The sequence below is a fragment of the Cydia amplana genome, chromosome 13 (genome assembly GCF_948474715.1).
Source record: "Cydia amplana chromosome 13, ilCydAmpl1.1, whole genome shotgun sequence".
Lineage (NCBI taxonomy): Eukaryota > Metazoa > Arthropoda > Insecta > Lepidoptera > Tortricidae > Cydia > Cydia amplana.
Window position 1 is genome coordinate 1,675,002 of NC_086081.1, and position 69,273 is coordinate 1,744,274.

At 36.9% G+C, this 69,273-nt stretch overlaps 1 protein-coding gene across 1 annotated transcript; it reads right to left on the reverse strand.

Moving 5' to 3' along the window:
- Nucleotides 1–496: 496 nt before the first annotated feature.
- LOC134653336 (UDP-glucosyltransferase 2) lies at nt 497–53,261 on the reverse strand. Its single transcript, XM_063508670.1, has 6 exons — nt 53,123–53,261; nt 17,565–17,704; nt 15,269–15,452; nt 12,777–13,274; nt 11,562–11,790; nt 497–1,136 (listed from the first exon to the last, which is right to left on the reverse strand). The coding sequence occupies exons 1-6, from the start codon at nt 53,123–53,125 to the stop codon at nt 556–558; spliced, it is 1,635 nt and encodes a 544-aa protein (XP_063364740.1). The 5' UTR covers nt 53,126–53,261; the 3' UTR covers nt 497–555.
- Nucleotides 53,262–69,273: the final 16,012 nt, after the last annotated feature.

Below are 69,273 nucleotides of genomic sequence, written 5' to 3' on the forward strand. Positions count from 1 at the left end.
ACTTTTCCTATCTCAATGAACTGTTGGCTTCAGTTAAGAACAGACAGTGTTTATTGTGTAGTTTTGTATAAAGTAAATCAATGAATAATATAAATTTCCTGCTGTTTTAAACAACTGTATCTATTGACTTTTTAAGATAAACACGAACCAAGCCAATTAATGGAGATTTTATACGTAACTTTTGCCCGAAACTATTCTGCATTTCCGCATAACAAGTTCGGTTTCGACAAAAATAGAGACAGACACATAGGATAAGAAATAAGAAAACGGAGCATATTTCTCCTAGTGGTCAACAGATGGCGCTCTCAATGGTGATAAAATTAGTTAATCGCGCCATCAATATTTCTAAGTAAGATATATACAAATTACATTAAAAAAACAATGTAAGTATTTTACTTTCCAGCCTAATGACATGATGTGTATCTGAAAAACATTTTATTGTTTTTTCTTACAAAACAATTCCAAGCACTGGATTTTAAATTTTAATATGTACAAAATAAACCTCCAAGCATGATTATGCCTTAAAATCATTGTACCTTTTACCTAATTTTGGTATTACAAATGTTTCTTCGACATCGCCGTGTGGTCTATAAGTTTCTTCGATCGCTTCAACAAATCGTTGGACTTATCCAGCAACTGGTTCATTTGTCTATTCTGCACATATTTGACTAACCGTTTGAATCCAACCCTTAAGACATAGGTAATAAGTGATACTGTTATGAAAACTACAAGTATAGCCAAAGCGGCGACATCTAGTAAGTAATATTGGATGAAATTTAAGTCTTTGGCTGGCGATTGGAGGTGGTACGCTCCTTTATGTCTGATGACGTACTCGGTCCAGTACACAGCGCGTTCTAACGGCGTTTCTTTCTGATCTCTTAACAGCGTTTGTCGGTATTTCACTTCTGTCTTGTACTTTGGCACGTTTATGACTTCTTTGATGCCTTCATAAAGTTTTTCCGATGTTAAGTACTGGAGTTCCAGCTTTTTCGCGTAGCCGTCGATTTCAGCTTTGGCGGCGTTGGCGTCGTGATCACAGAATACTGGGATTGTGACTATGGGTACCCCGTGGTAGACAGTTTCGAACATGCTAAGTAGCCCTCCGTGGGTGACGAACGCCTTAATCTTTGGGTGACCTGAAAAAAAAATTAGAACATCAGTCTGTATTTTCTTCACGAATGTATGTAGTTTTCGTCACGATGTTTTCCTTCACCGAAAAGCTAATGGTAAATCTCCAGTGAACGCCGTGAATATTATCAGGACGTGACAATAGCGCGACACGCATGCGACAAGAGTTAGCGCACGTGCTGATCTTGTTAAAATAATTTTCTGTTGAACGGCACAGTACTTAAATAATCTAATTATAAATAATAATTAATTCGTAAATAATGTTTGCCTGACGTTCCAATTCTTAATTATTGGACAATCTAATAATAACGTTTCAAAGTGTTTCTATATAATTAAACACTTTGATGACAGACAGTTATTAACATTAAAATTTAATTATAACTTGACATGGCCGGTAAATCGTATTTAGTTTACAATCTAGCTGAATTGATGGAAACAATAATTGAATGTTCCCATTACAAAAGCGAGTTAATGATAATAAGTATTTTAACCTTACATTTTAATTGTTTTTAAGAACAAATAATTAACTTAAAAATAAGAAACTTAATTTATTAATATTGTCATTGCATAAAAGATAACTAATAGGTACGTATAAAAAATGTAGAAAACAGATAATACCTACTTTGAATTATTTAAATCAACTCACCAACTATCTCATAATTAATTACATGATTAACTGATAATTAATATAAGTAAATTAAGCTACGAGCGTACCTACCCCTTTTTGGGTTAAAAGGAAAAAAGCGACCAAGTGCGAGTATGACTCGCCCATGAAGGGTTCCGTATTTAGGGTATTTATGACGTATTAAAAAAAAACTACTTACTAGATCTCGTTTAAACCAATTTTCGGTGAAAGTTTGCATGGTAATGTAGATCATATATTTTTTTTAGTTTTATCATTCTCTTATTGGGTCGTTCTCTCATTTCGTGCAAATCGGTGAGATTCTCTCGATTTGTAATTTTTCTTTTAAATGGTAAACTTTTGGGTTTCGTCAATTTGTGGATTCATTTATTAACATTTTTCTGCTAAAGGCACCTTTGTAACCTTATTACTTTTCATTTAATAAGGCTACTGGTAATGAACTACGCGCTGGTAATGAAATCGGCCGAGATGGTAATTTTATCTGTGGACGGTAATGAAACAAACTTATGAAATCGAACATAAAAAAACTGTATTTCAAGAAAATTAACACCAATTAAAATCGACAATATTAAAAACATGTGTCTTAAGCACTGTGGAGATGATCAAACCGACTTAACATACACTTGGGGTTGACAATCTCAATTTATAATGTTCAAGCTAGATGGTACATTTACCATTTACTTATCATCATTATAAGTCGAGATTGTCAACCCCAAGTGTTTGTTAAGTCGGTTTGAACATCTGCGCACCATATCACATAAAACGTAGTTTTCAAATTTTCAAAAATTAGCATAGACAAAATATATTTAAATCATTCGCGTTTTGTACCTATGTAATTTATTTTTATCGTTTTAACCCTATAGTGTGGGGTGTCGTTGGATAGGTCTTTAAAAATAAATAGGAGTTTGCAAACAACATTTTTTGATAATATGAATCATTTCGGAAATAATAATTTAGAAAGAACAAAAAACGGTTATTCCTTCTAACTTTTGAAAAATCGATCCAAAAATATGAAAAAAAAAATCATAAAAATAGTGCTTAATAAACTCATTCAAACAAAATTAAAGCAAACTTGATAAGTTAAGCCGTTTATGAGTTATCGCTAAAAGTCTTCCCTTCTTATTTTATTTAAAAGCCTGGCAACCCTTATTTGTGATCGGATTTTCGCAAGCAACCCTATAACCACATAATAGTGACCGGGAAAAGATAGGCAACCTAGTTGATTTATATTGTACAAGTTGTATACTTTCCATTGGAACTTATTTTGTTTGTCAGACAGATCGGTGAAATTTGAAAAAAAAAATTTTTTTTCAAAAAATAATTAAAAATAGTCTTGACCATATTTCTTTAAGCAACCCTATTTATTTATGTTCAGGAACATATTTTCTTTCATAATATGTAAGTTTCATCCGTCAGACATATCGGTGAAGGTCGACCATCTTAGACTACAAAGGCTCCCCTATTATCATATACAGTTTTAAATGTTTATAACAGCGTAGTATTTATAATTACTAAGCCTCTTTTCATTAAATGCACTGCCTCGAATATATTATCATTACCTTCTTAAGTCATTCATTACCTTCCCCAGTAAAATTGGAAGGAAAAGAAGTGAATGAAACCGATATGAATGAAGTTTTGGAAGTTTTTGTCGCCTACATCAGTTGGCATCAGACCTTAATTTTGCAGAATAAACCATCTGAAAGGCGACACTAAAACACTTCATTACGTATAATTATAATAATGTACACTTGCTACTTACTGTATAAATCACGCGATGGCGATGAAGACTATCGAGAACCACACTCCTTCCCGACCCGAGAGATCGTATATATTTTCGCTAACAGTGGCACACGGGCATCCGCTACGAGATCATGCGGCCAACTGACTGACGAACAATGTGTGGCATCGGCGGTAGGCGCTATATACCCTCGCTATGTAGCAAAATATAGCTAATCTATTTCTCGCGTCGGTAATGAAGAAATTACTTGAACCATACACTGCTGTATAGTTTTTATTATTTATTTCTAGCTTCTAATATTATACGATTTAAAACATAACTAAATAAGTCATTTATTGCACAAACAACGAATTTTCTATTTGTAGTATCTTAAGGTTAAAATGTAGGTCAAAGTTATATCTTCACGCGTTACATATAGAGATGAATGAAAAAATTGGGTGTTAATTGTACATATAAAGAAAATACTAACTTTTTTAGAATTGTTCATTGGAGATACATATACTTTAGGCCCTATGTTACAACCTTGCATTAACAGATATTCGAAAACGCCACCACATTTTTGGTAAATTTCCGAAAACACCGATTTGCACGAAATGCGAGAACGACCCTATTTTAGAAGTTACAGGGGGGGGGACATTTTACCACTTTGGAAGTGTCTCTCGCGCAAACTATTCAGTTTAGAAAAAAAATGATATTAGAAACCTTAATATCATTTTAGAAGATCTATCCATAGATATCCCACACGTATGGGTTTGATGAAAAAAAATTTTTTGATTTTCAGTTCTAAGTATGGGGAACCCCCAAAATGTATTGGTTTTTTTTCTATTTTTGTGTGAAAATCTTAATGCGGTTCACAGAATACATCTGCATACTTACCAAGTTTCAACAGTATAGTTCTTATAGTTTCGGAAAAAAGTGCCTGTGAAATACGGACGGACAGACGGACAGACAGACAGACATGACGAATCCATAAGGGTTCCGTTTTTTGCCATTTGGCTACGGAACCCTAAAAACGGAACCCTTATAGGATCACTTTGGTGTCCGTCCGTCCGACTGTCTGTCAAGACCCTTTATCTCGGAAACGCGTGGAGGTATCGAGTTGAACTAAAAACCATAATTATACACAGGTCTGTCAGGTGTTGAAGCTGTGAAAAAATCAAACTTCTAAGTTAATGAAAATTGAAAAAAAGATACAGCCGTTTATGCCGCAAAAAACGTCTATTTAGACACTCAAATTTTGTAGCATTAGCATAGCTATTGCTTGGCCTCATGAAATCATTATTTAAGAATAAGAACTAGAATAAGATGATCGCGTTGTACCACTTATACCTATGTAAAATTGTAAATTGCATGGAGAAAAAGCTGCGTAGGTAAGTAGTATGGATACAGTAGTAGGAAAATAGGCACGAAAAGGTTTGTGTAAATATACAAATGTAACCCACATTTGTATATTTACACAAACTGTGTGTCCACAAAGGTACTTTAGGATATTAAATAACATTTCTTATCACAACATAGTATAAAATAAAACAAAGTCGCTTCCCGCTGTCTGTCTGTCCCTATGTATGCTTAGATATATAAAACTACGCAACGGATTTAGATGCGGTTTTTTTTTAATTAGATAGAGTGATTCAAGAGGAAGGTTTATGTATAATTTGTTAACCCGTGCGAAGCCGGGGCGGGTCGCTAGTCTAGTAAATAGCACCAAAACAAAATAGCGCCTGGAATTGTATCCTAGCAATAAATCTCTAACTGCGCAATTGCGAGAATGAAACACGAGTAGCATGATAATATAATAACGACAATACTGAGATTACTGTGACATATTGCTTCGCGAGTTATGTCCTTATTTATTTACTTATTTTGTTGCCGGTCCCATATTGGGATACCCTCCTCCAATTGGGGGGGATTTAAATCTTCTCGAGGCAGAGGTGTAGGGTTGGAGCCGGTGTAGCTTTATTTGACGTTCATAAGCTCATTGTAATATGCCTACTTGAATAAACTATCAAATTTATCTTTATCTTATCTTTACTTTGGCTGGACATTTGGCTAGATACAAAGACAAAAGGTGGACTATTCAAACAACCAAATGGAAAGGCCCACTGGGCAAACGAAACTCAGGAAAACAAAGAAAACGATGGGTTGACGACATCATAGCAATTGCAGGAAAGACTTGGGAGAATAATGCTACCGACAAAGAGAAATGGAAAAAGATGGAGGAGGCTTTTACCCTTAAGGGATCACACATCGTGAAAACATAACAAAAGAACAGTCAATTTTTAAAACAGATGTGCGAGAAATTATTATTATTCACTTTATTTATTTCTGATCTTAGGTTAGGTTATTTTATAATATGGATATAAAAATAAAATACAAAAACACTTACAAAAACAATACAAAATACATATAAACACATTATAAAAAACCTAACCTAGGGTGCCGCCAGCAGCGGGGCAAGGCCCAAGCTACCGGTGGTCAGGGCTGCAGAGACAGGAACCGGCGGACTATCCGCGCCGTGTCCAAGATCACCGCCTTCTGCATCTGGCCCTTGATCCAACCACCTAGCGAGAGTCTCTCAAGATGTTGGTCGAGACTCTTCGCTATTAGACCGTTCGCTGAAACAACTATCGGAACAATGATCGTCGAATCAACATCCCACATGGCGGTTATCTCGTGAGCCAAGTCTAGGTACTTACTGGACTTGTCCTTCTCGGCTTTCACGAGATTCTCATCATGGGGGATGGTGATGTCAACGAGCACGGCCCGGCGTTGCGCTCGATCTATTATCACAATGTCAGGCTTATTGGCTACAATAGTCCTGTCAGTGATGATAGATCGATCCCAATAGAGCGTGGCACGACCATTCTCGAGAACTGGCGCAGGTGAATACTTGTAGTACGGTACTTCGCGGTCCACAAGGCCGTATAGGAGAGCAAGCTGCTGGTGAATAATCCTGGCTACGAGATTATGTCTGTGCAAGTACTCGCCGTTAGCAAGATGAGAACAACCGGAAATGATATGCCTGAGTGACTCTCCGGGACGGCGGCATGCCCGACAAATGTCGACCGTACCGTCCTTCAGGATATATTTCCGATAGTTGTTCGTCATCATTACTTCGTCCGCAATTGCACAGGCAAAACCCTCGGTTTCTCCGAAGAGGTCCCCGAATCGTAACCAGTTCACCGACGCGAGCAGGTCCACTATTATTATTATTACTTATTACAATATATTTACACAGCATTACAGTTCGCACCAAAGCGCTGGCAAATTTATAAATAATATAAATTAAAAATATGTCAAGTTATTTAAAATATACAACTAGGTAATATACATTTTCGTGTCAATCAATAAAATTAAACAAAATAAATGAAATTAAATCAAAAAGTTTCATTCATCCATCCTCTCACAGTATTTCAGACATTCACGACACACATTCACCCATCTGCTGGCAAACACATCGCAATCAGGAGCTGATGACAAGAACGCGTTAATCGTCCTGAGTGCTCGGAGAATCGGAGAGTTTCTGCAGGAAACTGTACGCGCAAGAGGAACAGCTAAAAGGCTAGGGCACCGCGGCCTGAGCAGGTTCTTGGGCACGAACGGTACCGAAAGTCTTACAAGTCTTGACACCAAGTCGGGACAGTCGCTGTTTCCCCTCAATATGCCACACATGTATGTCAAAAATTTGTAATTACGCCTTACCTCCAGCGAGTTGAAGCCAAGTAATCCCAGCAAAAACTTAGTAGGGTATAGATAGGGATAGTACCCATGCATTTTTTTATACAGAAACCTTAAAGTGCTTTTTGTACTCTCTCCAGAGGCAGTGCGTAAGTACTCTCATGAGGGTTCCAAACGACTGCCGCAGACTCAAGTTTGCTACGAACCAGCGATGTGTACAGGAGCCTGATTACGTTTGGATTTCGGAAGTCGCGTGCACTCCTGATAACAAATCCAAGCCTTTTAAAACATTCAGCAGCTAACTTCTTAATATGGTCATGAAAAGTCAAGTGATCATCAAAGATAACGCCTAAGTCCTTGACTGTTACGACTCGAGACATACTCTCAGACCCAAGTTTGTAGTCAGCATGTATAGGATTTTTTGCTCGACTAAACGTCATGACAGAACACTTGGGTACATTGAAGTGCAGCTCATTAGTTGTACTCCACTGAAAAATAGAGTCGATGTCATCCTGTAACTTTTTGCAGTCACTCATATTTTTTATTCCAAGTATTAGTTTCAGGTCGTCCGCGTAGAGTAGACATTTGGCATGTTCAACGGTTTCCTCAAGATCGTTGATCATAATGCCAAACAGCAGTGGACCTAAGATCGACCCTTGGCTAACACCCGAACGCGTTGAATATTCCTTAGACACTATTCCTTAGAAATGAAGCTATATAATAAAATAAAAAATCTTCACTTTGAATGAAATAATAATAATAATTGCACAACTTCTGGCTAAAATGGTTCCGATGCTCGCACTCCTGCTTAGCAGCACAATTTCAACAAGCCCTCGAGCTTGGTTCTCTCCCACCTTCCTTAACAACTGGTGTCACCTTCCTGCTCTTCAAGTCCGGTAGTACCACGGAAGCAAAAAACTACAGACCCATCACATGCTTGCCTACACTCTACAAGCTCCTTACATCCATTTTGAGAGCAAAAATCAACGCGCACATTGTCGCAAATAATATTTTGGCTTCCGCTCAAAATGGATGTAGGGTTGGGTCCCGTGGTACTAAAGAGCTCCTCCTCATAGACATGACCATATGCCAACAAATCCGGCGGAACAAGGGGGCTCTCTCAGCCGCTTGGATTGACTACAAGAAGGCCTATGATTCGGTGCCTCATTCATGGCTGGGGAGGGTCTTAGAGCTGTATAAAGTTGATGCAACTTTGAGAGCCTTCCTAAGCGCGTGTATGGGGCGGTGGACCACCGTCCTTCGTCAACCAGGAGGCGGGAATGACCGCTCTGGTCCGCAGGATTTTATAAGGATTGAGCGAGGAATCTTTCAGGGTGACAGTCTGAGTCCCCTGTGGTTCTGCCTAGCTCTGAATCCCCTCAGCACCCTGCTGAAAGATTTGGGACTAGGTTGCCGGCTTCGGAGAGAGGGTGAAGTCATTTCTCACCTTCTGTACATGGATGACCTCAAATTATTTGCACCAAATAACCAAGACTTGTTGGACCTACTGAAAACTACCGAAGTCTTCAGTAGTGCCATCAACATGGAGTTTGGTGTCGATAAATGTGCGGTTATACATGTAGAGCGGGGGAGGGTTGTAAATTCAACAAATTTACAACTCTCTGAGACAATGGCTTTCAGATCTATCTCTGAATCAGAAACCTATAAATACCTTGGTATGTCACAGTCGTTGGGTATTGAGGACGAAGGTATTAGACGGTCGGTGAAGGAGCGCTTTTTCAGTCGGCTCACAAAAGTCCTTAACAGTCTTTTGTCAGGAGGCAACAAAGTGCGCGCCTTCAACGCCTGGGTAATGCCCCTACTCACATACTCCTTTGGCATACTAAGGTGGACTCAGACCGAGCTGGACGCCCTGGATCGGAGGGTCCGATCACTGCTTACCGCACATCGCATGCTACACCCACGCTCGTCAGTTATGAGATTGTACATCCCACGGAAATGTGGAGGCCGAGGCTTCCTAAACGCCAAGGATCTCCACAACCGCGAGGTGTACAATCTCAGGAATTATTTCCTTAACAACGAGTGTGGGATGCATCGTGATGTGGTGGCAGTAGACAGGAACCTCACGCCGCTCTCCTTGGCAAACGAGAACTGGCGCAAACCTGTGGTACTAAGTACTGCGGATCGCAAGGCGGCATGGGAGAGTAAGGTGCTACACGGGCGGTTCTACAAGGCCCTCACGGGACCCGATGTGGACCTGCTCGCGTCGGTGAACTGGCTACGATTCGGGGACCTCTTCGGAGAAACCGAGGGTTTTGCCTGTGCAATTGCGGACGAAGTAATGATGACGAACAACTATCGGAAATATATCCTGAAGGACGGTACGGTCGACAATTGTGGGGCATGCCGCCGTCCCGGAGAGTCACTCAGGCATATCATTTCCGGTTGTTCTCATCTTGCTAACGGCGAGTACTTGCACAGACATAATCTCGTAGCCAGGATTATTCACCAACAGCTTGCTCTTCTATACGGTCTTGTGGACCGCGAAGTACCGTACTACAAGTATTCACCTGTGCCAGTTCTTGAGAATGGTCGTGCCACGCTCTATTGGGATCGATCTATTATCACTGACAGGACTATTGTAGCCAATAAGCCTGATATTGTGATAATAGATCGAGCGCAACGCCGGGCCGTGCTCGTTGACATCACCATCCCCCATGATGAGAATCTCGTGAAAGCCGAGAAGGACAAGTCCAGTAAGTACCTAGACTTGGCTCACGAGATAACCGCCATGTGGGATGTTGATTCGACGATCATTGTCCCGATAGTTGTTTCAGCGAACGGTCTAATAGCGAAGAGTCTCGACCAACATCTTGAGAGACTCTCGCTAGGTGGTTGGATCAAGGGCCAGATGCAGAAGGCGGTGATCTTGGACACGGCGCGGATAGTCCGCCGGTTCCTCTCTCTGCGGCCCTGACCACCGGTAGCTTGGGCCCTGCCCCGCTGCCGGCGGCATTCTAGGTTAGGTTTTTTATAATGTGTTTATATGTATTTTTTATTGTTTTGTAAGTGTTTTTATATTTTACTTTTATATTCATATTATAAATAACCTAACGTAAGAGGAAAGATAAATAAATGAATAATAATAATAATTCAGCCTTTATACGTCCCACTGCTGGGCACAGGCCTCCTCTCATGCGCGAGAGGGCTTGGGCTATAGTCCCCACGCTAGCCCAATGCGGATTGGGGACTTCACATACACCTTTGAATTTCTTCGCAGATGTATGCAGGTTTCCTCACGATGTTTTCCTTCACCGAAAAGCTAGTGGTAAATATCAAATGATATTTCGTACATAAGTTTCGAAAAACTCATTGGTACGAGCCAGGATTTGAACCCGCGACCTCCGGATTGAAAGTCGGGCGTCATATCCACTCGGCCACCACCGCAATGAAGCTGAAGATTTTTATGCATATCTAAATAACTACTTTCAAAAGGCTGCTTTAAACGCATATCATTAAGTTGCCGTCAAAAATTATTTTTAAGTATGAAATACCTTGAACAACGTTCGCTACTTAATACAGAAAAGTCTCATAACATTAGGTATATAACCCTTGTATTTTCAGAACTAACATTTATATTGAAACAGTAAGGAGCGGAATTAAAGTCAAATAATGTGCATGCAATTTAATTTAAGAACCGTTTTGCTTTAGCGTGACGCTTCAGGCGATTCAGAAATGGGTTACAGAAATATACGTTACGTACACCCGTTTCGTAGCCGGTACGTTAGGTTAGTAATAGAAATTCTAGGAAAACAGACTTACTTCGTAGAGGTAATAGCCCATGAGATATACAGAATACAGGAGGCCCAGAGTCTGTGACTGACATGTTGCTGTTATATTTACCTATTTCGATTTATGTTACATATATTTGTATGTATGTTTATACATATCTATTAGTATGTTTATTGTGTAATTGTGTGAATGAAAGTGGACTTCGTAACGTGTTTTGCAACACCTACTATTTTGATTAAATTATCTATCTCCGTTACCAAATACTTTGAACTTTACCCAAAGGTTGTCAGGAAATGATTATGTCGAAATTTCAAAGATATACTTCAACCAAGCAGTCTTGTCTGGTATTTTCTTGACTGATGCTTACCCAACAAGTCCTGCTGCGGCAGCCACTTATACAGCCTGACATTAGCCGGGATATCCGTCATGTTCTGCTCCCCATCCTGCTTCCACAGCACCCTCTGAGGAAGCCTGCCGAGCGCGTTGATGATGAGCCGGTGGACTGAGAGCGGCATCTTGGATGTGCGGACGGACAAGCCCATGAAGATGTAGAAGTGTTACTAGACTATAATTAGGTGGTTTTACAGTACTTCAACCCAGTACTTTTCAACCGATGCTTACCTAACAAGTCTTGCTGCGGCAGCCACTTATACAGTCTGACATTAGCCGGGATATCCGTCATGTTCTGCTCCCCATCCTGCTTCCACAGCACCCTCTGAGGAAGCCTGCCGAGCGCGTTGATGATGAGCCGGTGGACTGAGAGCGGCATCTTGGACGTGCGGACGGAGGAGCCCATGGATATGTAGATGAAACCGGCGTCGCCGGCGCCCGAGATCCAGTCTTCAATGTCCTGGAGGGAACAATGAAATGAAATTTACTATTCATAACATACAGTTATAGGTCAATGTCATAGTAGTGCTTAGTTGTACACAAACTAACATTTGCCAAACGTTTTGAGGATGACACACACTAGAACGGTCCGGGTCCGGGCCGAGGCGTCCGACACTTCAGTTTTATATAGACAGCATCACGTGATCACCGAGGAAAGCCTCAGCCCGGACCCGGACCGTTCTAAAGTGAATCATCCTTTCTGTCAACCGGCTGAGGCATACTTGGTCATAACATAATGTTATGTTGCCGTGATACAGGCATGCCTAGTGCGGTTACCAATGTTTATCAACTTGTAATGCAATAACTTTTTGCTTAATTAATGTTTTTTCATTTTAATTAAATAGGTGGTCCGTCTTAGCCGACTGCACCAATTTTGCAGTGACAAAGACTCGATTTACCGCCAAATTCTGTGCAGAGTTGGATTTGTCCAACTCTATTTTCATCGGAGTTTAATGCTTATATGTATAGTCATAGAGTCTGTGCGAAAAGAGAAGAGTCGTAGAATGTATTGGGTCCCATACATTTCACGACTCTTCTCTTTCCGCACAGACTCTAGTATAGTGGTTCAAAACTCTCTGGCTTGCTAAGTTGGTGCAGTATTATGCTTGTACCTACCTAATATATGCTGAAATGAAAAGAACTTGCAAGCACTGATGACCCTCCCGAAAGTTTTTCAAATTGCAAAACTTTCTAAGGAAAGAGTTCAGAAATTTCTATAAAAATCTTATTGTGGACTTGTGTAAATGTTTTTGTTAAATTGCTGTTTTACACTAGCGCCTGACAACTTTGATTAGTTTTTGGAAATTTACAGCTATGTGCAAATACATAGTGGCTGATTGAACGTCATTATCACGGCGGTAATGTAGCGGCGAAAGTCACTCATTTTGTCAAATAAATTGACAGCTACAGCGGCGCAACAATAAAGCAGCTTTTAGATTAACTTACCGGATTCAACCTCTTCGCCTCCTTGCAATGTATACACGCGACCTCCGCAACATTAGGCAAGTACGGTCTCGGGTACGACACAGAATAATGGGCATTCTGGAGAATAAAGCTCACATTCTTCGCCATATCATACACATGAGGCATCTCTGGCCCAAAGTGTCTCCTTAGCACTCCTTGAAGAAAAACAGCCATGACGCTATGCATGGTATAAGCCCCGATATACCAAGCCGCGTTCATAGCTCTGTCCAAAACGCCCATGTTGTCCGTATAAGCTTTGCCAAAGAACGGGGTGACCGAGAATGGAGTAGGGCTTCCGGAGTTGCTTAAAGGCATGGCGTAGAAGCCGACTGTGTTGATGTACATAAACGGGACTTTGAGTTTGTAGACGATGCCGAAGGCGCACTCGGGGTAGGTGCCGTCGAGGATGATCAGATCGAAGTTCCGCCCCGAACGGAGGAGAGCGCGTGTTTCAATGTCGCTCAGGAAGGCATCGCAGGCCTGTGGATATGAAGAGATAGAATTTTGAAATTGGAATTCGTCCATTACTCGTACCTAACCTTCAAGGATCACCTTACAGACTATTTGACTGGCGATTATTCAGCGCAATTGTTTTGCTGCTCGGATTATAAATATTTGCGGCAATAATGCCGTTGGCAGTAATGTCGCGCTGCAATACTGCAGCAGTAATGCTGGAGCAGTCTGAATGCAAACGTCACATTTAGAAAGAAATAGGTTTAAAAGCGTGACTAGTTATCTTAGATCAGCTGGATTCTACAGGTAATTACAGCAAAATTTCTGCGCACGAATATAAGATGACTCACGTCAGACCGGGCCGTGTCCGGGCCGGAGCTTCCGGCGCTTCGATTTCTATGGAAAGCATCACGTGATCACATGTCATAGAAAAGTAAGCGCCGGAAGCTCCGGCCCGGACACGGCCCGGTCGGCCCGGTTTAATGTGAGTCATCCTTATCCTACGTATGTTATATTTGGAAACTAGGAATTTATACCGTTTTTTGCATAATGAGGTACACATTGCAACGTGTTTCCAAATTAAGCAAAAATCTGTTATGCGTGGACAGGCCTTAAATATTTACCATTCATTAAATACTCGATTTTCTTTGTTTTTCCTGAAATGTTTGATCGGAATACAATAATGCAAATATCGTCGAAACAATCCTAATTAGGTAGCTATACCTACTTAAAGCGATCGTAAATAATTTAATGATAGCTAAACAGAGTAGGTAGTATCGTCTTTTCGAAGTTAACAATGCTATTAATTTCCATTCGTTGGATGTTGATTGAAATATTCCTAAACACTGTACAAGATGCTTAACATTTAATTAAGATGGAATAGGTAATGGATCATTTATTTAGTGAAAGCGCTAATATTTTGAGGGAGAAATAGAAGAATTATAAAGGCAAGTACCGTTTCATTCATCTATATCAGTTTGGTGAAGTTTTATTTGTCTCAAACTTGCAATGAAATGTTGACATAGACCCCGGATTCTTGTCGCGATCACGTGACAAAAGGGTGATTTGGGGAGTAAATGGAACAGTACCTATTAATTAATACGGATTTATTAAGATAAGATAATACAAAAAAAAAAAGATTAAAATGTCGACGTCGCTCTATTGTTAACGGACTCTCCGTAACAGATCAACAGTTGTTCTAAATGACTTGCGGTTAGGCTACGTCTTCTAGCAGAATATATCCACTTCAAAAAAGAAAAGCTTCTTTCCACTGGGACAGATGTTAACGGAGCATATTTGAAACGTTTATTAGTTATCTTATAATTTAAGTATTATCTTGTTCTACCATTCCATTTACTCCCCAAATCACCCTTTTGTCACGTGATCGCGACAAGAATCCGGGGTCTCCGCCATGAATTACTTCAAATAAATTAGGTCCGGAAATACTACGTATCCGGTGCCGTCTAATATATTTACTTTGCCTGCAACTCTTCGTTTCCGGCCTCTATGAGTATAGTAATGTACTTACTATTGCTTATTTTTTGCTTTCATTTCAATTCAATTCTTTATTCGTTCATGACAGGTACATAAATAGATGATAACTTAATATTCTAAGGAACAGCCATGATGTGCCTTTTGGCGTACGAAATAATTTCTTATTATCTAACTATATACATTTTTTTTTACATAACTAAACGGCAATTGGTGGCCATATTTTTCGGCGATAAAGTCAAAAGTAAGTAGGTAATATAAAACTATGTGACAAAGAGCAAATGCTGGCTGATTTATAAAAAAGTTAATTGGTTTATTAGAAAACACACTTTAAGGATGACTCACGTTAGACCAGGCCGTGTCCGGGCCGGAGCTTCCGGTGCTTCGTTTTCTATGGAAAGCATCACGAGATCACCTGTCATCTGTCGTAGAAAAGTAAGCGCCGGAAGCTCCGGCCCGGACACGGCCCGGTCTAACGTGAGTTATCATTTATTGGACTTAACTACTTCCATTTAGTCATTACCATTTACCTCATATCCGTATCTGAAGATATCCTTTACTGGCAACGGTTCTTCCCCCCTCATCCTGGCCCCCACCAGATCGTACGTCATGTAGTTCCTCACGTAGGACGCCAGGCCTTCGGGGGCTATCTCTTCCAGACCGGGGATGTGGAAGTCGGGGGGGAAGGCGCTCATGAATGTCACATTGTGGCCTCTGGAATATAGAATTATTTTTACCGTAGGTACGGTGCTGCTTTCCCGAACTATACTTCGTTTTTTTTAGGATTAGAAATTTGGTAAACAATCTTGATGTGTCTTTTAATTGAAAAACACATTTTAAAAATAAGTTACGGTAAATATGTAATAATTATGAATCTAATACGATCTTTTATAGTCTTCTGCTTTCATAAGTAATAGTTATTGATTTTTAAAAAGTGTTTTTCAATTAAAAGACACATCAAGATTGTTTACCAAATTTCTAATCCTAAAAAAAACGAAGTATAGTGCGGGAAATAGCACTTTCCGTGCGTATGTCGAGAGTTCAAAGTGCCATATGTACTCTAAAACCTTGTACGATACACGTGCGAATAGGTAATTCAAAATTCGTGTCGATTTTACTCTTTTCCGCACTTGTATCGTAAATAACTTGTAATATTGGGTAGTGTGCCAAATCACTACATAGTATAAAAACAAAGTCGCTTTCCGCTGTCTGTCCCTATGTATGCTTAGATCTCCTTTTAACCGCCATAGAATAAATACGTCATCGAGCGTGCTCGTGTCGCCGGGGGGTACGAAGTTTTGTCTCATTTATCAGACAGCGGCGAAATGAGCCCTATTTTGTACGTCTTATATATCAGTCTTCGGCGGTTAAAAGGTTTAAACTACGCAACGGATTTTGATGCTGTTTTTTAATAGATAGAGTGATTCAAGAGGAAGGTTTATGTATAATTTGTTAACCCGTGCAAAGTCGGGGCGGGTCGCTAGTTATGTAATATAGTAATCTGTAGGTTTTATTTGTACTTAATCAGTGAGTTTTATTATGTTTGTTTATTTCTTTGTTTTTAAAACTACATACTGGGAGTAAAATAGGACATTTAGGTCAAAAACTTGCAAATAAAGTTTAATTGTTTGTTTGCTTGTTATTTGTTTTATTTTCTTGCTGAACCCAGTTATTTGTGTAGGTAACCCCAAAGTAGGTAAAACCCTAGTAATTTGCTTTAGACATTTTGTTTTTCGTGTTCTAAGGAGAACACAAACCGCGCGTACTTTTAAACTTTGTATCCTCTCTTATTTTAAAACTAAAGATAAAATAAGATAAGATAAAAGATAGTTTATTCAAGTAGGCATATTACAATGCGCTTATGAACGTCAAATAAAGCTACCTACACCGGCTCCAACCCTACACCTCTGCCTCGAGAAGATTTAAATTATAAATCCCCCCCTCAATTGGAGGAGGGTATCCCAATATGGGACCGGAAGCAAACTCAAACTCAAATAAATTAAACTTACAAATATTTTTTAACCAGTTTTAAAAGGCAATAACATTTCTCGTCTCCGTTTTAATAAATACCATACGTCCAACGTAATTATTTGATTATACACTTACTCGCACGTACAGAATAGTAATTATAGCGGTGAGTTACACAAGGTTCAAAGTAATATTTATTATCACACCGTAGGCAACGTAGTAAATAACTAGCGTAGTTTATCACACACCTATGTGAATGTTAATATGCAGTACATAATGAGTAACATTGTTTAGTAGACTAAGTTTACTAGTAAGACCTTACTTTTTGACAAGTGACGAGACCTCTGGCAAAATCCCATGTCATGAACATGTTACTTTATTGGGGACTTAAGGTAAGGTTCAAACACTGGCTCAGTACTAATCAGTTTCTAGGAACATGACGCATTATTTACAAATTGATTTCCTGGGGACCTAGCCGAGACGAGGATCATTTGTGCTAATACGCATATAAGTGCGAAAGAGAGACACATGGCGTTTCTTTGTCGTAGCGCAAACGATCTTTATCTTGACTATGTAGGAGAAAGTAAGTCCTAATCGCAATTATTCAATAAGGCCTATTATTTCTTCTTGAGTGGAAGGTCAGACCGTAATCACTTTCGTATAAATCAGTTCCTGCTCCAATTTTTGGGATGGTGGCAAAAGTCCTTTAAAATGTAACCAGGAAAGCACTAAGACGAGAAGTCTAGACATTCTAGTAAAACCTCTCGATTTTAGAGTAAGACAAAGAAAGTATTAAAAGTAAGTGCAGGTGAGAAAGTATAGTTAAAAAATCGAGGCGAAGAGATATTTCATACATACCTCCTGATAAGACCTCTGGAGAGTTCCCAAAAGGGCATTTTATGTGACTTGGTGCCGCCCATGGTGACCATGAGGATGTCGCTCCCGCAGACCGAGGCCAGCAGGATCGGCAGGCACAGGACAGGCCACCGGGAGCCTAGCTGGAAAGGAAATAAAGACCATTATTGCGTGATCTTAAGACATCTTAGCCAGAGTAGGGTTTAGGCGGAGTATGTCACGTTCTTAGGTCTCTTTCGAGTTAGGTCACGTTCTGAGGACGTCACATTCCGAGTGTGTTACATTCTGACTACCTACGTCACGTTCTGAGGACGGCACATTCTGAGGACGTCACTTTCTGAGTTCGTCACTTTCTGAGTATGTCATTTTGTCATACATAAAAGCGGTCGAATGCAGTACAGTTAAAATGATTGCTGGTATCCATTATTAGTGCATACGCTTAGGTAAATCTTACTATGCTTAAAAAAGTGACGTCTCAGAAAGTGTCGTAGGTAATCAGAATGTGATGAACTTAGAAAGTGACAAACTCAGAATGTGACGTAGGTACTCAGAAAGTGACTGCCCCTGAACGTGACCTAACTCGAAAGTGACCTCCTAAGAATGGCACATACTCCGCCTAAGCCCGGCGGCAAACATCACTTTCTTTTGTACGATTACACCCGGTTCTTCCCGAAAACCATTCTTACAGCTCACAGATTGTAGTTAAGTTTTTCTTGTAAACATAAGAGACGTCATTATAATATTGAATGGACTTGAGATTCGGGTCTATGCCGTGGGACCCCGTGCTATTGTGCAACAGAACATATTAAAGAGGTTAGAATGGCTATCGCGCGCAGTTAGTATCGGAACCGGTGTCGCCGCTCGTTCCTCTCCACATTTACTAACACTCGCGCAACGGTAGTAAAAACTTGTGTGCGTGGTGAATGGATAAGTCTCCTTTAGACAGATTTGATGTCTGGCTTCTTAATCTGAAGGTTATTGTGGCGCAAAAGGCTTGTTTAACTTCGTTTTTCGGTCAGCGCGGGCAGAGCATGCGAGCGTTTGCTCAAAGCCGGCAGCGACACGCACCCTGCTCGCATCGCCATTCTAACTTGTTCTGTGGCTGTGTCAGCTGTGTTCGGTATGGGTACGGCGACTATTTTAACTATTATACCAGCATATGTATAGCACTGAGATAGGCAATAATAATAATAGAAATAGTTTCCACTGTCAGGAACCCTAAAAAAGTAGGTATGTATCTGGTTTACATTACTTGGGTTTGGAATATCAAATGAAAAGTTTTCAAAACTATTTGTACGAAAGTTGAACAGAAGTCGATGAAAAAAAAATATTTTCCATCCAATACTTCCATTGAATCCAAAAATAGTCTCGGCCTATTGTTGAAATTGTCAATAAACAAATAGCCTTCGTGCAATAATTGGTAATTATTCAATAATGTGAGAATTTTACTATTCCTAAGAGTGATGACTGTGATGAGAGTATTTTTTGTTAACGCCGTAATTACGAGTATATTATTACTTTAATTTTTAGAATGATTAATATTATAGCACGGGACATAGGTATTTAGCGTTATTTTTCATTTAAACCTAATGATTATAATGATAAATATAAACTTTTACTTAGACAATGTGACGTGAATGTGAAGTTAGACTTAACTCATGTTTACTTTAAAAATCGATTGATTCACGTAAATTTAGAATGTGAACAAGAAATGAAAGAAATTTCGAAACAACCTAGCGTTTTCCCGGCCTAGCGCCAGGGCCCGCTTTCCTGCTCAGTCTTCTCCCTTTTGCCCGGTCTTCGGCATCCTCAGGTGTGAGATTGTTCTCTTCCATTTTTTAAAGAAAATGTTTAGTAATAGGATACAATTGAAATAAATTAAAAGTGGAAAAATTCACTGTCTTGGGTGGGACTTGAACCCACGACCACTGGATCACTAATACAGTGCTCTTCCATCTGAGCTACCAAGACCCAATTCAGTGAATATTTCCACCATACAAAATTAATTTAACAATTGAAATGCCAAGGAAGTTTATTATAATCAACCACTCCCAATACTAGTTGGTCACACTTATGTATATCGGTATTTCGCAAAGTGAAATGGCCAAGTGATCCAATTGCGCCAGGGCCATGCGCCCGCGCAGCGCAATATTCACGTGTTTATTTGTACATTTTTATAAAGTTTTGTAACGAAGTTATTAATTTTCGTAATTCTTTTATAGGTTTAGGTACTTCGTGTGACGTTAGACCGGCGGACTTCAATGCTATATTGCGTGATAGAATTAATTTTTAACAAGCAGAAACGTCTGCGTACGATGTTATTAGATTTAGATTCAACTTAATTAAAAGTAGAAAAACTCTCTAGACCCATATGGTGGAAAGATTCGCTATAGATGAGGTATTGGTGCCACCCAAGGCTGTAATTCTTCCACTTTTAAATTGATTCTAAATGAAATGACAGGTAAAAAATCAATAATTGACTTATATATATAAAGACGGGTTACGGGCACTAAGACTGCACGATTGCCTCGAATTCGTATGCGTGACACCGCTGTACTAGCACCAGTCTTAGTGCCTGTAAGGCCCGTCCTTACGAAGTAATATAAGTCAATGGGAACGTCTATGAGAAGTGAGAACAGTTTTTTACCTAAACACCACTTATGAATGGCGATCTATTAGTAAACGTGGCAACATAAGCGGTAAGATGACAGGAGTGTATGAATGAGGCCATTAATCTTCCGTAGAAGTTAGTTAAAGACTCAAGTTATGGCCGACACAGATCGCGCATGCGTGACGCAACAGCACGCCAGTTACACCTCCATACAACGTAATACCCGCGTAATGTGGAAGTAGGAACATTTGTAAATACAAAAAAAGGTAAAAAAAGCTTGTAATACAATTATTACAAGCTTTTATTTAAACCTTTTTTTGTTGGGAATGCTGTTACACATCGTTCCCCTAACCTGGCGGTCTAGCATGAGTTGCGTTCTCGCGCGCGAGTCCATACTTGAAGTCGCGCTTGAGGTATGAAGTCGCGTGCGAGAACGCAACTCATGCTAGACCGCCTGAGGTGGGCCCATTATGCAGGTCCCTCTTATTGAAATATTATCTTATACCTTTAAACGAGCAATTCTTGTTTATTTATTTATTTATTTATATCCTATATATATATATATATTTCGGGGATCTCGAAAACGGCTCTAACGATTTCGATGAAATTTGCTATACGGGGGTTTTTGGGGGCGAAAAATCGATCTAGCTAGGTCTTATCTCTGGGAAAACGCGCATTTTCGAGTTTAAGCTCGGTCACCCAGATATTTATGTTAATGCGATATTTATAGAATGTAGTTGCGCCTATTTTAAGGGTCATTAGTACTGGCAGTAGATGCAACTCTGTCAAATTCATAATTTGTATAGCAACGGTTCTATGAAATATTTGTTTATCTTTTGTATGTCAGTCGATCAATAACAGTCCTCATGTCAAGTCTCTTTCGTGGTTTAACTGTGTCAATATCTGCTAAATAGTGATAGGTTTATCCCCCACACCTCTATTTTGTAAACGCCTGGACAAAGAGTATAATAATATATGGATATTGGTACGGAATGACATCTTTTAGACTGATCTGCTACTTTGAATAACGGCTTGTATTCACTTTTTCATACACTTTTCGTACAGTTTGCACAAATCTCTGTTTTGACATTTTGCTGGGACATCAGTTAGCCGCGACCACGACCAGTGAAACCTGTGTCGAAACGTCGGTAAATAAAGGTACTTAATAAAATAATTTTCGCGATAGTCTATAAATGTGAGTTAATATGAATTTTATATGTGGCAAATTCCCGCTGCTGCCTGGAAAAAAATATACCGCGTCTGACTGAACTATACTATACTGAACTATACTGAAATATACTGCTTGAAACTAGCATAGAAGTGACGGCCAAAGTGGTCAAATATATCGTGACACATCCTTATTTCTATTATAGTAACAAAGGTGTATTTCAATATGTGGTGCTGACTGTACATTTACTAGATATTATGCTAAAAGAACATGCCATATTTAAATATTGATAACAAATTAAAAAAGCCAGTAAAACCATTTATTTACTTAACTAATACCATCCTGTTAACGAATATTATAATAGCGTTTTTTAGGGTTCCGTACCCAAAGGGTAAAAACGGGACCCTATTACTAAGACTCCGCTGTCCGTCCGTCCGTCCGTCCGTCTGTCACCAGGCTGTATCTCACGAACCACAAAATTAAACCGTAAAATTTTCACAGATGATGTATTTCTGTTGCCGCTATAACAACAAATACTAATAAAAACAGAATAAAATAAAGATTTAAGTGGGGCTCCCATAAAACAAACGTGATTTTTGACCGAAGTTAAGCAACGTCGGGCGGGGTCAGTACTTGGATGGGTGACCGTTTTTTGCTTGTTTTTTTTTGCTTGTTTTGCTCTATTTTTTGTTGATGGTGCGGAACCCTCCGTGCGCGAGTCCGACTCGCACTTGGCCGGTTTTTTGTTACTTACGTACAGTCATAAAACAGAATAAATAATTGCCTCAAACAATGTGTCATAGACATCATTTCCAAATATTTTGTACTGACGCCATTACAGTCTGTACTGTGCGGAAAGAGAAGAGTCGTGAAATGTATGGGATCCAATACATTCTACGACTCTTATCTTTCCGCACAGACTCTAACTACGACGAATAACCTACGCGAACATAATTATATTTGGAAACACCGACATAGTCAAACATAAAAAAATTACGTATTGCCTTTATGCCAAGTTTGCGGTGGGAAAATACAAGCGTAAGTGACGCCGATGCACTAGTTGGTAAAAATATGAACTTTTGTGGGACGACAACTCCATACTATGTATTTTTTCTACTCCAGCACTTAAATGTGTCAATTAAATGACTGACAGTGATATCTAAAGCAATGTCATTTGAATGATTTGTCTATAGGCTCATAAGATGACTGCTAGCAGTCATCTTATGAGTATAATACAACTGCTTTATTTTTTTTAAAGATACAAGTTCCGATCATCTTGATTGAAAGAGGTATGTTTTCATTTACAATAATAACTCTTTTTTTTTTTAAATAATAACTCAATTTTTTTTAAATAAGAACTCTTTTTTTTAATAATAACTCTTTTTTTTTAATAATAACTCTTTTTTTGTAATTTTTTTTTTTTTTTTTTTTTTTTTTTTTTTTTTTTTTCTGCAGCTGTCATAGAAAAAGTAATGTATGCAACAGCTCATAATTGGTTCTTAAAATTCAAGGGTCTTTTTTTTTTTTATGCTGCAGCTGTCATAGAAAAAGTAATGTATGCAACAGCTCATAATTGGTTCTTAAAATTCTCGGGTCTTTTTTTACAAAACTCGACTACGTCTCGTTTTGTAACTTCGACCCTTGAATTTTAAGAACCCTTATTATATCACTGTTGCATAAACTACTATAGCAGCTGCCAACAGTCAAATAGACAATAATAATATGGCCCACTCCCACACGCACTAGCGGCCCGATTCGAACAATGCTTTATGTCACACCGATATGACACTGAAAGTTCCAAGTGTCGAAAACAGATAATTCTGAAAAGGGACTCTTCTTATAATGGAGTTTTGAGTGATTTTGATTTAATGATTTTCATCAGATTTCTGGAATTATCCGACATACTAAATTAGCCGAAATTCAACAAGTCAATTACATTTGCATTATTGCAAGCCTCATAAATGCCGCGTAGGCGAAGGTTGAAGGGTCACTGAACTCTAGTTCCTCGCACAAGACTTGACATTACTTAATACACTGTAGTGGTGGCTATTTACTGAACTTTAACCGGTCTTATATGGACTTCTTATACACACATATGCACCTACAACTGTACAACGTTTTACAGTAGGTAGGTACCTACATATTTTTGGCACTTTAAATTATCGACATATATATACGCATGATACGCACTACTTACTTAGTCATAGTTACCGAGTTACCGCACTAGGACCAGGGCGGTAAATTAGCCATAATGTACTGTAAATAATATTAACTTTTTATTTTGAAAGAGGTCAAACAGGAAAAGTAGTAAAGTAACGCGAACGAAGTCACGAGAAAAAGCTAGCTATTTTAATAGTTTCCTCATACCATAGTCATTAGATATTCTGCTCAGTCTATACCTATCGGGTGGTCTACCTAATACGACTAACACTAATGGGCCCCATTGTACCGTCTGTTTGTGTACATTCCTGCTAACACTTAATAGTTCATGCGAAATCCTTTATGAACACTGTAATTATTCATACTTTGTACTTACTATACAATACAATACTCTTTATTGCACACATCACATACTCGTAGTTTACAATAAATTATAGTAACATAAACAAAGACTTTTGGATAGAGGTAACAACAGGCGGTCTTATCGCTTAAGAGCGATCTCTTCCAGAGAATAAAATATATTGTAGGTGGCAAAGAAAAAGAGAAAGATCCCCGCAATTTGCGAATTTCGGTTTTCGCGGTAAACCCTCTGTGGTGTTCTGTTTAGGAAGCATGCACGGAGCCGAAGCCAACACATAGAGTCCATTTTGACACTTTAATGAAATGTAAGGGGTCTATTATATCATTATTAAGTTAACGATTGATTTTAAAATCCAAATGCTGCTCTTCTTTTCTTTTTCTTTTTCTTTTCTTTTCTTTTCTTTTCTTTTCCTTTTGTATGAATTTGATATGTTTTCTGAAAGAGCTACGTATTTGTATGATTCCATGTACATATGTATATATTTTTAAATCTAATTTCTATTACACCGTATGTGTATAATTGCATGAATTCTATAGTAATTTAAATTGTATTTATTTTTCCTTATTTTCTCGTAATGCATGTTAATTATAAGATGTAATTTTTTTTTAAAGATGTGTCCCGCCGAGTTTGTTGCCGGTCCCATATTGGGATACCCTCCTCCAATTGAGGGGGGATTTAAATCTTCTCGGGACAGAGGTGTAGGGTTGGAGCCGGTCTACCTAGCTTTATTTGACGTTCATAAGCGCATTGTAATTATGCCTACTTGAATAAACTATATTTTATCTTTATCTTTATCTTATCTTGGCATATCATCTACGATTTAATATCATAGAGTTGGAGAAAAAATAACCAATTAATAATCGACTTAAAACAGTACCTACTCGTACGTTATAATGACGTTATAGTACGGTATAACTGTGCCTGTATAATTACAAAATTAATTATAAATCGCACCAGATTATTCCGGCGATCTTGTAAAGATTTTTACATTACCCTTGAGTTGACTTTTCAAAAGTAAATCCGTCTTGAAAAGTTGAAATTATTCACCTACGCACTTGCTTAAAAACGGAACTCAAATATCGGTGGTCATTTATACACTTAAAAGCAATTAAAACAAGTCATTTTGTATAGAAATTCGATACTAAATGACCTCTTTTTACTGCTCTTGTGTGTAATTTGTTGTTTTGTATGTCACGGCTGACAAACAAGGCTACCAACATAATTTCATGTGTAAGTGTGAGCTTCCGGAAACAAGAATAATTATGTACTTGTTAACTTTGAGCTATATGAGATTGCTTGTAAATTTTTGGTCGTTAAAGATAGTCGTCGTAAAGATAGTAAAATTTAAAGAGATTTTGATATATGGGGGTTTTCGGGGGCGAAAAATCGATCTAGCTAGGTCTTATCTCTGGAAAAACACGCATTTTCGAGCTTTTATATGTTTTCCAAGCAAAGCTCGGTCTACCAGATATTCTCCAACCAAAGAGAATACATAGTATAGAGGGGACCTGTCATAGCAAATTTTGTAGTCACAGTAAATTTACTGCCATCTATCGACACACGATGAAAATGTATAAAACTATCAAAAAAATGTATATTACCTATGTATTTGTATATGGATAAATGATTTTATTTTATATAATTTCGACCCAAGTTCTTTCACTGATACTTATGTGTTAAAATGGGTAAATATGAAACGGTGTCGTCAACGCCAGCTAGCCGAGCATAGGCCAAAGGTGTGTGCGCCATCTATCCGAGAATGACTTTTTTTTATTTCCGAGGCACGTTATTTCCTTAGACTTTATTCCATTGACATAGATAATATCTAGGGACTGGCTTTACGTGCAATAAAAATGAGGCATGACAGGGGCCAGTACAGCGGTGTGAAATCGCTACAACCCGATTGGTTGATGAGTTCGCATGACGCGCGCGATTGGTTGACGAGTTCGCATTACGCGCGCTATTGGTCGCAACTAGTTGCGTTAGACTGCACGATTGGCTGGAATTCGTGGGTAGCACCGCTGAACTAGTACAATTTTTAGTGCCCCATTAGCCCGTCCTTAGATATTGTACGTCAATGCTTTATTCATCTTATACGGAGTTACATATGTCTTTGCTCTAACTTAAATAGAAAATTATTCGAGGGTGGCGGCTACTTTTGGCGTGATGTTTCATTCGCTACTATTGAGGCTGACTGCACAGCGTGACACACTCTTCCTATGTATACATTTCCCTACCTCCTTCCTAGTTTACGTTCTCACATAACTGATATTATCTCCGTTGGGTAACGCACTGTGACGTTACGTCATATACAAATATCATGTGTAGGTATACATCATACATAATAGTTATATGATCTGTGATAATCGTATTGTTACTAAGAGATTTGTGGGTGTGTCTGTGTTGATTTTTTTAGTGTCAAGTTTCGGCGGTTCCGCGGCCGGCTCCCTGACACTGCGGGGTTGCGTAATGCATCGCAATCATAATGTGAGTTTTAGTGTTTTTTTATATTTTTATAATATGCATGCTAGTTTTAAGGTATTTGTGTATAAGCCACTACTTGCCTGTAATAAAGATTTCATTCATTCATTTCAAAATCAAAATCAATCAAAATCAAAAATGTCTTTATTGCAAGATTATGGTACATTTACAATAGTAAAGATGTTACAATGTTTTTATCAGAACACATAATCTACCCATCAGAGCATGCAATAGGTTCGTCTCCTTCATCTCTTCAGTACTGAATAATATAGTATCTAAAATTTTTAGATATAGAAACAACATTAATTATTACATGAGATCATTAAAATTAAATTCAAAGTATTCATTCAAATTATAAAAACTTGTTTTTAAGAGTATATTCTTTAAAGTAGTTTTAAATTTTGTTCCTGACATCATTTTAATGTAGTTTGGCAAGTGATTGTATATCTTAATACTATTATAATACATCCCTTTACGTACCATTGTTAATGTTGAGTCCGGAACTTGTAAGTTAAGCAGATACTTATTTCTAACAGGCCTATTTGTTTGCTTAACATGAAATTCAGACGGGTTGTTTTTGATAAAAATACAGCATTGCAAAATGTAAATACTAGTTAGGGTCAGTAAACCTTGGGTTATGAATATAGTCCGACATGACTCGTCGTCACTCAATCCAAAGATGATTCTAATACATCTCTTTTGTAGGATGAAAGTTGATAGAGCACTTACAGAGTTTCCCCAGTAAATGATTCCATAGTTTAGAATGGAGTAGATATAACCATAGTATGCTAAAATCGCAGTTTGTGTGGTTGACACATTTACAAGTATTTGCAGTCCATAACAGAATTTCCTAATTTTACTATTAACCATCTCAATGTGTTGTTTCCAATTCAGATGACTATCAATTACGACGCCCAGAAATTTGTATGATGTAACTTCTTCAATTTGGGTACCTTCGTAATTAATATTTAGCTGGATTGGTTTAGCTTGTTGAGGTCTGAATTGGATATATTTCGTTTTGGACAAGTTTATTTTAAGATTAAGACTTGATAGCCAATGTATAATTATTTCTAGGGTCTTATTTATCGTTGCCTCATGTTCAGATATGCTTAGTCCCTTTCCCAAAATCAGTACAGAAGCGTCATCTGCATAAAGTGTGCTGAGATGCGGAGTTATTCTAGAAAATTGATTAATATAAATGAGGAAAAACAGTGGTCCTAGGATGCTGCCTTGCGGTACTCCAATTTTATTGTTCAAAAATGTGGATAATTTTGTCTGAAAGCATTTTTCTCTTTTATCATAATATGTTATCTGGGTAGCTTGTACACGGCTCAGCAAATAAGACTGAATAAGATTGTGCGCGACACCTCTTTGATGGTCCATAACAAGCTTAAATGAATGAATGAAATCTTTCCATAAGCCTTATGGAATTATCTGGTATACAGTCATCAGTAGTAGCGGATGATATTAGTATACTTATGCGTCAAAAATATCTAATTAAGGCCGTGCATCGAAAAATAACAGGATCTTAGAAAGGTGGCAGTGGCTAGCCCCGGAAACAAACAGTAGTGATTTTCGGATATATGTTTCTTGACTATATGATAAGAGATTTCGTAGTAGTCGAAACACGAATGCTTAAAATTTTCTCGATAGAAAATAAATCCAAACTTACGTGTTCATTTTTCGGTTTTAGCTTCGTGCAACTAGAAAACACATCCATATCCAGCACAATCCACCTTACAGCAAAGGTTTTCATCTCGTCTTAACTTTCAAAGAACTAAATATTAACTTATTATCCTTTACCGATGGATTTATTATCGATTTTTGATTATATGAATTCAACAGCAAACGCCCATTTTACGCAGTTCGGTTTCTCTTTCTGTCATGCGTCAAAGTCATAAATGCATCCTTTATGCCAGTAATGTTAGATGGCCGTCGTGCCTCAAAGAGGTAAGACCTATGTCACTTCGCGCAGCGCTCCGAATTACGTAAAATTTTAATATCCAATAAACGTTGAGTCGTAACTCCATTGAGTAGTAACGGAATCGGAGGTAAACCTATGATGGTGCCTTCTTACAGGCCTATACGTTACGCATGTGTGCGTGTTTGCTTAGCTACGTCATGCTACGTCGAAATCTATACTCTTTGTCAGTTACAACGGGTTAGGAAATTTCGACAGATATTGAAATGTATCGGTAGCTGTTTGGTATTTAGCCATCAGAATCTAACCGTAACTTTTTGCTTTATTTTTGTTTAAAAATAAAATATCTATAAGAATATATTTTTTGCTTTTTTTCTATTGTAATGATAAAAATAAATCTAGTATGTTTCATGCTCAAATAATTTAAAATAATTGAATAAATATTGAAAACTAATTGATATTATTCGTTTTAATTATTATATTATTAAGTTTGTTTGAATAAAATATTTTATTTCAATAATACGAAAAGTTATTATATTTAAGTACCACTAAAAAAGGTCCCTACTTACAAAAACTCACTTGCACGGGCCGGGGTTCGAACCCGTGACCTCCGGTTTGAAAGTCGCACGCCACTACAATTTCACATAAGTAATTTACAATGACATGATACCGTGGAAAAAGTGAATATTACAATGTACTTGTGTTACTATCATTTTATAGTTTATTTTGGCTTGACAAGGAGGAATGAGAAAAACGTGCAGAGCGAGAGGATTAAATCTCTCTGTCCCTTTCTTAAAGTAGCCAATCCTAATTATGACATCTGTTTTGATATTAATTCTTTGAACATAATTTGTCGATGTTCTTTTTTAGGGTTCCGTAGCCAAATGGCAAAAAACGGAACCCTTATAGATTCGTCATGTCTGTCTGTCTGTCTGTCTGTCTGTCTGTCCGTCTGTCCGTCTGTCTGTCCGTCCGTAGGTCACAGCCACTTTTCTCCGAAACTATAAGAACTATACTGTTGAAACTTGGTAAGTAGATGTATTCTGTGAACCGCATTAAGATTTTCACACAAAAATAGAAAAAAAACAATAAATTTTTGGGGTTCCCCATACTTCGAACTGAAACTCAAAAAATTTTTTTTCATCAAACCCATACGTGTGGGGTGTCTATGGATAGGTCTTCAAAAATGATATTGAGGTTTCTAATATCATTTTTTTCTAAACTGAATAGTTTGCGCGAGAGACACTTTCAAAGTGGTAAAATGTGTGTCCCCCCCCTGTAACTTCTAAAATAAGAGAATGATAAAACTAAAAAAAATATATGATGTACATTACCATGTGAACTTCCACCGAAAATTGGTTTGAACGAGATCTAGTAAGTAGTTTTTTTTTTAATACGTCATAAATCGCCTAAATACGGAACCCTTCATGGGCGAGTCCGACTCGCACTTGGCCGCTTTTATATCATCGAGAAAGATTTTTATTTAAAAAATGTGTTGAATTTATATGTTTTATTTATGTTTTTTTGGCATAAATTTCATTACTTTGACAAACGTTTTGATGTGATGTGTGAAACGAACCATGTGATCAACGATTTATCTAATAAAACTTCATTTAGTCGAAAAAAATAGTTGTCTACTACCGGGTGGAAAAAAATTATGGGCCCTGGAGGGAAAGTGCCTTAAAACCTTAAGTTTGCTCATTTTACTTAAATGAAACATTATTGTTTTTTAAAGAAACAACTGCATTCAAAGATTTTTGAAGTGAAAACTTCTTTAGCGGCGCTAGGCACTTTTTGAGGTGGGGAAAAAATGATAAACTCGAGACAGCGTAAGGCGATCAGTACGGGCTGAAATACGAGGATCTCACAGTATTATAACTTTATACCACTCAAATATAATTCAATAAAGCTACATCTTGATGAAATCGCTAATAAAAGTGAACTCTAGTACTGGTGAATAAAACTCAAAATATCATGACCAAATATATTTAGATGCGAGGTCTGCAAGGTAACTTTACAATTTCTATTCGAATTTTAAACAATTAACGCTATAAATTTGAATTTCGAATTTTAAACAAGCTCACTGACCAGCAATTTCGGAACCAAAAGTTTTCAATAGAAAGGAGGATGGGTCAATTATACATAGTGCTGCAGACATTTTGGACTAGTCATTGAGTTTTAACTTCTGTCGGCACTCCCGGAATGCAACACGTTGTTTTTTTTTTAAATTCGCTTAGTCGCGCCCGGGAATCGAACCTACTTTTTCCACACTGTATAAAATAACAAAATGCTTTTCTTCTGGTAACTTAAATGTTCTATCTATCTTGGTGATATGTCAATGCAATCAAATAATCTGAAAAAATAATAATAACCCAATTTATGAATTCCGTTCCTTCAGAAAAATGCGAAATGTACGTACAATTTTTAGGGATATCGTACTTTTCCCAGAGACAAATTTAGTTGGCTAAGAGACATTTTCACTGATCCAAATCTGTACTAAAAATCTAACATACAATGATAAGGACTTAATCGTTTTAAGCTCAAGAGTGAGTTTTCCTAAAGCATTTTCTAAAAATTATGTCTTTATTAACGTTAGGAGTGCACTGCAGCATGTCAAATGTATGCCAAAATGTCAAGGGAGAGAACAATAAATTAAGTTTCAATTCCACTTCCACTCATCAGCAAAGTGATATAAGTATATCAGCAGTTTAAAGTTATTTTAGATAACAAAATTAGCGCATCAAAAAAATCAAAGTGCATAGAAAAAAAGTCTCCTGAGTCATAATAAAATTGATGTCTCTTGGGTCACCAGAAAAGTCACCAGGGAGAACGATGACCCAAATCACATTTAAAAGAAAAGGTAAATTTTGTGTACTACCTACGAACATTTTTCAAAAAACTATGTTTTTATAACATATTAGACCCAGGATAGATCTAATACCTCTTTTCGTACCCCGGATAAAAGTAACTGAAACGTTACGTTATTAGGTTTACGATGCCGCGTTGTGCCCTTGCCTTCGTTGCGATATGTTTGGTAAGTCAGGAGACTTAAAAAATGAGCCATGATTTTGGGACATATTAACAAATATTTTTTTGAATAGGTATATATTAATTTTAGCGGACTTTAATAATTTACCAGTTAAATTAGATGTAAATACCTTTTTAGTTAATCGTTAATATGATATATTAGTAGCAGTAAAACACTAAACTTTATTGTACAAAAAGACACATAAAACATGAAAAAACACATCCTTCGTATATGGTAGAATATATTTTTCACACTTATAGGTAAAAACCAAAACCGATACGCGATTGGGATACGCTCTTTTCGTATGGGATACAAAAAAAAATTCTCCTGGGTCACCAAGAAAAATCGACATATTAAAATAATTCAGTTCGTTTTTAAGTTCTAGTCAGATTGACTTTTTGGTTATTTGAGATAAATTACAATAACGCTTAGATTTGAAAAACATGATTTTCTATTTTGTTGCGATCGACCCGGGTAATAAAAATACGGCGAATTTGAACTTTTGTTTGTTGTCGTTGTAAAATGTATTAAAAAATAATGTAGGCACCCCTGACAATTGAAATTCAAAATTATCCAGAAAAAGCGGCCAAGTGCGAGTCGGATTCGCCCATGAAGGGTTCCGTATTTAGGGGATTTATGACGTATTAAAAAACAACTACTTACTAGATCTTGTTCAAACCAATTTTCGGTGGAAGTTTGCATGGTAATGTACATCATATATTTTTTTTAGTTTTATCATTCTCTTATTTTAGAAGTTACAGGGGGGGGGGGACACACATTTTACCACTTTGGAAGTGTCTCTCGCGCAAACTATTCAGTTTAGAAAAAAATGATGTTAGAAACCTCAATATCATTTTTGAAGACCTATCCATAGATACCCCACACGTAGGGGTTTGATGAAAAAACATTTTTTGAGTTTCAGTTCTAAGTATGGGGAACCCCCAAAAAAAATTTTTTTTTTTCTATTTTTGTATGAAAATCTTAATGCGGTTCACAGAATACATCTACTTACCAAGTTTCAACAGTATAGTTCTTATAGTTTCGGAAAAAAGTGGCTGTGACATACGGACGGACAGACGGACAGACAGACAGACATGACGAATCTATAAGGGTTCCGTTTTTTGCCATTTGGCTACGGAACCCTAAAAATGAGTGTTTCAAAAAGGCACCCTGTATTCCTTACATACCTAAATAATCTCTTATTCAATAAAACATATAATTACTAAACACTGTGATTTATTTCAAATAAATGCAAATCGATCGGATAAAAGATATTAATACCTACCTATACAACAATGAATACGAGTACAGTCAGCTGCAATAATATGTTACACACCGAAGGCCGTTTTGCGGTAGATAGATGTTAGATCTTATTTGTAGAGCCATAAGAGCGTGTCACATATTTTTGCGGCCGTCGAAGAGTAACATATTATTGCAGTACCTATGAAAAATTCGAGGGTTAAAAAGCATTTCAACCAAAGCATTTATAATAATAACGACTATGGACGCCTGCAACCCCAGGGGTATTGTAACCCCATAACAATAAGGTTGAAATTTGCATTTAGTGACCGCAAAGTCAGGTGAGCGTAATCAAGTAAATCTCTTTTCATCATATTTTATCAAAAATAATCTCTTTTCTGTTCTTGTGCTATTTTCTTATTATCAATACTCTTAACTTATATGCTATATACGCTTGTGCTTCTATGCTGTTAACATCTTCCAAAACAACAATAAATATTCAGGTTTATTAATTAATTATTTTATTGTTTGCTATTATGAACAAGTAACAACGCCATCTGTTTAAATTTTTTCCGAATTTAAGTTTATGGCCGACCGCAGCGACCGCGTATAATGGTAGTTAACTTCTGTAACGTTAGATGGTGCTAAAAGGTCACACAAACTTCACGTGCGGCGCGAAGCGTTTCCATGTGTGCGTGTTAGCGGGGAGGGAAGAACTAGCGGGCGTGGTTTACGAAGCGCCAGACGCGGCTGCAGTAGGCCCTTAACCTTAGAAATAAAAAAAATAAAAATATATATGGTGGAAATAATCGCTGTATTGGGTATATGCTCTTAGTAGCTCAGATGGCAGAACACTGTAATTTAGTATCTATTCTGTCACATACCTAGTATAAAACAAAGTCGCTTCCCGCTGTCTGTCTGTATGTATGCTTAGATCTTTAAAACTACGCAACGGATTTGGATGATGTTTATTTAATAGATAGAGTGATTAAAGAGGAAGGTGTATAATTTGTTAACCCATGCGAAGCCAGGGCGGGTCGCTAGTTCATTAATAAACTGTACTGTAAGATGCCATATACTAAGGAAAAAGTGACCAAGCCCTTCATTGACCGAGACTAAAATCGAACGAGCATTTAGCTAACACGGCTGCCTTGATCCTAATAGGCCTCCGGCTTGGGCTATAACCACGAAAATCGAAGTTCGCAAATTGCGGGCATTTTTCCCTGTCACTCTAATTACGCCTTCATTGGAGTAAAAGAGGAAGATCCCCGCAACTTGCGAATTTCGGTTTTCGCGGTAGCCCCTCGGTGGCTGAAGACGCCGATTCGATTCACGTAAAATGTCATTCAATAGAACTTGCTAACTATGTAAACAAACCGCCATACTAAAATTGACACTAAATGTCAATTTACTAGTAACTTTTGTTTACATTGTTAGCAAGTTCTATTGAATGACACTTTAGGTTATGTTCATGGTATAAAAAATAATGATTTAATTTAAGTAAAGCGTTATAAGAATCAATGAGACTTGAATATAAACGAGTTATTCCGATTACAACTAAATCGTTTCGAGTACAGTTGATCGAGATAAATTAACATTTTGTACTATGGGACTGCTTAAGGGTTATTTTATTTATATTTATTTACCATAAAAAGTGTTTTAAAAAACCTTAAACTTATCTACAGTTTTTTTTTTAAGTTTAATTAAAATTATGTTCGGACATAATTTGATTATCGTTAATAATCGTTGGTCATTTTTGACTTATATTATAGGAATAAAACATAAGTATGTTAACTAATTGAGACTGTAGTGCATACAGCGGGTGTATGAATAATGGGTGTAAGAGTGTGAGCAGATCATTTTGAACACATCCCTCGTATAACTTTTACGGCTGACTATATAAGTAGGGTCATTGCGCTAGTTTCCGTCCATGCTCTAGTTTTCGTCCACTTGACATATTAGCAAATGATATTTTTGATATTTAATTTGCTACTTGCAAAACATCATTTTTATGTAGATAGATAAGTATATTATTTCGATATTAAGGATTGCAATAAGTCCAAATTTGTGCAGCAATTTAGGTTTATACTCAAATATCGTCAAGTGGACGAAAACTAACGCACCTACCCTATACAGTCTATACCTACACACATAGGTATTTATTCATACATACAAACTTAAGACTTATTTTTACTAGTTGAACTGTACCCAATTTCTACCGGAACATATTTATAGATAATTAATTCAATTTATTCGTCCCATAAATCTGACCTTAATGCATAAATTATAAATACATGTAAATCACACTCCCACGGTATCTTCGCTTCGCGTGTTAGCCGGTTTACATAAAACACGTGAGTGTGTAAGGCTTTTTAAAGGCCTATAATATGTTTTTAATAATGGTCAGGTGTTTAGCAGCGAGATAGAGCAAGTTTTTTTTCTTTGCGAGCAAATGCGCAAAAAATAAATACTAATTAAGGATTTTTAAAGAAGAGTTGAAAGTAAGTTGCGGAAAGTTTTCAAAAAGCTGGAAAAATCTGGGAAATTTGGGGAAAATTTCACAGTAAACAAAGGAAGTTTCATTTTGGAAATGGAGATTTTTGATTCCTTTCCTACACTCTGGGGAATAAAACATGCCAAAGGAATTAACTGTCCTTTTGGTATGTTGTGTTGACACTTGTATAGATTTTAAATGGTTCGAACTGTCAGAAACCCAAAAAAGTTATAAAAGCATTTCCAGAAAAATAAATTCAAAAACATTCTAAAGAAATGTTTTTGAATTTATTTTTCTTACCTTCATGCTACATGTTTAACATACATGCCGCGTTATGATTTGTTAGATGTATTTTCCGATATTTTTTTTTTCTTGTATAATAAATTCCGATCGTCTTTTTTCCCTGTATAAAAATTTCCGCACGCCTTTTTTCCCTATAGATACATTTTCTGGTATATATAAATCTGAACGCCTTCTTTCCGTATAGACATATTTTCCGATAGATTTATTTTCTTATACACAAATATCTGAACGCCTTCTTTCCCTGTATTTTTTTAACATAATGCAATATTTTATAGTCCTTAATTTTACTAGGGGACAAATTCCCGGCTGTCTTTTTAGGGTTCCGTAGCCAAATGGCAAAAAACGGAACCCTTATAGATTCGTCATGTCTGTCTGTCTGTCTGTCCGTCTGTCCGTCTGTCTGTCCGTCCGTATGTCACAGCCACTTTTCTCCGAAACTATAAGAACTATACTGTTGAAACTTGGTAAGTAGATGTATTCTGTAAACCGCATTAAGATTTTCACACAAAAATAGAAAAAAAAACAATAAATTTTTGGGGTTCCCCATACTTCGAACTGAAACTCAAAAATTTTTTTTTTATCAAACCCATACGTGTGGGGTATCTATGGATAGGTCTTCAAAAATGATATTGAGGTTTCTAATATAATTTTTTTCTAAATTGAATAGTTTGCGCGAGAGACACTTCCAAAGTGGTAAAATGTGTGTCCCCCCCCCCTGTAACTTCTAAAATAAGAGAATGATAAAACTAAAAAAAATATATGATGTACATTACCATGTAAACTTCCACCGAAAATTGGTTTGAACGAGATCTAGTAAGTAGTTTTTTTTTTATACGTCATAAATCGCCTAAATACGGAACCCTTCATGGGCGAGTCCGACTCGCACTTGGCCGCTTTTTCCTGATCAGAAATTTTAAAATAGATATGATTCTTGATAGAAAATTATATAATATGTATTCGCAATGTAATAAACTAAATAGACAGAAAGTTATCTACACGTATAAACTGTATAGAGGATTAATAGGCGTACTTCTGTCAAGTGCCTAACTAAGTACAACGTTTCACTCGTTTGATTTGATTACCGATTGGTAAAATTCCTTTAAAGATAACTAACCATGATACACAAAATATTCCACACAAGATTGCAAACAGGGTCCAAGCAAATAAGAAGTTTTGCCCCTAGTAAAATGAATGACCATGAAATTTTTCGTTAAACAACAAAAATACAGGGAAAGAAGGCGTTCAGATATTTGTGTATAAGAAAATAAATCTATCGGAAAATATGTCTATACGGAAAGAAGGCGTACAGATTTATATATACAAGAAAAAAAATATACCAGGAAATATATCTATAGGGAAAAAAGGCGTGCGGAAATTTTTATACAGGGAAAAAAGACGATCGGAATTTATTATACAAGAAAAAAAAAATATCGGAAAATACATCTAACAAATCTAGGTTTTTGTACTTATAGTATGTTTTAATATTATGTTTATTTTTCTTTGTTATTAAATAAGTATATGTACATACATTTATCTGAAAAGTATGGAAATAAAACACAAAATCCAGTGACAGATGTTAATCACGTGTTGTGGTCAAGAAATGTGACATGCCTCCATAACCTTGAAAAAAACGTGAACCCCATACCGTCAATAATTGTACAAACTTAACTTTACACTCGACAAAAAACTAATAGCGTATTTTGATATAAACTTTTGGCTTATCCCTTAGTAGTCTAAGACTTTTTCAACAGCAAAATTAATTTGGTCATGCTTTATGGTCACTACCAGTGAAAAAAATTGATAATTTGCATATAATCAGAGTTTATTGATTCAAAAACAGGATTTCGAAACCTGTTTAAGATTAGATAACGTCTTAAATAATGGTTTAAATAGTCAATAGTCGAAGTGTGCTTATGTCAGTGCAAATTTATATAAGAAAATATTTGATGGTGCTTATATACACCGTGTTTTTTTTGATTTCCGTTAATTTCAAACGGTGCATTCCTGAGCTGAAATCAAGTAACTTTCTCAAAGACACCGATATTCTAATTAACTCCATTTCGGAGATAATCAATAATTTATTTTTTTCCTATAAGGCCTCTACAAGCGTGTACACTTGCCTTAGGGCCGGTTTACATATTGATTAGTGTTTAGAATGAGTTCATACATTTGCTACTAAACTTAAGTACAATCTCGGTCAATCGATGTTCGAAATGACATTGATTTGTCACAGATTTCAATTGTTTGGTTGAGTTAAATGTAATGCCCGTGTTACAACAACGCTACATGCTACATTTAATTACTTTTTAATTTTAATTTTTTTTTGTAAAAAAGCAAAAAAAAAATGTTTTTTTTTTAATTAACTATGCTATTTAGTTCTCTTAAACGTACTTAACCATACCCCGAAGTTAACGGAATTCAATAAAAACACGGTGTATATTTAAATCTTTTTATATGCTAGTCGATTGTAGTCATTCAGGTCAATTTATATTTTAGAAACGAGACGCATTCTTTTTTTTAAGTAGAATATGGTCATTTTTCGAAAATTCGGAAATCCTAAAATTTTCAATCGGAAATCTTGTGTTCCCAAAAATTAAGAGGAAAAGGGAGGACTTCTCCATACAAATGTAGTCCCCATTTTCCAATTTTCTTCAAACTGCTGGATCGATTTTTATCAAACACAGCTAAGAACCGAAAGGAAACTCAGTTTCACGTAAAAACTGCATCAAAATTGGTCATCCCTTTGACAGACACACAGACAAACATTGGCATCAAACATACAGGTTGGCTAAAAAATAACTGCATTCCCGTTGCCAGGGAGGTTTCGGGATTGGTCCCATAGTAAAAATTGCTCAGTATAATCCCAAAACCACCCTGGCAACGGAAATACAGGTTTTTTACACTAACAGGTTTAGCACTAACTACCTAAAACAAATACAATACCTACATATAAGGCTAAACTTAGTTAAGATAATCTCCAAATATAGAGATTGTAACTGAGTGTAACTGTACCTCTAACATTAATATGTAATAAGCACGTTAAAATTAAAAAAAAAAAAAAAAAATTGGTTCCGTGTATAACGTATAACGCACCCCTCTTTTTTGCGTCGGTTGTTAAAAACCGTAAGTAACGTATAAAACAGCAAAGAGGTTGAAAAGGAAGTAATGTCCATGACTTTGACACGGACAATGCCTTAACCTTTGTGTGTAGGAAGTGCCGCGAGTGAAAGGTTTAATCGTCGCAGGCCTATCATTTCTGCAATGAATGCCACACACCACCTCAAGCTTACACTTTACTTGGCTCTTTCAAAGGTACAAAGAACATGGTTGCGCGTGACGTGTCAAAGAAGGGATGACTCACGTTAGACTGATGGGCCATGACCGGGCCGGAGTAGATGCTGGCAGCATTTCCTCGCTGTACCGCTAGCTAGACTAATTGGTTGAGCGAGGAAGCTGCCAGATTAGATACTTACATCATGATGTACTAAAACAAGTAGATAGCTACAAGAACGTTACTTAAGTTTCTTAATTAAGACAAGATTTGTCGATGTCGAACCCACATCAAAATGTACGTAGTTTTGAACAAGACAACGCCCAATTTGCGTAGTTACCTATAAAACTACGACCAATTATCTCTTGATAGGCATGGTATTGCGCATCGTAATGTAGCAATTATCTCGGTATAAGTACCATTACAATGAGATGACCAACTTGTTATTCGTTAGCGAGAACGTAAACAATTTGTTTGTATGGAGAAATTGTACAATGCCTCTAGTGGTCAACTAAGAAACAATTTTTTAACTCGTACCATGAGGCATAAGTTTATACGATACACGATCACGATAACTTGATTACTCGTGTAGTTAATTGCAACTCCAGGGATGTTAATAGCGTGTTTAAAATATATGTTACACTCCTTTTTTGAATAACCCCATGTGGCCATACTAATGATGTCACTCGAGAAAACCCTTTCTATATGATAAGACAGTTTTTCCGTTGTCGGATTGAACCATAGAGTTAAACGAGTAAATACTAAAAAAACATACAGCGTGGCTGGTACTTGCGCTTATTAATGTACCTTCCTATATTGACAAAATGACAATAGTTATTTGTACAACAAGAGATCAAAGTTTGATATTTCTTCGAGTGCTTATTTTGAGTCCCGTGCAAGCGAAAGATTCTATAATAGATTCACGAGTGTAGCGAGTGAATCTAATTTAGAATCTTGAGCGTAGTAAGGGACTCAAAAGCGCACGAGATGTAAATAACTTTGATCTCGTGTAGTACACAACATTTTTCACCTCAGCAGTGAGAACATATTAGAGAACCCGAAAAATGTATTCCTTCTTCATCACTTACCTCTATTCACTCATGTTTTCTTAAGATATACCAACAATTAAATTTTCACCTCAGCAGCTTGAACAAGGGTACTTTGCTACTTAAAAACAGTGAGCAAAATCGCATTTTGCTCACTGAGTGAGCAAAATCGCCTTTTGCTCATTTTGTCCCACACAGTGAGCAAAATGCGATTTTGCTCACTGTTTTTAAGTAGCAAAGTACCCTTGTTCGAGCTGCTGAGGTGAAAAATATTTCGCACATTGAAGGTGATTAACCTCTGTCTAAAATACCCGTCTGTCACGCAAATTGACTTCCAAATAACAGTTTAAAATAATATTTACTCTGGACCCACTCGTATCAAGAATTTAATGCCACCGATTAGAGTCTGTGCGGAAAGAGAAGAGTCGTAGAATGTATTGGATCCCATACATTTCATGACTCTTCTCTTTCCGCACAGACTCTATCAAGTACTAAACTACTAAAATAGCAACACTCTTAAGGACACTTAACCATTGGAGCGTCCGAGGTGCTCACAATAGAGGCGTGTTCAGATATTTGTGAGCTCTTAGCCGCCCCGATATATCTGATGGCGACTGTACATCATATATCATATTAGAGACCGTATACAGCTGGCAGTTTCCTCTCACAAAGAATAAGTATTGCGGTACAGCGAAGAAATGCTGCCAGCATTTAGGCATCACCATGCCGCAAGGGAATCGTTTTTAGGGTTCCGTACCCAAAGGGTAAAAAACGGGACCATTACTAAGACTTCGCTGTCCGTCCGTCCGTCTGTCACCAGGTTGTATCTTATGAACCGCGATAGCTAAACAGTTGTAATTTTCACAAGTGATGTATCTCTGTTGCCGCTATAACAACAAATACTAAAAATAAAATAAAATAAATATTTAAGGGGGGCTCCCATACAACAAACACGATTTTTTTGCTCTATTTTTTGTTGATGGTGCGGAACCCTCCGTGCCCGATTCCGACTCGCACTTGGCCGGTTTTTTTATTATTAGTTATTTATTTTAAGATTAGTTTTATTCATTTTTAGATTTAGTTTTAAATTTTTATAGGTTAGTTATTTAATTATGTTTTATTTATAGGTACCTCTAATATTTTATTCAAATACGTTACGTCGAAGTTGTGTAGCAACTGTTATATTTTTATCCGTAGTAGGTATTCATTTCACGTGATATAATTTATGTAAATCTTCTTAAAAGATATTCGCAGGGTAACTAAAGGGGCCCACTGATTAACAGTCCGCCGGACCGTTCTAACTGATAGGCCGATACCGTCCGGCGGACTGGTGATCAGTGGGCCCCTTAAGAGAATTCTAAATTACGAGTAGGTACTATCGTTAGCGTATATTTAATTAGATTTTCATTTGTTCAGTGTCATGGATGTTTTCTTTAGGTATATCTAAGTATTTGTATAGGTATTATATATATCGTTGTCTGGGTACCCACAACACAGGCCTTCTTGAGCTTACCGAGGGACTTAGTCAATTTGTGTAAGAATATCCCTATAATATTTATTTACCTATTTACCTACTTTGCCACTCTTGCAGATACAATGCAACTTTGTCACCAGATTCCTTGGAGGATACAACTAAACGGAGTAGCCATTAACAGGCTTTCCCCTCTGTCGAAAATAGGCGGCCAACGGTCATACACAATGTATGGACTGACGTTTATCTGACATGGCTATTTTTACGTTACGCATACATTTGACGTTCCCCTCCCCCGCAAAAATCGGCAGACTGTTTTGTACAGAAAATTACAGACATGGCGTCTCCGTTTGATTATATCCTCCAAGCCAGATTCTGAAGAATAAAAAGAGCCTTTACGAGCTGTTGTGGAAACACCCAAACAGCCGAATCGGACGCTCCGCTTTTAAATCAATTTAAACAAGTAAACATTCTAATTACCTCATTAAACCCGTTGCAAATGAACTAAAAACCGATCGAACCAATCCACTGCCCTATAAATATTGCATAATTCGGCCGTTCGTAGACACGAACCGAAATCGCGACCGTGACCGCAGTGAGAGTAATGCGAGCCACGAACACTTTCGCTAGTTGCATAACTTCCGAACGTACCCCTACATAAAACTTAATCTACACCTTATCGATTTATATTTAAAGTTTGATTTCTCCTGGCACGCTTCTGCTTTTCAGGACCGTTCCGAAATGGAATCTAATGCATAATATTTAGGGTAAGTTTTCGGTTGAGTGTGTAAGATCGGTGTGAGTTTATATCAAAATTACGTTATTGTAATATGCTGGCGTTTATTATGATAATGGTCGCGGATGTGGCCGATTTGTTTTCTATGTCGTTGAGATTAAATGGCATGGAGAGGCGCTAAAGAACTTAATAAGGTATAGCCAAGAAGAGATGTATAGGAAAAATTAAAAACAATATGTTAATGCCTTACATAAGGCACTAACTTAAGGCCCCGTAGGTTCAGCGTAAGCGTGAGCAAGGTGCCCCGGATCGCGGAATTATGTTTTTGAATTTAAATTTTTTGTAAGCTTTAAAAATATAAAAAGTTGTCGATGAGATGATTAAACGTTTATATGTATAAATGTTTAGTAAGTAAGATGTAACATTAAATATATTAATTAATTAATTTTTCATTAAAAAAAACATAATTGCTCATTTTTAGGAGCAATTTTCATGTTTTTATCTTTTGTGCAAAAAAATTGTTACGTTAAGGTGCGTTTTAAACCTATGTTCGTGATTTTTTTCTATAGATCGAAAGTCAAAAAAATCAGGATTTGAATCAATAAACTTACTAAAGAAAGGCCCCAATTTGCTAATAAAAAATTTAGTAATCGTATTGAGATCTAAAATGCGCTACACTTTTTCAAAAACTCTGGTTTCTGAACCTACTGCACCTTAAAGCTTCACTAGTAAAAAAATGCTTTTTTTTATTAAAAAAAAAGCCTTGGAGATGTTATCATTTAATTATACAGTAAATCAGAACATAACCTTAAATGGATTAAATAAGTAGGTACAAGGTAGAAATATAATTTATTCAAGTATAATCACAGACGGAAATATAATTTTAACTATAAATGTTCAATCTTTATTTAACATTACACATTTATTGCCTTTATGCCTATATACTCATATTTACTAAATAAACCATCTATTTTTTCATGTCTATGAATCATGTTATTATAATAAACGCAAAAGTAACTATCTGTCTGCCTCTCCGTTTCCTCGTCACGCTTTTCATGGTTAAACTACTGAACTGAACAGATTATAATAGAAAGAATATCACTACATAGTATAACAAAGTCGCTTCCCGCTGTCTGTCCCTATGTATGCTTAGATCTTTAAAACCACGCAACGGATTCATAAATTTTAACACTTATTTAAGTTATTTACGACCCGATCGGACTTTAAGATAGGTACGTCAATTAGGTAATAGATCTAGAAACGATCAATGAAACGATATGGATTAGATGTGTCAGTGTCAAAAGTGATGTTTTTGTTTGAAGAAACGTTCACGTTTAAAGTTCGAATGGGGCAGATCATTTTAAAATTGTCCGTATAACCATGCTTATTTGACGAGCGACTGTGCCAGCATAATAGTCCACCAGACAGACAAACACTTCCTTATACTCATAATTGCTCGTTATAACCTATTATTTCTGCTTTTTAAGAACCACAATAGGTGCTTATAATTGATATCAAACCAACTGCATACTAATTCGTTGTACTATTCATTCCTGTGTGTTAAAAGGTAAGAAGCGACTTATTTCTGTAAGCATGTTCATACGCAGAACAACAGGAATGATATGGAAGGAATGGTTAGTCAGGAAAATGTAGTCACAACAATATATGTCACCAACCGCCATCAAATATAGGTAACTGATATCGGCTATGATCCTCAAAACTATCAGCTCAAAAGCGCCCTTATACCTTGACAATTAAGTTGTGTACAAAACTCGTAGACGAAACTTCATTTTATACATAAACATTTTCCAGCAGAATTCATTGTTATTTAATACTTATTAGTATAAGATAAGTTATTACTTATTACAAATATTCAAACTTCTAAAAATTTGCTAATAAAAAATTTAGTAATCGTATTGAGATCTAAAATGCGCTACACTTTTTCAAAAACTCTGGTTTCTGAACCTACTGCACCTTAAAGCTTCACTAGTAAAAAAATGCTTTTTTTTATTAAAAAAAAAGCCTTGGAGATGTTATCATTTAATTATACAGTAAATCAGAACATAACCTTAAATGGATTAAATAAGTAGGTACAAGGTAGAAATATAATTTATTCAAGTATAATCACAGACGGAAATATAATTTTAACTATAAATGTTCAATCTTTATTTAACATTACACATTTATTGCCTTTATGCCTATATACTCATATTTACTAAATAAACCATCTATTTTTTCATGTCTATGAATCATGTTATTATAATAAACGCAAAAGTAACTATCTGTCTGCCTCTCCGTTTCCTCGTCACGCTTTTCATGGTTAAACTACTGAACTGAACAGATTATAATAGAAAGAATATCACTACATAGTATAACAAAGTCGCTTCCCGCTGTCTGTCCCTATGTATGCTTAGATCTTTAAAACCACGCAACGGATTCATAAATTTTAACACTTATTTAAGTTATTTACGACCCGATCGGACTTTAAGATAGGTACGTCAATTAGGTAATAGATCTAGAAACGATCAATGAAACGATATGGATTAGATGTGTCAGTGTCAAAAGTGATGTTTTTGTTTGAAGAAACGTTCACGTTTAAAGTTCGAATGGGGCAGATCATTTTAAAATTGTCCGTATAACCATGCTTATTTGACGAGCGACTGTGCCAGCATAATAGTCCACCAGACAGACAAACACTTCCTTATACTCATAATTGCTCGTTATAACCTATTATTTCTGCTTTTTAAGAACCACAATAGGTGCTTATAATTGATATCAAACCAACTGCATACTAATTCGTTGTACTATTCATTCCTGTGTGTTAAAAGGTAAGAAGCGACTTATTTCTGTAAGCATGTTCATACGCAGAACAACAGGAATGATATGGAAGGAATGGTTAGTCAGGAAAATGTAGTCACAACAATATATGTCACCAACCGCCATCAAATATAGGTAACTGATATCGGCTATGATCCTCAAAACTATCAGCTCAAAAGCGCCCTTATACCTTGACAATTAAGTTGTGTACAAAACTCGTAGACGAAACTTCATTTTATACATAAACATTTTCCAGCAGAATTCATTGTTATTTAATACTTATTAGTATAAGATAAGTTATTACTTATTACAAATATTCAAACTTCTAAAAATTGCTGTGAGAAATTTGTAAACCGATATCGAAATAGCGTAAAGGATTATTTCTTTTGATAGTTTTGACTCCAGAAAAAAGGGCGAGTGCACAGAATACCTGCTTTAAATTGTTACATTATGCGCTGTTAAAACTCGCTCGGGTTAAATTAAAATGCACTTTTATTTTATGGCTAACTCGCTAACTTGCCGGGAAAATTGCTACTTGCCGTGTCAAGTTTTGCAGTTCATGACTAGCTTTGCATAATTATCTTTCAGTGGTCGACCGCCTTATACAACCTCTATGAAGTTTTGTATGGAGCCCAATTCCAGCTTATATTTTGATGTCGAAATAATGTCATTTTATCATCAAACGCGCGTGGTTGAACAAGTACGTTTACAATTTACATTAGCGAAATCAAAAGGCCAATTTAAACTTACATTTTGACGTCAAACAACATTTAATCATGAAATTTTGTTGCCATTCGCCCAGCGACATGACATCATTTAGATCTATATTATTTAGATGTCAAAATGTATGTTCCAATTCGCTTCCAAGAATGCACAGCGGAAAAATTAATTTACATCATTTAGGTACAATTTCAGGTACTTAATATATATATCAAAATGAAATCTCGAATTTGTCCGCGTCACGGTTTCGTCCGCGTGAAATTTCAGTTTTAGGTTTCCTCTGCCTACTCTTGGGAGAGGATTTCGAAAAATAGAGTAGGTAGCTTATGTGCATTATTTAGTCTTTGTACAAGGTAGACTAAACATCAGTCACGGCTTTGTATTACCCCCATCTTGGGGGTGGTTCACCTCTAGAGGCTGAGCTTAAAAAAATGACGTTTTAACCAAAAAGTACATTGTCGGTTGTCGATAAGATCACAGACTTGTCATTTTCGCGCTCGCGCTTGACAGACAGCTGAAGTGTGCGAAAGGGAAGCCATCACGTATATGAACATCCCATGAGTGCGAAAGAGTCAGACTACCAATGAGAAAACGTGACCACTTTTGAGTTTGATGACGGCCGCAGACGGCCAAGAGCGTATCACCGTAATTTTCAAATTGAAAAATATACACAAATTCGGAAGAAAACTATTTGATAAAGTAATACAATGAAGATAGTGTCTTGTAGTGTACCGGATTTCAGTTTCACGGGGCCAAATAAACCTAGCACATACTAATTTCAGAGGAATAATGATATTCCGAGCGAAATTTTCTTAACGATATTTTGTCAAATTAACAGCATAAAAAGTGTAAGAAGCCGGTTTATACAGTTGATTATAAGTTTTTCTTCCTTTGTGTGCTAATATTTTATCATATTACTCAATAATTTAAAATATTTTGTGTAAAAACATAAACTGTTACTTTACGCTAGGGCTTGACAAAATGTTCAGATGACAGTATCGATAACTTGTCGGTATATTAATAGCTATATATGTTATCATTTCTTCACAAGATATAATTAAGATATTAACCTTTATAACCGACTTCAAATAATAACGATTATTATAAGTACCATTTTGAAGAAGCAGATGTTTAGCAGTAAATTTAAACTTCACTTTCCAACACAGTAAGAGTTAGACTAAGATAAGGCTGTAACGATTTTGATAGCACACGCAGTGCAGGTGTTATTTTATACATCATAAAGTCGTAGAATTTTAACGTTTAAAATACATAACACATTTGAAAAAGTAGTCGATATAGCAATCAAACACCGACAGATTATTAATATGTTGTAACATGACGTCACTATTTTTGATCTCACATAGACAATTTACGCACACACTTGCATATCATTTTTGGTCGCACTTTTGAAGATTGACAGTTGTTCTTGTCTATTCTAATTCTATGGATAAGATCGATTTTAAAATGAAGCTCTATGGAAATAGCGCCTTATTGACCCTTTTGGTTAAGACTGGCACCGTTTAATTGCTGGGTAGTTAAATAAATTTCGATTTTATACTCGCGGTAAGTACTCTGAGTCTGGATTAACTATTTTCAAACGCGAAGGTTCGTTAGCACTGCATAATTCAAGGGTCTGCTTCCTTTAGAGGATAATGGCTTCCTTGCCATTGGGACAACCATTAGTGTAACCATAATAAATATAAATATGCTGCGTATTTCTTTAGCTACTAAGGCGCGAAGGGTTATCGTCTTATAGAAAAATTTAATTTCGCGCCTTTTTCTACTGAAAAAGTTGTTTGACAGCGCTAGTCTGCCTGATTCTATCTTTAAGATATAGTGTGTCAAAGGTCTGTCTTATTTCAAATATAGACAGAGAGAGTCATACTATCTTTGTCTTACACTAGTACTAGCACCCAAAAGAAAAGGATGAATATAGTTTTTTTTGTTCCTATTTACTGACAAATTGGTTTGACCATCTATACCTACGTCAAAATGTGCATGCTTATTAATCTGTCTCGGCTACTCATTTAAATATTGTTTTTAGTCATGACTCATGACATTTTAAACAAAACTAGGTACTTTATAAGCTTCCGTAAAGCTGTTGCAACATCTATTTACATTTACATTTGATGGAATATAATTTACACTGCCTTTGTTGTGTAACATATTATTGCAGGTGACTGTATATTCGAATCTCTTATCCGTTGTTTTTAATCCCGTGGTCTATTGTAGGTACTCAATGATAGTACCTAACGTCTAGAGGGTAAGAGAGATATGTAGTATTAAATAGTATTAATTTTAATAGAACAGGTACAACACGGTTATAACGACGATAATTTCGTTACTTAATTTCCTTAGGGACACTTTTATCACAGTTTCTAATTGGAACAGATATTAGCACTTTTTCTCCATTAAAAATGAAACAAATTTTTAAATTCCGTGGAATAAAATAAATAATGTAGGTATCAACATTTTATAGTTTCTCAGAAAATATCAAAAAATTAAATCTATACACTTGATAAAACAAAGTCCCCGGCCGCGTCTGTCTGTCTGTATGTTCATGATAATCTCAAAAACTACTGAACAGATTTTCACCTTTCAATTGGGTGATTCCTGAGGAAGGTTTAGGTGTATCATTATCATTTGTCGAGATTATGTGTAACCCGTGCGAAACCGGGGCGGGTCGCTAGTAAAACATAAATATCAAATATGACTAAAATTAAAGAACTAATTCATTGCACATAGTTTGAACAAGTGCTCCGTGATAATAATATGGAAACTTTATCGGAATCAACTTATTTTCCATTGACCATCAAAAAGTCAGTCACGTTTAGTAAATTATTAATGGTTCCCAAACAATTAAAACATGAATTAGAGGTTGTCATTTAAACGTCAGAAAACAAGGAAAAACCCTACAATTAAAAACATGAAAACTTATTACTTATAGCTGGTCAAGCAAATCTTGTCAGTAAAAAAAGCCGCGAAATTCAAATTTTCTATGGGACGATATCCCATCGCGCCTAAATTTTTCAAATTTGCCGCCTTTTTCTACTGACAAGATCTACTTGACCAAGTATAGTCTTTATTTTATTTATTTTTTATTTTATTTATTTGGGGCATCAACAGCAATACAAAAAGTACATGATACATAGCACAATTAACAGAAAACAAAGCCAGTAACAGATGTCCACAATAATACAGCTAACATGCAATAACAAGTGGCAATAATATAAACATCTTTAGGAAAAATGAAGGGAGAGAAAAAAAAAAATATACAAAGAAGGTGTGGGCTTGCGTAACGTGTGTGTGTGTGTGTGTGTGTGTGTTTACTTTGTGTGATTGTGTTTGTGTATGTGTGTATGTGTCTGTGATAGTGTGTATGATGTGAGACGAATGAGGTGTATGATTTACTTACCTAGTTATATTTATTCAAGTTGTCGCTCTTTTTGATTTCAGTAACAGTGATCGAACACGATTTTTTAAGGTTGATTTTGTGCAGTCGAACAAGTCGATGCTACTAAATTGTTTATTATATAGTTTAAGGATACGATTGATAGACGAATTTTGAGCATAATTGGTATGAGTTCTGGGTAGACTAAACAGGCAACGCTCTGCATTCCGCGTTCTGATTGACGGCACTGATAATTTGATCTCCGATAGCAAAGGAGAACTGTCAATGCGCCCCGAGAGTATATCGTACAATACAGAAATGTCTAATAAAACTCTTCTGTCCTGGAGACTTAGTAAGCGGTGACGAATACATCTGGACTCGTAATCGGAATCCCATTGTCTGATACGGAAGCCCAGGTGGCGCAAGAAGGAGCGCTGAATTTTTTCTATTTTTTCTTTATGGATAATATACTGGGGAGACCAAACGCAGCTAGCGTATTCAAGGACGCTACGGACATAGGCATAGTATACTACTTTGATGCATCCGACATCTTCAAAGTCACCACAGACGCGTAACACGAAACCCAGATTTTTATAAGCACGGTTCACAATATCGTCGATATGTTGAACATATGTTAATTTAGAATCAAGGGTCACCCCAAGGTCCCTCACTGAGTATACACGCTCAATAGCTTCACCTCCGATGCTATACTGAAATTTAATTGGACACGGACTACGGGTGAAGGAGATCTGGGCGCATTTTGTAATGTTAACAGTTATACGATTGTTAATGTAATACTGAGATAAACGGTCCAGATCCCCCTGCAGCTGTTGACAGTCACTCAAACTACTAACATCCGCGAAGATTTTTTTGTCATCAGCATACATAAGAAACTTCGAAGATCCAAATACAGAGTAAATATCAAAGAGATATGCGTTGTAAAGCAACGGACCGAGGTGCGACCCCTGGGGGACACCAGAAGGGACATTCACAAAGTTTGACCTGCATCCACCGAGTACAACCGCTTGCCGCCTGTTCGACACGTATGACGTAACCCATCTGAAGACATCACCACGGAGACCCAGCCAGTGTAGCTTGCGAAGCAGGATGACGTGATCCACTCTGTCAAATGCTTTTTCGAAATCTGTGTAGATCACGTCAACCTGCTTTCTTTTATCCATATTTTTAATCACGAAGTTTGTAAAATCTATCAAATTCGATATCGTAGAGCGATTCCTGAGAAACCCATGTTGCTGAGGGGGAATACCTTTGTTAACTACATCGTAAATATTATTTAATATAATTTTCTCAAACGTTTTAGCGAATTGATTTAAAATTGATATAGGGCGATAATTTATTATTTTAGATTTGGGTCCTTTCTTGTGAATAGGAACAATTAAAGCCTCTTTCCATTTTTCCGGAAATAAACCCTCAGATAAAGACTTTTTAAATAATATAGCAAGTGGATGACTCAGGCTCGATGCACATTGTTTAATAAAAAAGGGGGGGATCCCATCGCTGCCAGCACCGCCATTGGGATTTAATTTAGATAGTAAATTTTCTATTTCAACAGGCGAAATATTTACTGCCGAGACAATCTGCTCACTGTTACAATACGGTGGCGCAAGATGCGTGTCAGGATAAACCGTGAGAGGCAAGCTGAATACGGAGTGAAAAAAATTATTAAAACCTTCACAAATCTGAGCGTTATCATCTAAAGTTTGACCTTGGTATTCAAAGGATTTAGGATATGCAGAACCGCCCCGTCGAGCTTTTATAAAAGACCAGAGCTGCTTCGGATTACTTTTTATCCCATTTTGGACAGAGAGGAGATAACGCTTCCAGCACAATTCTTGCAGCTGTTTTTGACGTTTGCGTAATATTGCAAAACTATCGTAATCAAGAGGATTGCTATATTTTTTCCATTTAGTGTGCATGTTATTCTTTTCCTTTATAACCTTTATTAAGCAGGCGCTGTACCAAACGGGATACTTACGTTTATTAGGGCGGGAATCAAGCGGTACATGCTTAGCAATTACCTCATTAAGCGCATTATAAAACTTGGACAGCCCATGATCCATTGAATCTGAAGAAAGGTAAGCGTGCCAGTCAATGTCATTAAGGCTATTATTGATGTGAGTATAATTACCTTTTCGAAATTTAAATTTTGGTACTGGAGTGTCTTTTAAAGGGCCGCAAAAAATGTCGCTTATAGTTATTTCAAGAGGAGGATGGTATTTATCTGCGGTGACTAGAGGAAAATCAGAAATTAAAACCTCTGACGAGAAATTGGCAAAGACTAGATCTAAAGTATTATTACTGCAGTTAAGTGTGAAATTATGTTGTTCTACGTTAGCAAAAAGCAGACTTTCAACCAATAAGGATGCGGCATTTTGGACTTCTACAGCTCCACGTCTCTCAAACACTGGCAGTGTATCGCTACTCCATTTAATATGAGGCAAATTAAAATCTCCTGCTACAAATAAATACGCGTTTGGTGATTCAGAGAACACCTTTTCGAGCATAGAATTTATGTTAGTAATACTATTTGCCAATGAGGGGCCCGGTGGCGCGTAGATTGAACACAAGTGTAGATCGCGGCAATACTGTAAAGATGGGTCATTAATGTGAGAACGCAACGATATAGCTGGAATAGTGACCCATAAACATTCTGTGCCAGTGCGCAACCACTCGGGACGAGCACGGGCACCCAAGGATCGAAGCACCAAAATCATTACGCCACCACCATCGGCTTTACCGCTCAACACTCTGTCCCGGTCCAATCTAAAAACATCGTATCGATGGTCACATAGTTCCGTGTCTAGAACGCCGTCACATAGCCAGGTCTCAGTAATAATAATTACGTCGTAGTTATGACATAACACATTTCGGTAAAACTGAAGCGTTTTGGTACGTAACCCACGTGTATTCTGATAAAATACCTTTAGGTTCTTTAGAGCTGACGTCGTAACGGCGTATTTGGAAAGTACTGATACGAAGTGTACAAATTATATTTAAATTGGTTGATAACTAGTGATGTTAACGACACGGTAAAGCGGAATACTCCGGTGACGACATGAAAGCGCGACTGCAGATAGACATTTAAAAGTGTAATCTGTGACTTTGTGTAGAGGTGTACCATGTGTATGTGTAATAGTGTGAGTGTTACGTTTACCCTTAACATGAAAAAGTAGCAATTATTTTTATTTCCCAGGCAAGCGAATGTTACAAATAAAAGTAAAATAGCAAGCGTCGGTAACAGTAAGTTTTTAAACAATTTTGCGAAAGTCCGAGGCCGAACGGATGTGAAGAAATGGAGCCTGGTCTGCCTTACGTACGTATATATTACAATTCTTGACCCAGACATATTTGTAATTTTTTGAAGAACAGTAATCTTTGCAGTCTTTAAATAATTTCTTATTGGCAGGAGTCAGATGGTCGTGAACGAAAATCTTATGCGATTCTCCGCTGAAGCCAATGTCCGCCGTTGTAACTCCACGAGATCTGCGTAAGCCGGATAGAATATTATCTTTGAGCGCGCGCTGCCTCAGCTTGACAATAATATTTTTTGGTCGGCCTTGTAGGGGGCGCGCGGGCTGAACCCTGTGCGCAAATTCGATATCCCCCGGCCCGAGAGTAACGCCGGCATGCTTTGCTATATTGATGGCGACAGTACTGGGAGAATCGTTTGTCCGCTCGGGCACTCCCGAGATTTCCAGATTACTCATGCGGAGCCACTGCTGGTGCGACCCAAACTCGTTCTCGAGCTGGGCGACACGCTCCTGTGCGACGGTAAGCTTGTCTTCTAAATCTTGGATTTTATTCGTCTTTTCCTCCAATAAAATTATTTTTTGGTCAAGTTCATTTTTTACGGCAGCTAATTGTGCAGATATCTCTGTTTTAATTATTTCCCTAAGTTGGACTTCCAAGTTTCGATGCGTTGTTGTAATTAAATCCGTAAGCCGTAATTCTAAGTCACCGAGGGAACTACAGGTGGCCAGCGGTGGCTCAGCTGATCCCGCGCGGGGGGGAGGGGTCGCGGTGCGCAGGCGGGGGCTGGCGGGGCGGGGGTCTTGTTGTTGTCTTGTTTCTTTTTTTTTAATTTAGCGATGAAATCGTAAGGAATTCTAAAAATTAATCATGAGAATGTATAGTCTGTCAAGCGCGATTTTTAAAATTAGCCACTTTTTCTACTAACGGAAATTACTTGACAGACAATAATTCTAAATACGGCCTACACTGAACTTACCAAGTTTATTAACTAATAAATGCATTTTCCATATTAAAATCTGCAAACAAATAGCAAGAAGTCATAGTATTAGAATATAAAGTAATAAACATACCATTTTGTATTTTTCTGTCCGGCAAAAAAAGTAGAATCCACACACAGCACTTCACAAAGCACAATCGATATTTTCACAACACTGTCTTCGAATCAAATGAGCACTTCTACAGCTTCTTGCTTCTGATCTGAAAAAAAAAATAGCGATTTAGTGAAAGTGAATGGCTGTTAGGTGATGGATCTTAGTCCGTTGCAATGGGGACGGCAACTGTCAAAATTATATCCCAACAAAAATAAACAAGCTTAATTTTTATAATTTATTTTATATAGTCTGTCAAGCCATTTCCGTCAATAGAAAAAGCGGCAGCTTTAAAAATTTTGGGCGCGAAGGGTTTTCGTCCCATAGAAAATTTGAATCCCGCGCCTTTTTCTACTGACAAAAAGTTGCTTGACAGTCATATTTATTACAAAATAACTAATAAAATACTCGTGTTTCGTCCTAAATTGCTTCAAAGTGGGAATCGATAGATATCAAAATAAAAACAACGTTAAAAATTTGTAGATTACAGCTATGGGAAGGATCATTGTCTTCTGATTGTAAATCTTTCCGTAACAACGATAAAAATCATCTTAATTTATCCCTGCTAAGGCCCGTTCAGACGGGTTGATCAAATGACCAATTGATCAGAAAAAAATAGGTATCCATCTTATCTAGCGTCCATACGTACCTACACAATTCCATAGTGATAGTGGAGTCGGCGAGCCCATTTCCTAAATTTTATATTTAGTCCACACCACCTGATGAAATTGACAATTTGGGCGAATAATTTCGCCGTCTGGGCATATTGCGCCAGCTATAATTATTTTCCTTGGTCCGTTGCGTGTTTAAAAAATATTTTTGTATTGTTTATGACTAATGACATTTTTTTCTATGTGGTGGCCAGTTGAAAATGCAAAGTTGCGTAAGTTAGTGTTTGTGACATAAATATACACGTAACGATTTCTATTATTAAGTAGTGTTACAAATATAGTGTTTATGCGTCGGCTGGATCTTACGTAGGCTCAAATTGTTGCCTTTCTTAAGTCTAAGGCTTGCATAATTGCATAAAATAATCATAATTATATATATGTATAGCGGAAAGTATACCCAGAGGGCAGTATAAGCACATGTGCTAAGCAGTGAACATCAAGAACTACATATTTGCTCTATTGTGTCGAAACATTCGAAACCACATTAGTGAAATATCTATATTTTCCAAGTACCTACCCATTTTTTAAACGCACGGATATTTTCCTCTTAAATAAGATATTTTCTGAACGACCGAGTTAAACTGAAAGCCTTTCGAATGAAAACGTATTTTCTCGGGATTTTCCTATCCGGTTAAGGAAGATAGGGCTTGGAGGTAACATCCGATTCAGCAGGTTCTATCTCTAAAATTGTGAAAATTCGCATCTTTTTAAATTAAGAAACTTGCTTTAGATTAAGAGGGCTCTGACAAGAAAGATCGAAATAATGTAAAATTTATAATATTCCTCGATGAAATTCAGAACTTTACGCTCATTTCATTCCATTTCATTGTTCCAGTAAGAGCGTCTTCTTACGTTTAGGAATATAGGTTTAAATATTAGAAAAAGTACATACTTTTTAAATTAGTAAATTTTTCTGATGGTTTTACGAAAAACCGCATGAAGCACTAAATTGAAACATTAAACCCAGCGTTTGTAATTTGAAGTATTAATAAAGTTCTCATTTATTTTTTATAAACTAAGTTGACCAATCCTTTTATTCCCTCTTTCCTTTGGCTTTAAAAAAACAATGTTCAGTTCATCGCCGTGGAACCACTGTGATTTTAAATTCTCTTTGACCGTTACAAGAAGCGCATTTTCTACTAAAAACGAATCTGAAAGAGGTTGGTTTTATATTAAGTTTTTTTTACTTACTTACAGAGTTTTTTTATTACATAATGTTGCATTTTCACTATAATTTCACTTTGACAAGCTTGGTCCAACCCTATTATGTTCGTATTTCGTTATAACTTTAAATCGTAAACATTTAATCAATGCAACTTTTATGAGATCATTAAAAGATACAAACACGTGTCTGCATTTATCGTCTTTATTAAACTTTAAATCCCAGAAATATTCCTTACATGTCGAAACCACGCCAATATGAAACGGAAAGAAACACGGTCAAGGAACGACTACCTTATAAATTTAACGCGCAATTCTGACCTCAAAGGTTTTCATGGGCAATTGGACTTGCCAAATCGAGTCTGACAAGTAATAAAGGTTGTTAATTATCGATTGTAAATCTTCCAGTGTGAGACTGTCTTAAAGCTTCATGTCAAAAAGAGGGGAAATGAACAGTCAACATCAAAATTAGATACTTGTAAGCTTAGTGGATCAGACGATGCGTCAAAAAGTCTACCATTCTCTAATAACTTAACAAAACCTGCCTCTAAGTGAAACAATTAGATTGTGGCAGATACTTTTGGCACGTTGTTTCATCCTTATAAACCTCAGGCAACTATACTATCATCATTACTGTTCTGGCCGGTTTCAACCACGACAACTGTTTACTGATTAATGAGAGCGACGTTCGTGAGCTCTCAGGTGGCTGACATAACCGATTTTAGCAGGAAATGTACGGTCTCACTGCACGTCAGCACCCCTCCAAAAAATATGATATTTTAGGGCCACTAGTTGCCTGAAATAAAGATTTCATTCAAAATTGTATTAGATGACCGCAGGTACTCGTCACGCTTCGCGTCGAGTACCACTCGCCTCCGACTCGCTTCTTTGAAGGCTTGCACTTTTGTCCTCACTGTATGCCTCCACTTCGGCCGATCTTGTGCCGAACTTCGCCGAAGTCTCAATGCGATGGTTCAATGTCACATCTCCGCATGTGGCGCTTCAGCACATCTTGTAGCGCAAAAGTTGGCCACCCTGTTTCAGCTCCTAACTATTACTACTTAGGTATATAGGTACTACGAGTACCTAAGTTATAACCAAGAAAATGTAAGAATAAACCACCACCTTTGTGGCCACCTGACGAAGCCTGCGTTGTGGATATCCTAACTAAAAATGTGATCTTTTGAATTTGATCATATTAATGTTAGTGTTAATTTAATTTTTATGTATATTAGTTTTTTAATATTTATAAATAGGTACTCAAATACAATTTATTACTTAAATGTATGAAGAATAAATATAATTATGTATGTAAATGTTGAAAGTTGTTAAATATTTAGTTCCTAATAGCCGATGTGCCGTTAACCTGTGTGTTGATAAACATAACCAACCTGCTCGTTCACAGTTGGTAAACATAATAATTATCTCTCCGTCTTGCTTTTAAAGCGTGCTTGGTGTTAAAATGGGAGAAAAGCTATGGTATTTCAATAGAGAGGACGGGTTCAAATTATCGTCACTTTGGGAACTAGTGATTCGAATGTTGAATTTTCATCACTAAATAAGGCAGAAAATTTGAAATTTACAGCCTCAGAATGTTGAAAAATGATCTATAGACACAATATCTAATTAATAATTATAATTGTTCATTTGAGGTTGAGTCAGAACTAACATTGGAAGGAACAAGGCAGTAAAAGATATAAATGTTTTTTGTTGATAAAGGAGACCAATGTCATTCCTATCTGTTTTACGATCACATAGGTACTTGTTTGCCAAAAACATACCAAATGATTTCATCACAGTAATTAATACGGTAATAAAATCGGCTCCGAATAAGTATCGTTTACATGAGTCCAATATTATGCAAAAGATCTTGGACATGGATTATGCAAGAATTGTTTTTTTTTTATATGGCTATAAGCCTATAAGTAGGGTATTAGACCGTTTTTATAAAAAAAAATGGCGTTGACCGCCATAACCTTGTACAGACAAACGTTTTACAAAGTTGCCTAGTTGGTATAATAAATTGGTACGATATTCTTTTGTTTGAGAAAGCAAGGAAGCAAAAGAAATGCTATTTTATTTGGTCTATCAAAGATTCTAATTAGATTGAAATAAAAGTGTACATTGTAATGCACATTGGGCCTTACGAGGTTACGGCTACTTTATCATAAGGCCATACAGCCACCAGTAACTTCACGCATATGACTGATATAGCACAGCATGTCACTTTCTGATGCGCGTTAGTAATTAAGTAATATGTCATGCCCACAAACGCATTGTCTACGTAAAAGTTAGAAGTTTTGAGACATTTCTTTCTAACTTCTTGGCTAAATTAATGATTCAATTACGGACTAAGTTTTGAGTCAATCCTGTAGAATTAATAATGTGCATTTAATTTCTACCAAATTAGTCGGTGAAACTCAGCCTTACTGCAGCTCTGTGCAGTCGCGGCCAGTGTACTGGGAACAATGCCTCAGGCTAATTTAGGTTTAGATTTATGATTTATTTATTTATTTTGTTATATAATCTCTGTTTTAATAAATATTAGTACACGACGAATAATATTAGTACAACGCATATTTGATTTTCCCAACGTAACTTCTATCTTAATTACTAAGTAGAACTGTAGATGTGCATCTTCAAAAACTTTTCGTATTTACTAAAGCATTGAACTGATAAATATAACAAGAGTATACAAAACCCGGAAAATAGTGTAATCTAATATGTATAGTATTCTGATCCAATTTTGTAAGTAATACAATCTCGCATGTGAGTTTGAGATAGGTAGTAGAAACAGAAACCTCTGTTGCATTGCACGTTTCATGTTAGAACATTTTTCCACTCAAATTCAGATTCGAAATCTCAAATAGGAAACTGAATTTAATATGGTACTTATGCCGCTCAAAAGGAACACGAGCTTTGTTCTGAATGTGGAAAACGCGGAAATATTTCAAAACGGATTTTAGGAAGACTAGCCGCATTTCCAGTGGATGCATAAGATAATTTACTTACTATTCACAAGGGTTACCTTGCAATTGTTACTTGTTATACGTGGAGAGAGGCAGTGTTGTGAATATGTTTGTATTGCGTCAGATAATTCGTGAACATAAATCACACTTAACAACGAACGTCAACAATTCTAAGAGCGTTGCATTCAGTGTATGGAGTATTCGGAAATAGCTCTTTAGATTAGTCAACACAAAGTTATAATACCTACTCTATTATGTTTCCTTTATAGCTTGCTGCTTATGAGTCTTATGATTATATATGATTATTTGGGCGTTTTTTTTGTTGTCCCCTATACTTTTTTTTCAAAATTGGGATTTTTTATGTTATTTCTACTCAGAATCACGAGCTCTTTCTATCCTAATAGGAGAAAAAAAGTATCCTAAGGTATTTATTTCCATTACGTCACCATTTTTCATAGACTTTGTATGGCGGTCGCGGAATGGAAAGATCGAAAAATGTATGGAAATTTTGGGATACTTTTTTTCTCCTATTAGGATAGAAAGAGCTCGTGATTCTGAGTAGAAAGAACATAAACAATCCCAAATTTGAAAAAAAAAAGTGTAGGGGACAACAAAAAAGACGCCCATTTATAATGTAATGTTTACCGAAGTATTCGCTGTTGTATTTATAAATGTTGCTGTTTATCATACCCTCCAATGTAATCCCTGAAAACCAGCGTCGTGTCTTAGAGACAGAGAGTGTATTTGGTGTACGTGTCTTTATTTAATTTGCTGGATGGATGTTTTATGGATGTAACCATAATGGTCTTAAAATAAACACGGCATTTTATCACGAATCGAGGTTTTATAAATTCTTGCAAAAACTTATTTTCCAACAAAGAAACAATCTCAAATAGCGTGACCGCGAAAGTATAGTGTTGAAAATAAACCAAGATGCTTTATATCTCTGACTTTGGCACAAATCGGTCACCGAGCGATCTTAATCGAGATTCTGTAGTAATTTAATGAGACTTGTGATCGAAATATTGCCCGGGTAAATATTGCGTAAGTATGCAAATTAAGCATATAAAGTTTAAACTCACAGAAAAGCAGTAAATCCCAGACAGATCTTAAGATAAAGTTCATAAGCATATGTCTTCTTGTACATGTAAATAGTTGGTAGGTATAATAGTAGTAGGTGTGTAGAAAACTTCGGGCATAGCTACTAAGAAAACTACGTAAAATGGTCCTACTTTGCTCCAGAATAAGGAATTCGTGAATGTGTTTTTAATTTTCAGATGAATTGATATTAAGAACATCTTATTAAAACAAAGTTCTCACCCTCTGGGGTACGGCAACGAAAATCCCCGCCAGACCGGCACAGTCATCTCCAGTATCTCCTGATGATGCCTCGTGGAGAGACGAAAGACGTGTCGAGTTTTGTACTTTTGGTAGAGGTTTGCTTTATTTATTTTCGCGGTGGGAGTGTTTCGAAACTTTTATAGTTGGTCAAACCAATTTGTCAGTCAGTAAGAACCAGGAAAACTATACTCATCCTTTTCTTTGTTCTAGTGTAAGACAAAGATAATATTTCTCTCTGCCTATATTTGAAATGAGACAGTCCTTTGACAAACTATACCTCCCTATTCAGTCCAAACTGTTTATTGACCAATCAGAACTTTTTTAATTTCTGGAAATTGTCCTGCGGGCGGGGTATATTTTTTAGAAGGGATAACTTTCAGTGATATCTGGCAAATAAGTGACAGTCATACGAGTATGGCCCGTTTTTCGAAGTCAAAAGTATACTAACAGCATTCCGTCGCAAATCCAAACTTCCCGTTTAATTAATTAATTTATTTTTATCAACTTTATTGCACAAACACAGGAAAAATGTACAAATGGCGGACTTAATGCCTAAAGGCATTCTCTACGTCTAATGTTAGTATTCGTATTAATGCCGATGCCGGTCACCTTCGCGCTCCTCGCGTAACAAGACGTAGCCTTAACTCATCTCACCTCACAACATACCTAACGCTTTCGATTACGTAGTCGTGGCCACCTAAAAATCCACATTTGGCCACACATTGCTACAGGTCAACCACGCGCTTCCTAAATGTACCAGTAAAAGAGTGAGCTACCATTGTAGACACTTTTTTTAGGGTTCCGTACCTCAAAAGAAAAAACTTAACCCTTATAGGATCACTCGTGCGTCTGTCTGTCCGTCTGCCACAGCCTATTTTCTTCGAACTCGAACAATTAAGTTGAAATTTGGCACACATGGCACACTGTGGGCCTACCAGTTTCTGTCAGAGCTTTTATTTACATTTAAGAAGTTAACGCGTGATGTGTAGATTATGTCGCTCGCTATCGCTTACCATAGTATTTTCGCGGGTCAGTTTCCATACAAGGGTTTGTGCAACTTTGGAGCGTCTTTGCTAAATTATTTTCTGTTTTAGTGTTAAATTTTGTTTCGTTTACTTGCGCAAAGCTGATAGGATTAACAGAAATGAGTGCCATTATGCGCCTTTTATAAACGCTCCTTATAAGCGGTGGCCTTATTCACACCTTATTCGTCGAGTTGCTAATTTACTCAGAATTGTGATAATTTGGCGTCTTCTATTACAAAACATAGGTTATTGTCAAACCCTTGCAAGTAACCTTGTGGCACGTTTTGAGTTGAGTTTCCAAAACGTCCCGCTTGGCGCGCTGTTTAAACCCCATACAAAATGAGACTTAACGCGAACGCTTGTCGTCCGTGACGTCCATCACGCCATAGAGAAAGATAGTAAGAATAGAGTGCTCACTGCATACATATATCAGTTTTGGTACCAAAAAGACTATTATTATCGTAGTCGACATCTAGCATCGAATAGCGGAATTATCAGTACCGCTACTTGATAGGTACTAGATGTCTAGTGAGTCGCGACTCACGAAAATTGTATTGCACAAAAATTTACAACTAGCAGAAGGAATTGAAAATAGAGTTCCGGCTAATCCGGTTATATTATTAGTTGAAAATTGTTGAACATTAGACTTTTGGGTCTGTGCAACATCTATTGTCAAGTAGCAGTATTTATTGATAATTAATTCCGCTACTCGATGCCAGATCTCGACTATGAAAATAAAAGCCTTTTCTACCAAAACTGATGTATGGAGTGAGCACTCTAATTTTTTCTCTATGGTCACACTATCGAATGAAATTTACACTAGGGGGTTCAATGCCCTATCGCCATAAATGAATATATCATTTTTGCGTCAGGTAAGTACGTATAAATTACATAGGTACCTACTTACCTACCTAATTATTAATTAATGAACACAATGCCAATACAACATAAAATTCAATATAAAGAATTTTATGTTATTATAAAGTTATAAATTATGTGAATCAGTTTGTATAAGCAATATTTCATAGAATAGGTCATGTTGACGATCGATTGAAACCCGAATTACCATATTCAAAACTCACATCGTAAATTTAAAAAAAGTCGTCTATTGACATTATAGTAAATGTTACAAAAAAACTATCTGCGTTCCAAGCGTATTAAAATATGTACAAACAAGTAATCATTTTATGAAAATACGATGATCAATTCGGATTTAACAATTTGTTTTGATTGTGTACTGGTTTTGATATGATCTTGACAATCGACTTTGTAATTGGCACGCTTGCACCAATCAGGGTGAGCTATCTTCATGATCGTATTAAAAACATATCAAAACCGTAACGATTTGTTAAATCTGAATCGGACTTTGAGCTGATATGGCCCACGTGGTAAGATGTTGCAAGATACAGGTTTACCAGTTACCAGTTTGTAACGATAAAATCAACAGAATTACTATAAACCTAATACTCGTAAGTACTAAATTTTAAGGATATTATGTAGTTACGGTACTTCGATCCTAATCTAATAAAAGGAAATTTATAGGAGTTTTCTATCTAAGTATCGATGAAACGAACTACCTTCTTAGTCAGTTCTCACGAATTTTACGATGCTGTTTTCTTGCTTGCTCACCCGGGCAGGACAAACCGAAAATGTATACTTATAACCTATTTTTAGAAAATCTATACTAACTAAATAGTATAATTAAACTGTTATTATATATTGAACACTGGTGAAGAGCGCTAGTGGCCTAGGTAGCGGTAAGAGCGTCCGACTTTCAATCCGGAGGTCGCGAGTTCAAACCTCGGCTCGTATCAATGAGTTTTTCCAGTTGCTTTTGCCAGCTGCTGAAAAACGTGAGGAAGCCGGACTAATCCCAACAAGGTCTAGTTTTCCCTCTGGGTTGGAAGGTCAGATGGCATTCGCTTTCGCAAAAACTAGTACCTTACGCCAATTCTCGGGATTAATTACCAAGCGGACCCCAGGCTCCCATACCATAAGCCGTGGCTAAAGTAGGGATAACGCGAGGAGGATGATGATGATCATATATAGGTATATTTGCCGTCGACTGTACATAACCTTACATCATAGCGAAAGACGTTTAACTGGTTAATATAGGTGAATAGGTTGCTGCGAACAAACTTACGTTTGCTGTTACAAAGTGTTGGAGCTAGTTCAATTTGTTTCGGTTAGTGTTTTACCAGCGCCATTGATAAGTTTGTAGTCACGTAAGACCGTAGAGCCAGTTTTGTTTCCTGTAAGATGGTTCCGTACTGTATACCGCCTATTGGAATTTAATAGTAAGTATAATTTAAAAAAAAATGGCCCATAGACAAGTTTCCAAAAAATCGGAAACTTTTCATATTCTTGTTATGGAATCTAAAATTTTCCATCTCCAAAATGAAAGTTTTTATTATTCCCTATGGATTAACCTGAAATTTCCGAGAAATTTTCCAACTTTTAGGAAACTTTGCGCAACTTCCACATATGTACCTAACTGCAAAGCTTTAAGTAATTAGGTCTACACTAGGGTAAGCAATTACTTAATAGGTATGTAGGTACACGTTTCGTGGTTTAAAATTCGATTTTGACTTGGGCTGGGGCCCGGACTCGGACCTGGACTAGAACCCGGAGCCGGATCTAGACCCAGACAGGGATACGGGCTCTTATCTGGACCTAGACCTGGACCTCGACCTGGACCTGGTCCTGGACCCAGACCCGGACTCGGACCCCAACCTAGACCTTGACTCGAAAAACCACTATGATACCTAAACTAAATAAACCACTATGTATTGATACATATTACCAAAAAAGTACCTATAAGCGCCGTTACGAGTTAGGTTAGTAGTTTATAGAGAAGTCGGTTTTTAGGGTTCCGTACCCAAAGGGTAAAAAACGGGACCCTATTACTAAGACTTCGCTGTCCGTCCGTCCGTCTGTCACCAGGCTGTATCTCATGAACCGCGATAGCTAGACAGTTGAAATTTTCACAAATGATGTATCTTTGTTGCCGCTATAACAACAAATACTAAAAATAAAATAAAATATATATTTAAGAGGGGCTCCCATACAAGAAACACGATTTTTTTGCTCTAATTTTGAAGTGAAAACTTCTTTAGCGGCGCTGGGCACTTTTTGAGGTGGGGAAAAAATTATAAACTCGAGACAGTAAGGCGATCACGTGACCGTAAGGGGTGTAAAGCGATCACGTGACCGTAAGCCCCGTAAGGTGGCCACTCATAATTTAAATAGCATTTAAATCAATAAAGAAAAACTCAATGTTATTTGACATTTATGTTGCGGACTCCTTTTCAAGACTCTTTACCTATGTTCAAATAATTTGACGTTGTCATGGCAGTATGTAAATAAACATGTCAATAAAAAAGTGTGATCTTATTTGAGAATGATAATAATATATAATAAATAAATAGAATACCTCCGCTAAACGTATGTATCGTGTTACGGGGCGTCGGTAACATAGTGAGGTAAGTTTTCACTTCTATCGGCACTCCCGGAGTGCAACCGTTGATGCTTGTTTGTTGATGGTGCGGAACCCTCCGTGCGCGAGTCCGACTCGCACTTGGCCGGTTTTTTATTAACACGCTTTTACTAGGTCGACCTGTATGTAACTATGTAATGGAATCTTGCAAGTTAAATTTGATCCACTTCCCGGTTTCCGATTGAGCTGAAATTTTGCATACACATGTAAGTCGGGTGACAATGCAATATTATGGTACCATCGAGCTGATCTGATGATGGAGACAGGAGGTGGCCATAGGAACTCTGTGATGAAACAACGCAACCTAATTGTGTTAGGGGTTTTTAGAATTGTCTCGATGAGTATTAGTTGTCTGTCGTAAGAAAAGTACAGTCAGCGTTAAAAGCGTGTACCAAAAATGAAATTTTTTCCAAAAACTTATTTTCTATTAAAGATTATTAAAGTAGGTATTTATACATAAAAGGATAAATACATAAAACTGCGACTTGTTTGCCGACAAACATCATAAACTTTATTTATAAAGGAGTGTACAGGTTTTTAAAAAGGTCGGTAACGCGCATGTAACACCTCTGGAGTTGCAGTCGTCCATAGGCTACGGTGACTGCTTACCATCAGGCGGCCCGTATGCTTGTTAAGTTAAAAAAAAAAGATTTTTTACGTTTTTGTGAATCAACATACATAGTCATCATCACTATAGCTTAATTATTGTCATATTCGTCATACAGTTTTTTTACTTTACCTATAACATATAGCTGGTCAACCAAATCTTGTCAGTAAAAAAAGGCGCGAAATTCAAATTTTCTATGGGACGATATCCCTTCGCGCCTACTTTTTTCAAATTTGCCGCCTTTTTCTACTGACAAGATCTGCATAACCAAGTATATATATTATTCGTAGATTCACTAAAACAAGCAAACGTAAATTAACGTGCGTTCTTTCAGTATAAACTATAAACGGAAAGGAATTAAAGGATTACCTACCTTATTTCGGGTAATTCGGAATTTTGGAAAAGGATCAGGAAAAGTTAAATATAGTAAGTTAAAGTTTAATGTAAATTTGAATTTCGCGCCTTTTCTACTGACATAGTTGTTTGACAGACTACAATTTAGATATCATTCTGATGTCAGTGTACGTTCGAATTGGCCTGTAAGATTTAATAGCAGACATTCCGAACAATAATACCTATACTATCTATAATGAAATTAATGAATGCGCGCTTCTATACAGTCAGTCAATAAAATTAAAATATTTACACGTTTCCTTATAACAAGGCAAAAATATACCAGTATATAATCTTGTACCTAAGGAAAAAAGCACTAAAAACAACGGATTATGAGTGGTTTTTAAATGATTTTCGGCATTACCCAATTTCTGAAAGGTTGCTATTTAACTGATCACCAGATTTAGTAAAATTTAATACCAAAAAAATGTATTATACCACCCTAAAATAATAAATGATCACCAAAATTATAACTCCATTTTAATGTGAAACGATTACCAATTTTATTACATTTTACTATCCTATTAAAGGAAAAGACACCAAACTAATCATTATTAACCCAAAAATAGTAAATGATTACCAAATTTCAAATCCCATTTTAATGTTAAATTATAACCAAATTTTTAAATCTTGCTGTCCTATTAAAGCAAATGACTCCAAAATAATCATTGTTAACCCAAAAATAGTAAATGACCACCAAAATTATAACCACATTTTAATTAAAAATGTGCAAATATTTAATATATCGTTATCCTATTAAATTAATTAATCCACTTCGTCACCTTTTTCTAGTAGCATTTTATTTCCGTAAGGGTCGCAGTTCAAACCTAACCTAACCCACTTTTCTAGTAGCATTTCTTTTCTGCAAGGGTCGCAGTTCAAACCTAACCTAACCAACTTTTCTAGTAGCATTTCGTTTCCGTATGGGTCGCAGTTCAAACCTAACCTAACCCACTTTTCTAGTAGCATTTCTTTTCTGTAAGGGTCGCAGTTCAAACCTAACCTAACCCACTTTTCTAGTAGCATTTCTTTTCTATAAGGGTCGCAGTTCAAACCTAACCTAACCCACTTTTCTTGTAGCATTTCGTTTCCGTAAGGGTCGCAGTTCAAACCTAACCTAACCCACTTTTCTAGTAGCATTTATTTTCTGTAATACCAAGACAGCCAGACAGACAGACAGGGGCTAGTAATTTTGGCATAATTTTACTTTAATTACACATTTTTTGGTAATCATAGTGGTTTAATTAAGTGTTACTAGACTAGATAAAATTAGAAACGAATATGTAAGAGGTAGTTTCAAGGTAGCTCCAATACCTGAAAAAATAACAGAAAGTCGACTAATATGGTATGGTATGGACACGTTATGCGAAGAGACGATGACAATGTGGTTCGTAAGGCGCTGGAATTGCCTGAAATAAAACGCGATAAAGGGCGCCCGCCCGGCACCTGGTGGACAAACATGACCCGAACCAATAAAAGCATGCCAATTTAGACATAAAGACAATCCTGCGGGCTCAGCACGGTTCCATTTTTATCGACTATCACTATGCCCGTCACTTTCGCACTTACATACTTGTTAGAACGTGACAGGCATGGTGATAAACGATAAAAATGCGACCGTGCTACTAGGGCAGGACAGAAGTGCCTGGCGTAAATTAATTAGGAGAGCCGACCCCACCTAAAGTGGTAAAAGGGAAAGAAGAAGATAGTGGTTTAATTAGGTGAAAATATCGCATTAATTTGGTCTTCAAGATTTGGTGATCATTAATGATTTTTGGTAATCGTTCAATATATTTGGTATTTGAATACGATTTGAAGTGCAGTCGTAATTAAAACGGAGGTAGTTTGGTAATTTTAGGCCTTATTTTTTTGGTGTTCAGTATTTTTTTTTTGGTATAACATGATTTTTTTTATTTAGGGTACCAAAGTATTTTTTGGTGGTAATATTTGTAGCCTTTCTGAAATTACCCGAATACACCTTATATATTACATATCGGAGTTGCGTTACCTACTAAGACACTGGCAGAAAACGCAACACATATTGCTGATCAAGCAGATCTTGTCAGTAGAAAAAGGCGGCAAAATTTGAAAAATGTAGGCGCGAAGGGATACCGTCCGATAGAAAATTTGAATTTCGTGCCTTTTTTACGGTTCCGTACCTCAAAAGGAAAAAACGGAACCCTAATAGGATCACTCGTCTGTCTGTCTGTCTGTCTGTCCGTCCGTCCGTCTGTCACAGCCTATTTTCTCCGAAACTACTGGACCAATTAAGTTGAAATTTGGTACACATATGTAGGTTTGTGACCCAAAGATGGACGTGTAACGTAAATAAATGAATTTTAAATATGGAGGCCATTTTTGGGGGGTAAATGAGAAAATTAAAAAATAAAGTTTTTCTAACTATATCGTGTTACATATCAAATGAAAGAGCTCATTGTAAGAATCTCAAATGTATTTTTTATAATTTTAGGATAGATAGTTTAGTGGTTATTCAAGAAAATAGGCAAAAAATGACCATTCCCCCCCCCCCTTATCTCCGAAACTACTGGGTCTAAAATTTTGAAAAAATACACAAAATAGTTCTTTACCTATAGATGACAGGAAAACCTATAAGAAATGTGCAGTCAAGCGTGAGTCGAACTTAATTACTTAATAGTCTTTGACCCTACCCCTACGGGTTTTTTTTTAATGTTTCCTACGAAACTACTGGACCAATTAAGGTGAAAATTGGTACACATATGCAAGTTTGTGACTCAAAGACGGATATGTAACGCAAACAAATGAATTTTAAACATGGGAGCCACTTTTGGGGGGTAAATGGGAAACTTAAAAAGTTAAGTTTTTCAAACTATATATTATCTTGTTACATATCAAATGAAAGAGCTCATTATGAGTAACTCAATTTTTTTTTGGTAATTTTAGGATAAATAGTTAGGACAAAACGACGAAGCGTTTCGAGAAAAGGTAGGTAGTGCCCTTGCGCTTCGCTTTGCTTGTCTTGGCGGGGGCACTGCCGTGCCCCCAGATACGAGTATGTAGTGTATGGTATGAAGATGAACCTAACGTAGGGCCATACGTCCCGGTTAGGGTTTGCACGACGGATCCGAAATGTATGGGAAGATCCGCGGATCCGGATCCAGATCCGGATAATTTCATACATTTCGGATCCGCATTGCAAACCCTAGTCCCGGTACGCCGGGACATGTCCCGGTTTGAAGCACGGTGTCCCGGCGTCCCAAGAAAATTGTCCCGGTTTAAAAATCATAGTTATTTAGTAGGGGGCTGGACTTGGTAAATAATAATATACCTACATTTCTACGTTTCATATGGCCAAAATTTAAAAAAAAAATGTGTTATGGTACCTACTTTTACCTTATGTCCAATATCAGTTTCTCAGACACACAATCATTAGATGATTATGTAAATTATGTTATTTTATAGCTTTTAAAGTCTGTAATGTAGAGCTTGAATTTCAGGCTCCCGAGGGCCTAAAACCTCATCAATGGAACTTCGGCCCTCCGAGTAACTCTTGTACATATGACACATATTATTGTTGAGTAACATTGGTTCGTGTTAGAGCGCTGCTTTCTTACAGCTCGACCTTCGGCGTCACTTAATTTTTAACAAATATAAACATTTGTTTCAGAAGCTTGGCATTTGCCTCGCATGAAAGCTCACCGAGCTGGTTATAAGTACGTTTCAGGCTTGTTCAGTAATGTGGAGATTTCTGAGCTCGACCTTCAGCCTCACTTTTTACCTAAATTTTTGGTTTGTCTTCCAAATCTCCTCTCTTCAGCTTAGCCTTTGACCTCGCTGCGCCAAGCTCGGCCTGCGGTCTCGCTTTTTAATACAATGGACATTGGTTGGCGTCTATGCTCTAGCTGAGCTTATCCTGAAGCACGGCTTCGACCTCGCATTTTCCCGGATTTTTTTAGGCCCGGCCCGGGCTTTTTAACACGCTTTCACAATTTTGTCACAAAAAATTTGCGCTAGCGTTTTTTGCTGGTTGACCCTGTGAATCTACATGGTAGCTTGATTGGTCAATGAATAGTCATTTAAACACATGGAAAATTTATCTTCGAAACTACTGTGTTAAAATTTTGAAAGAAACACAAAATAGTTCTTTACCTATCGATGACAGGAAAACCTAATATTAGAAATGTGCACGGGTTTTTATAGACATTTCACTCACGTTTCACATGAAAAAATACATTGTTAAAAATTGTGTAATGTACGGAACCCTTGGAACGCGAGTCCGACTCGCACTTGGCCGGTTTTTACTGACATGATTTACTTGACCATCTATAGAGTCTGTGCGGAAAGAGTCGTGAAATGTATGGGGCCCCATACATTTTTCAACTGTTTTTTTTTTAAATAAACCCTAAACAACACGGGCGAAGTCACGGTCAAAAGCTAGTTATTAAGAATCAAACTTAAACACCCTCTGCCGATTTTACGAAAACATATTAC

Coding starts and splice junctions, on each gene's coding strand:
- LOC134653336 (XM_063508670.1), bottom strand. Junction 11,791..12,776: donor AGGCGAAGAGGTTGAATCCG/GTAAGTTAATCT, acceptor TGTTCCCTCCAG/GACATTGAAGACTGGATCTC. Junction 1,137..11,561: donor GCCGCAGCAAGACTTGTTAG/GTAAGCATCGGT, acceptor TTTTTTTTTCAG/GTCACCCAAAGATTAAGGCG.